Genomic DNA, 72,089 nt, shown 5'->3' with positions numbered 1-72,089 from the left:
TAATTGACTTTCCCTTTTTTACTTATTTCACTTAGCAAAATCTCCTCCAGTCCCATCCATGCTGATGTAAAAGTTGGGTATTCATCCTTTCTGATGGCTGAGTAATATTCCCTTATTTATATGGACCACATCTTCTTTATCCATTCGTCTGCTGAAGGGCATCTTGGCTCTTTCCACAGTTTGGCTATTGTGGACATTGCTGCTATGAAAATTGGGGTGCATATGACCCTTCTTTACCCCAAAGATACACTTGTATCTTTGGGATAAATACCCAGTAGTGCAATTGCAGGGTCATAGGGTAGCTCTATTTTTAATTTTTTAAGGAACTTCCACACTGTTTTCCAAAGTGGCTGCACTATTTTGCATTCCCACCAACAGGTAAGAAGGTTCCTCTTTCTCCACAACTTCTCCAACATTTGTTGTTTCTTGTCTTGTCAATTTTTACCATTCTAACTGGTGTAAGCTGGTATCTCAATGTGGTTTTGATTTGATTTTCCCTGATGCCTAATGATGAATACTTTCTCATGTGTATATTAGCCATTTGTATGTTTTCTTTGGAGAAGTGTCTGGTCATGACTTCTGCCCATTTTTTTACTTGATTATGTTTTTGTGTGTTGAGTCTGAGAAGTTCTTTATAGATCTTGGATATCAACCCTTTGTCTGTAGTGTCATTTGCAAATATCTTCTCCCATTCTGTGGGTTGCCTCTTTGTTTTGTTGACTGTTTCCTTTGCTGTACAGAACTTTTTATCTTGATGAAGTCCCAAAAGTTCATTTTCACTTTTGTTTCCCTTGCCTTTGGAGATGTGTCTTAAAAGAAATTGCTGTGACCAATGTCAAAGAGATTACTGCTTATGTTCTCCTCTAGTATTTTGACTGATTCCTGTCTCACATTGAGGTCTTTCATCCATTTAGAGTTGATCTTTGTGTATGGTGCAAGAGAATAGTCCAGTTTCATTCTTCTGTATATAGCTGTCCAATTTTCCCATCATTGTTTATTGAAAAAACTGTCTTTCTTCCATTGGATATTTTTTCCTGCTTTTCCAAAGTTGACCATAGCATTGAGAGTCACAGAAATACTTCTAATTTGACTTAGACTAAGATGGGAAGTCCTAGAAGGTTTTGTGCAGATATGACCTGACTTAATTTTTTAAAGGAATATAAATGGTACCAACTTACAAATGAACATGACTATGGCAAAGAGAATACCAAATAAAAGCCTTAACCTAAGTAATTTTAGAAAATAATATTTTGATTATATATTGTGTATTAGTAGTCCATGTTCTCCAGAGAAACAGAAGCAGGAGATGGATACAGATATAGATATAAATATAGGTATAGATAGATAGGTGATAGGTAGATGATAGATAAATACCATGTGGTCTATATCATATCTCATTATGATTTATTTTAAAGAAATAGGCTCACACACAGTTCTGAGAGAGCCCTAGGATCTGCAGTTCACAAGTTGGAGACTCCAGAGAGCCAATGATTCAAATCTGAATATGAAGGTGGGCCTAAGGATTAGGAGAGCTAGTGGTGTAAGTTCTAGTTTGAGTCTAACTCCAATGCCCCTGCTGGAAGATAAGCAGAGAGAAAACAATTATTTCTTGCCACCTTTTTATTCTGAATATTCAGCCCTTCAAGAGACTGCATCTGACCTCCACCTGCAGAAGACCATCCACTTTACTCAGTTTACTGATTCACATATTAATCTAATTCAGAAACACCCTCACGACACATCTAGAAATAATGGTCATTGGAATATCTGGGCACCCCATGACCCAGTCAAGTTAAAACATAAAATTAATCACTACATACTGCAATGTAATGTCATGTAAGGCTAAAAACAAAATGAACTTACAGAAATATTTGGTTATTGAATCAGTAAATTTGTTTTTCACAGAGGTATGGGTTAGCAACTCTGAAACTACTTTATGTGCATTATAGGCTTGTGCAAATAAGTAAACAAATTGTGAATAAGAACCAAGTATCTTAATAGAAGAGAAAGAAATTATAAATAAGGACAAAAGGGAGACTACAAGCAACCTTGCGGTGTTGGATTGGAATCGGAGATATGAATGGGAGTCATGGTTTTAAATAGAGAGACAGAGATGTGTATGTATGTATGTGTGTGTGCATACAGATGTTTCCTAGCTCTTTCATTGAAAGGGACTGACAATGATACCCCAGTAATGATGAGCACACCGGTACTCATCACATCTTGGTTTCTAAACATCTTTCTTCAGTCAGAGGAACCAGGGCTTCCTGGAGAAATGGCTGATCCCAGGACTAGAAAGTGAAAGTCCAAGGAAAAGCCTGGACTCAGTAGAATTCCAATTAATGAATGCTGAAGGAATGACAGAAAAATGATTCTTTCGTAAACATCACAGTAGAATTGTCACAGGATAGCAAGATTGCTAAAATTCATGGACAAACTATGATGAAAAATGGGATATTTGCATAATCTCAAAGTATCTCTCCACAAGATACTTATTAGTTACAATGAGAAAAAAACATAAATTTACAGTGAAAAGTCCTCGTAGACACCACCATGACCAAATGATCAAAATCAGCATCACTAATAAGGAGACCTACTGACTTCGAGTACCCCCTGATAGGCTGCCGTGAGAAGGGTTCAATATCACTTCTTTAATCTCCTTGCCAAAAATGTATAAGCTCTGCATAATCATGAGAAAACGTCACACCAATTCAAAGAGTAAGGCATGGAAAATAAGGAACTGTTTCAGATTGCAGAGATTTTAAAAACTTGAAAACTACATGCAGTGGGGGACCTGGACTGAATTTTGGACCAGAAAGAACAATTGACAAAAATTGAATAAGGTACAAGTTAGCTACCTTTTAGTATATATAGGCAAAATAGCACGAGGCTACCAGTTATCAAAGTTATTAAGAAAATGACTATTCCACAGAACACAATAATCACATGTATTCATTTTGGGAAAAGGGGAAAAAATGCTTAGAATTTAGAAATCAGAGTTACAGCTGAATTACTCATGTTAAGGTTATGTGAAATGTTCCAATCAGTTTGATACAGAAATTCAAAATGATTCAAGTTCCATTCATCTCAAATCTGGCAACTTTCTCTCCCAATTCAAGTCCTTTGAGTACGAGGACAAGGCACCGTTAGATCCAACCCAAAGAAAAGAAAAGCCATCTATGCTGAAAGAGGAACAAAATTAGCACTCTATAATGGAATTTTGAACCCTTGGATTGCCTTTAGGCTAAAATTTTTCCAACTACTTTTAAGCACCCAATTTTACCCTTTCCTCTGAATGATGAAATGCATGATATGATCATCTCTGAATAAGAAGGAAAAAAACTATTGTTTCCTTTGTCCTATTTCCTTCTCTATGAATTGACCTTTTTATTCAAGTTCATTCCCAGGAGAATATGAACTCTTCTTTGCTCTAGGCAAGAGCTGGACCATATGAACTTCCAACACAGTCTAATAATCTGCTCTTGACATTGATATTCTTTTGGTATATGTTTCAATATACTGTTCAATAAGTTTGTTTAGTGGGGTGGGCATACTATACTGTATTCCACTAGGTCCCATTAAGAGGCTGTTGCTGGGAAACAATTCTCCAAGGTTTCTGGCATTTCCACACCTCTTGTAGGCAAGGTGGTAACTGTCTTGCCTCCAGACTATCTGACCCAGAAACGTGTCCCCTCCTAGTACCCAAACAAACAGTGGCAGACTGTAAGCATGCTTACAAGCACACCCTTGTAAGCATGCAAGGGAGCAAAATCTCACATCCTTGACAGTTTTTGACGGTCGTTTGAACTTGCTAACCACCAGTACTAGTTTCAGGCATGAGCGTTTAGGATCGGTGGTCAGTCTGGGAACCACACTAGATGACTTGCCAACAAGCACCCCAAACATAAGTTGAGCACCTGGAGGGAGTTGTGTTTCCTTTGTTAATTTGTGTTGTTTTTAACTATTTCTCCTAGAAGTCAGTGTCTCATTGAGCGGAAACAGTACCCACCTGTGTTTCTTTCAGCCCGTCACCAGGCAGAGAAAGCTGCTTTCGAAAACCGGAGCTAGCTGGTATCATGGCTCTAGTTCATGCCAATGACATTTTAGCCCCCTGATAGGTTGGACCCCCAAACAAGTGCCTCCCAACTTGCTCCATAATCTGGTTCTGTTTCCTGAAAGAGTCAGTGCTCTCGTGTGTGCGTGCACGTGTGTGTGTGTGTGTGTGTGTATTTGCGTGAACATCTTCCTACTTTCCTCCCCAGCAGTAAGCCTTGCCGCTGGGATCAACGCGTTCCTACAAGCCCAGAAAATTACGTTCATTACATTTCCGGTTCCATTTTAGAAAGGGCACTGAAAAATCTCGAAGTCTCTTCTGTTTTGTTTCCACTTACAGCAGCGCGTGCAGTGGGGAGGACCATGGAGGAGACAGGGAAAGGGGGCAGCAGATGGTATGGACCACATAGGAGACTGAATACACGGATGACTTCGATGTGTCTTTTCTAAGGAACAGATGTGTTGCCAGGCTGCGACCAGCTCAGGAAGATGAGATGAGGACTTGTCATGAATCTTATCTTCGCTGTCAGAGATTTACCGAATAGGCGTAGGGTTTGGCTCTTTCTTTTATCTGTTGGCCGGTAACCAAACAAAAATGCTCCATATGCTGGAAGGGACTAGCCCATTTCGTTTAATGTTAAGATTTCGCCCACTGTGAGATGCTCCATTATTTTCTGATCTGGTAGGAAAGAAAAACCACTGCCAATTAACTCTGACACATTTTCTATTATAAGACACATCCCAATTTCGGAGATGTTACAACAGGAAAACCTGCGTGTGGCTCAGGATGAGTGGCCCAGGGTACCAGGGCTGCGTACTGTTTGCCTAGGCCACTGCAGGGTCTCCTGGTCTGGCTCAGCCTGAGAGCTCGTGGCCCTGAATCAAGAATATCAGCTAAGAATCTTTAAACACCAACCGCGTGCCTGTCCCAGTTACATTCACTCTCTAGACTGGAGGGGCATGAGTCCCATTTTACAAAGCAGGGAAACTGAGCTCCTGGAGGTTAGGTGAGGTGTGAAGGGGAAGCCGCTGGGAAAAGGCGGGGGATCCAAATTCCAACCCAGCCCAGGCTCCTCTCCCCACGAGAAGCGTCCCGTTCCTCTGAAGAACTGTCACTTTGAAGAAGCTGAGCGACTGGGGAGCAGCTTTGAGAAGGGTACGGAATCTAAATATTTGTGGGTTTGTTTTAGAAACAAGTCCCACCCGCCATGCAGCTGTCACGGCAATAATTGTGAGACTGCACTCCTCTCTTTAAGCTCGAGTTAAGAGTGAAAGGAGGGGCGAGGGGGTGGCGTTCGCCCCACAGCAACCATTACTGGCGACATAATGGGGCTGATGCTTCTGGAAGCTACAGAGTGCAGTGTCATTGTTTACCTCCTGTCAAGTCTTTATTCCAACCGAGAAAGCCCTTTCAGAACTCTGCCTCCATCTGGCTTCTGGCCTTTTCAAGGGGCTGATAGGTTAAAGCCTCTGAATTCTTAAAGCATATGCATAAAGTATTTCTAGTACATTATTTAAAATATCCCTCCCTCCCCCTCTCTCTTTCTCTCTCTCAGCTATGATTTGAAGAAGTCTTCACCACACAGAATTTTAACTGATGGCAAAAATATAAAGCCTTGAGGTAATGTTTTATCACTGTTTATTATTGTATCCAAAGAAGAGGCCTTGACAAGTGTTGGCTGCTGCTGGGTTGCCATGGCACTCATCAGTCAAGCAGGGATGGGATTTTTAAAGCCTGCTTAACCCTTTTTCTTACCCATGTGCACAACCCTGAAAGACTCATTCTGTGCAGTATTCTTGGGTGAAGCCTCAGGCTTGCTGCCTGGGTCATCATGCCTCCTGGACCCCTGGCCCCACCCATACACACTGCCCCCTCCTCACAGGCCACCATCCCTTGGGCCTCTCTGCGCAGACACCCATGGCCTCCTCTGCCTGGAACAGGCTTCTGCACCTGTCCCAGCCCCAGCTCCCATTCAGGTTCTATTCTGTGAAGGTAGCGCCTCCTCCAGGGAGCCTTCCCCATCCTTTTCACCCCTCACTCTGGATTAAAAACACATTCTAGGTGCTCCAAGAACACTCTGCATTTACCTCCCTTTTGGCACACATCACCTTGAGTATAATTGTTTGAGACAGTTTTGGTGAAAGGCGTCTAGAGCTGGTGTGGCTGTGCTCGAAGTTCCCCTCTGCTACATACAAGTTGTGATCTTGGCCAAGTCACTTGACCTCTCTAAGCCTCAGCCTCCCTCTATGTGAAGGAAGAATAATATGAATATTTGCTTCACAGAATAATTGTAGGGGTTCAATGAGGTCCTCTAAACAAAACACCTAGCACAAGGGAAAATTCAATAAGCAGTAGAGTAAAAACTTGTCTCCTCCATGTAAGCTCCATGAAGATAGCGACTGTGTCTTTTATTTTTGATTATGCAGGACCTAACATAGTGGGTGTTTCCTAAAAGTCTAACACAGGATGGGTTCATCAGGGCATGGGTTTCTCCACATAAACGAATTTTTGAGATAGCTACAGCTTACCCCTGAATGCACACAAAGAAAATCCTTTCTTATTTCTGCTTATTAAATTAATTCACATATAGAGGTGAAAATTGTGAAAATACAGCACGTCAAGAAACAAAATGAAAACCATCTGTGATCCTTCCATCCACTGTTAATATGTTAGTTACATCCTTTCATACACACATGCATTCTTTTTAATGTACATGTATACATTTATATTACACTGAAACATTCTAATTTAATTTTCAAACCATTTGTTGACTATTTCTTTACTGGTGAACAGTGTTTCATAGTGTTAATACTGGAGTGAACATCCTTGTGTCTTATGTCTTCACAAACCCATGGCTTTGTTCTTAAAATGTTTTTCTTGAACTCTTTGTGCTTTCCAGAAGTTCATAAGCATATCCATATCCCTGTGCCCTTACTGGCACGGGCCAATTTGATAGATGAAAAATAGTATCTCATTTTCCCCTTCCTTCTATAAATTTATCACACAGCTCCTCATTTAAACCTTCTAATGACTCAGCATGATCATTTTGAGTATCAAATACTCATCCCTCTGAATATCCTTGCAATTCCCAGGGGCTAATGAGGTGTGTGAAGCTCTTTGTCCATACATTGAATGACCCCAGATGGCTGGGCTTTTCTTCTTTGATTTTAGCTTCTTCCTACACTGTAACCACCATATGTGACTTCTTGCCACTTCCAACAGAACATTGACTCTTCTAATTCTCTATTATTGATCCATTGTGTTGAACAAGCATTCATTGGATGACTATAGGCTATGAGGTTTTTGGAAAGATTCTGAAGGAGAAAGGAATACAAATAGTAACAGAGTACATGAAGGACCTACCCTGAAAGAAGAAACAGAGTCGTAAACAATTACACAATGGAGTCAACAGAACACAGACAGAGTCCTAAAATTAGGACTGAGGACAAAAGGCAACAAGATTCCAAATGGGGTCCGGTATTTCTTAAAGCATGCTTTCAAATTCTACCCCTAGGAAACTAGCACTGAGTAAAACTCCTCTAACCTTTGGCATAGAAACTAGGTTAAAGTATTTAAATTCTGTGCTAAATGAGATCATGTAAACCTGATTTGGGGCTCTGGGTGTTTCTTCAGCCATAGGGGAACATGCCAGCTCTGGCTACAGGAATTTCAGCTGGCTCTAGAGAGAACATTTTTGCTTCTTTCTTTGGTCTCAGCTGTTTTGTTGGGGAGGGAGGGGAGATTTGGTGCCAGGATATTCCAATTAAATGCTTCTGGATAATAGTGAGAAATAGTGAGAAAGGATGATATTAATAATGTGGCTTCTCTGTAACTGAACAATTTGAGATTCTTTCCTTTTATTCTCTCTTTGTAAAAGATGCTTATACAGGAGTGATTCAACTGCTTGAAATGTAAATATTACTCAATATCTAAGATATTTTATTTACATGTGGCCAAAATACACATTTTGAAAACTTCACCTACTATGTATTTCCTGATGTCTACTGTGTGCCAGGCACTAAATTTTGGACTATTGGTTTGTAAATTCCTAACTAGAATTGTTTTGTTCAATTTTCAACCAGATCTATTGGCATCACCTAAGCCTAAATGTGATCTATAATAAGATGACTTTTTCTTTTTTTTCCTGTAGGACCTTCAGCATACAGTATAGAACCGACCTTACCAGGGGAATATTTGATTTAGTGAAACATTTACTCCATTTCCCTATAGCATATTATCCTATATAATTCTTCTTGTGATTGCAAAGATAAAACAATTTTACAATCCATAATGAATGAACGATGGGCAATTTTTTCTAGAATTACTTTTTATCTTTGTCAGCTTTATGAAAGCTGTCACATTTTCACATATATATTTCCAAATAGTGTATATGTATTGGGAAAATGCTCTGATAACTAATCTGACACAGCTTCTTTTAACAACTCCAGAGAGAACATAGATCATTTATTACTAGTTGTTTCAATAATTTTTCCACAATAAAAGGATTCATGAGGTTAAAAAGTTCCATCCTGTATGTACTTGTTCAAGTGCCTATTTATAAGCTTTTATGACTAACTCCTTGATTTTCTAGCATCACTTAAAGTTGGTGGGCAAAAGCTGACTTATCTGAGTTATGCCCCCATAAAAACTTCTTTTAAAAAAAAAGAAAGGAAGGAAGGAAGAAAGAAAATAAAAAGGAAAAGTTGTTCCAGATAGCTGACTCGGGGTTATCCTTTGGAGTTGGTTATATACATGTTATGCTGCTACTTTGCAATGTCTTCAGAGGCTACTGAGGCATAGTATTTGATGCGGCCTCTACTCAATTAAAAAGCGCAATGTGTAGTATTTATTTGACCTATTATGAGTAAACAAAATTATAAATTCAGTGACAAAGAGAAATCCTATGGTAACAGCTGTATGTATTAAGATCACTGTTGTAGCCCAATTTATTTAGGTTACACCTGAAAACTGTCCTTTATTCTCGTTGCAAACGATTTCTCCCAGCCTTCCCCCCACCACACACACACACATGGACACACACAGCTCTTAAGCAAATACTAACAAGGCTTCTAATAGGTCAAAGCCACATCTGTGAGACAACCCAGCCCCATTAATTTCCTTCCTGGGAAAACTCAAGGTTGACAGTATAATTTACTGCTTCTTCCAGCTAACGCCTGAAGATAGGACCCCTATTCCCCAGTCTCCGTGGGCCAACAGAAACCCTGCTTCCTAACAGCCAGTTAACAAACCCCGATGGCCTAATCACATTGACCTACCCCCTCACCTGCTTTTTATAATTTTCCACTTCTCTGACTCCTACTCCGCCTCCACACATCTATGCAGGTGAGCTCTCCACACCTCAGCATTCAGCTCAGTTCTACATTCAAGCTTTTTCTCTACTGCAGTTGTTAACTCAAGAAAGTCTGTGTTTACTGGCTTTCACTAGTGTCCAACTTTTTTTTTAAACACATCCCACTGAAAACTCAAACTAAACCAATTAAAATATGGATACATAGAAACTTTCAGGTCATTTCCAAAACATGTCAATAGCGTTGGTGGTATAGTGGTGAGCATAGCTGCCTTCCAAAACATGTCAATAGCAGTAGTCTACGAATTAACCACAGGCCAGAGTTATGACAACAGGTGATTTACAATCCATTCTAGGAAAAGGATCTAAAATAACGTTATTCTATCCTCTCCCATCTTCTCCTCTCAATTTTTCCTCCCATAAGATGAAAGAATCCAAGGGGGAAGTCTTTTGACAAACAAGTAACAAGTCAGCATAAACTATAGTCAAACTTCAGAACATCACCCTCATCCAAAGGGTTAATTTTTCTGTTGGTGACGAGTGTTACTTCTGGTGGGCATTTCTGGGGTGTTCATGCTGGATCTCCTCACTGACCAACTGGGGACACGAGGTGGAATTCAGTGGACATTGTCCCTGGTTTCTAACAGTCACTCCTCAGATGATTCGTCAAAGCCAACCACGCCACTCACCTGTGATTGGGCTGAGATGTCAGGTGAGGTTTGCTGGAGTCGTCTGGGAAAAGAGCCAGTTGTCTTTCCATCCTGCGCATGGACAAGGATGAAGTTAGTGAGATAAATAGAGGGCAGAAATAGAAGGGAGCTGGATTGCAGATAATATTGTTGAGCCCCTGAATCAACCACCTCTACAGCCTGCATCGACTTAGAGTTATATAAGAGAAGGCACTTATTGTTTATGACATTTGGGGTTCGTATTCTCTTACTGGAAGACAGAGACATCTTCACTGAGACAAGAATCTGCAAGGTGTTTTATAAGGTTTTCTCTCTACCAGCAGTAACAGAGCCCACAGGAGGGAGGCAGTGCTCTCCAAGGAAGACAGAGGGGCCTTCCAGCTCAAGGGAGACCCCCAGGGGTAAAACAGTCTGTTTGATCTGAGCAGGGGAAGTTGGGTCTTCTAAAACTCAGCCTGACCAGCCGCCAGGGGATGCAGAATTTCTGATGAGGGAAGGGGGCTAGAGAGGGGGCAAGGAGAAATAATTTTGAAGTCAGCAATTCTGTGAAGGCAGCTAAATGTGTATGTGTGTTGGGGTTGGGGGAATGAGGCAGCTTTGGGTGATCTAGAGGGGAAGATGAACATTAAAGAGAGGAAAGATAATGAAGACAATAATGTGAGGACACTAAAGGTTTCTTTTTCTCTCTCTTTTTTTTTTTTTTCTGGAAAAGTATGTTACATTTGGATCACCTTGTTTATTTGTTTATTTTTAAAGATTAGCTAGAACTTAGTTCTGAATCCATCTGGTTCTGGTGACTTTTTCAAATAATAAGTCTTTTAAACAGAGTACCAAAAGGAAGCTATTTCTATCCTGATGGTGTCCTTGGCTGGAAATGCCACTGGCCTTTCAGCCCGGGGATGGAACAGACTCAACTCATGTATTCAGCTCTCCTGAAAAACCAAGGAGACCAGCAGACGTCCTAGGAACACCTACCTGTGCTAGTGCCATGTCCCTCCCTTCAAAGGTCCTCCGAATCAGTTGATACTAGTCCCTGGGCTCTTTGCAGCACTCTCCAAGCTCTGATTCAGTTTAGAGACAGAAGTCCTATGCCAGCTGCCAGATTTCTCCATCCAGTGCAGCTCAGACCAAGGCCATGCTCCTATCCTCCAGGTTCAACTTGCCTACAAGCTGTAGAACCCACTCACCTCCAGAGGAAAAGCAGGTGGATGCTTTTCAAAAGACAAAGAACATCAACTTCCAAACTCATCAAATGTTTAGGAGGAGAAAAACTGGAGCTGGAGGAATCAGAAGAATCCTTTGGAAGATAAACATAGCCTTGAAGAATGTGCAAACCTAGGACGGGAGAAGGGAAATGTATTCTAGGCCAAAACATACATCCTACCTTAAGGAAGGCCATATGGTAGTTAGCTTGGATGAAATTTGGGGCTAATATAAAACTGGTTGGATAAAATTGGATCCTGATCAAGAAAATCTATGCGTGCTAGACTGAGTTTGATCCTAGATGTGGTAGACAGCAAGATGACATAGTGGAACAGAGTGAACTTTGTGGTCAGGAAGACTCAGGTATCAATCTCTGTTCTTCATTTTCTGGCTTCGTGAACTTGGGAAAATTGCTTAAATTCTCTGGCCCTCATGGAGATAACAATACCTTCTTCCAGAGCTCTTGCTAGAAGATCATGTCTCTAAAAGATGAGGACTGACATATCATAAATTCTCTTTCCTCTTCTGGTGGTATTGAGGAAGGAAGATGTGGTCTCCAGAGACCCCAGAGGAAACTGAAATGTTGCTGGAGGGAATGAGGTTGAGGAGGTAGAAAGAGGAAATCAGTCTGAAACAGAAGAAGCTGGGAAGGTCCCCAACTGTACTTGTGTGTTTGTTGGGGCAGTTTTTTGGGAGATGAACTGTTGAAAGAGCTAGTGGGGAAGACAAAACAATAGATGAAGAAGAGGAACTAAGAAAGTGAAGTAAAAGGACTTTAAAATTTTTTGTGTGTGTGTGACTCCAGGTCAGCCACATAGAAGACAGCAAATGACAGAGATTGACAAATCAAGCATTAAATTGGATGATTTAAATTACAGCAAATCATAGAAGAAAGAAAGGAGCCATCTGAAGAGTTGTAAACAAAGTTCCCCCAAAGCTAATATATAACTTACAGTACCCTTTGGAAAGTTCGGAATTATATATTATTTTTTTAGCTTTTTACACAAACACATACATTTTTTTTTCCTCTTGAACATGGGATGGGGGAGGGGAGGACATAATGTCTGTGATTGAGCCATCCTGCCAAAGAAGGTTCTCTAATTTTACTAATTTTAGGATGCATGTGATTCATCTCTGAGATATTAGAAGAAAAATATAATTCCCAAATAAGAGATGCTATTTATTATCAGCTGTTTAAATGTTATTCATCTAAAAGGAAAGAATCCAGATCTTAGAAAAATGATCATAAGAACCTTACAAATACTTCCCAGGTTTTTCATATGTTTTGAAACACTGAGGAAACCATCTGCAGGAAATGTGGCAGATGCATTAAAGGATATTCTTATTGAAACAAATTAAAATAAATATATGTGCGAAAGTGTCTAGCATGATGTCCAGCAAACAAGACAAACTCAGTTAATGTTAGGGGAATCCAATTAAGTTCTTTAATCCAAATTTAATCCAAAATACTATCAGACAGCCCTTTGCATTAGAACAGATTTGGGTACAAAAATGTGGCTGGAGTAAATCTCAAGGCTAACAACTGCTAATTCAAAGCTCCCAGAGATAGGCTGAGGATTAGTTGAAATTCACTCCATTTTTCAATATTTAATTTAGTGGGTTACAAAGAGAATATATCTTTTTTTTTTTTTAAGATTTTATTTATTTATTTGACAGAGATCACAAGTAGGCAGAAAGATAGGCAGAGAGAGAGGAGGAAGCAGGATCCCTGCTGAACAAAGAGACCGTCATGGGGCTCCATCCAGGATCCTGGGATCGTGACCTGGGCCAAAGGCAGAGGCTTTAACCCACTGAGACACCCATGCGCCACTAGGGAGAATATTTCTATTGCACCTTTAAAACACCCGTGATTACCGCAAGGCATGGTTGATCAGAAGGCCGTTGGAATTGAAATGGTATTTCTGGTCATAGAAGAGTGCAGTGATCCACAAAAGCCAGGGTTTCCCACACTTCTTTTCCCTGAAGTCTTGGCTGGCTATAAGATGTGTTAACTAGAGATCATTTTGTGTGTGTGTGGACACATTCCCATCATTGAGATCTCATTATATCCCACATACTTGCAGACATTTTCTCATTTGATTCTCATAACCACCTCCTGAAATAGGTATTATTATCATCTTCATTTTGTGTTTGGGAGAACACAGTCTGGGGGTAAAACCAGCGCTGGGTAGATAGGTCAGTGGAATTTGGAATTAGATGGACCTCAATTTAAATCTCAGCCCATGACTTTGGCATTTCCTACCCATTATGGGCCTCCATTTGCAAATTCTAGCTTTGGTAGAATAATTCTTAGAAGACTAGAATTAGAAGTTGAGGTTATAATTACCCAACAAGTATTTTTTAATAACTGCTAACAGCAAGATGTGGATATCAAATGCCCAACATGCAATGTTTGGGAATAACTGGCTGAAATTGTTTTATTCGTCAGGTTGTTTAGCATTAGGAAGACCCAGTTTGAATTTACTCTGCACCATGGCATCACGCCAGAACTAAATTTTCAGGACCTAGGAATCCCTAATTGATTTGGTGACTTACTCTGTTTCTTAACAGATCCTCTCTCACCACCACCCGCGCTCCATAATGTAGGTGTTCTGTATTCGACCCGCCTCCACCTGAAGATATATGAAGGGAAAACTGAATAAACACACACAATTATATTATATTTACCATTTCCAATGGAAATGCATTTTCATTCCATTTCCAATGGTTTCCTTCCTGAATATCCGGATTCCCATCTGGTAGCATTTCTTAGTGCAGGTCTTCTGGCAATGAATTCCCTTAATTTCCATTTATCTGAAAATGTTGGGGTTTTTTTCTTCACCTTCATTTTTCAAGTGCTTTTTAAAAAAAAAAATTTTTAAGGTTTCATTTATTTATTTGACACAGAGAGAGATCACTAGCAGGCAGAGAGGCAGGCAGAGAAAGAGGGGGAAGCAGGCTCCCTGCTGAGCAGAGAGCCTGATGCAGGGCTTGATCCCAGGACCCTGAGATCATGACCTGAGCCTAAGGCAGAGACTTAACCTACTGAGCTGAACCAGGCTCCCCTCAAGTGCTTTAATGGAGAAACAGTTCACCTTCTGTTAAATGCCCAAATTTCAATGTTCAGCTTGATGAATTTTTATGTAGTCATATACCCATGTAACAACCATTCCAATAAAGATATAAACATTTCTGCCACCCCAAAACTTCCTCTGTGTCTCCTTGTAGTCAATTTCCTCCCTCTACCCCAGACTTTCTAATCATTAATCTGTTGTCAGTCACTGTAGTTATGCCTTTTCCAAAATATCGTATAAATAGCCTCATATAATACATACCCTTTTCAGTATGGCTTTTTTCACTTGGCACAATGCATTTGAGATTCATCCAAGTCATTGGATGAAATTTCTTTTCATTGCTGAGTAGTATTCCATCATATGGATGGACCACAGTTTGTTTATCCATCCATCTCTAAGGACACCTGGGTTGTTTTCAGTTTCTGGCAATTTTGGATAGAGCTACCATAACATTAGGAAACACATTTTTGTGTGACTATGATTTTCAATGACCTGAATTAAATGGATAGAGGAATGCTGAGTCAAAAGGGTATGTTTAATGTTATAAGAAACTGTCAAACTGTTTTTCAAAGTACTGTACCATTTTATATTTCTACTCAAAGTGTATGAATTTTGGTTTCTTGGGGCATGGTATTACCAGTTTCATTATGTTTTACTCATTCTCATTATGGTTTTAATTTGCATTTCCTTAATCACTCACAATGCTGAGCATCTTTTCATGTGATCACTTACTATCTATACATCACCTTCAGCAAAGGGTCTTCAAATCTTTTTTTTCCATTTTTTTTCCTGGATTGTTTGTTTCCTTACTGCTAAACTTTCAAAGTTTTTTTGTACTTTAACTACCAGTCTTTGATTAGACATGTGTTCTACAAACATTTTCTCTCAGTCTGCAGTTAGTCTTTATTTTCTTAACAGTGGCTTTCAAAGAGAAGCTTCCAGATGTGATAAAGTCTAATTTATTACTGTCTGTTTTATGGTTTGTGCTTTTGTGCCATATCTAGGAAATCTTTGACTAACCCAAGGTGACAAAGAATTTTTCCTATGTTTTATTCTAGAACTTTTACAGCTTTACATTATACATTTAGTTCTCTGTGACATCTTGAGTTCCTTCTTATAAACAGTTCAGGGTACCATCGGTGTTCTCTCTCTCTTTTTCTTTTTTGCATATAAATGTCCAACTGTTCCAACATCATTTTTTCACTTCTTGAGTCCATTGGCTCCATTGATTCTCTGTTACCAGTTATTGAGTCTGTATTCTGTCTTTCAAGAGTCTTATCTCACACTCACTTTGGCTAAGAACTGAGTTTTGAGCTTTTGTAATAAAACATTTGAAGGATTTAGGAAGGAAGAATGAGAGGGAGGGAAAGAAAGAAAGAAAGAAAGAGCAAGACAAACAGACTGTCCATTGACAATCTTTGGGCTGCCTGCCCTGGCGTGCCTCGCTGAGAGAGCACGAACCTTTAGCACAGCCCAGGCTCAGGGAGAGGTCTGAGTCAGGGGTCCTGCCTGGAGAAGGCATTATCAGGCGCCTGCCTCAGGAACAGGGCCCGTGACAACCCCCGCTGCATAAGGCTCTCCTAGGACAAAGGGCATCAAGAGAGAAGAGAAGGCTCTGAATGGGAGCTAGACGCTATGAAAGAATCTTTTCAGTTCTACCCAGTTATACCTGGGTTTGAATCATTGTTTTCAGTGTCAAATACCAAGAACCCCCACACCTGAGTAGGTAATCTCTTGTTCTTGCTAAGACTCTGATTAGTAAATGTGAACCAGGCACACGAAGGTCAATCTGGCAACCTAGTAAAAACCATAGATAGGCAGGAAGGTTTTCTCCTCCTCCTCTCTCCCCTTCTCCCTCTAGGGGGAAGGCAACAGAAAGGAATAACTAGTCAGCCATCCAAATAATTATTTAAGCTTCAGTTACCAAAAACTCTGCCATTGGACATGGTGGCTGGCTACAAAATGCAGAGATGTGGTACATCTGAACTATTATTGAGATGGTCAAATGCTTAGTGGACACTTGGCCATTATTACGCTCATCCTTGCAGAGGGAGATCCCTTTTATCCCCAATGTTTCCTACTTAACTTTGCATTCTAGAAGATCAGCACATGAGGTGATTTCATCTTATGCATAAGTGCATAAGATGCACTTTCTCTCACATTGCTGTCATCTTAAAGTCACAGAAAGTGATGGTAGAATGAGATATTTGTATATTTCTAATGTCTGGGTCCTGGCCATCAATGTTCTTAATGAAGTCGAATTCACACATTCTGCTGCAATTCGCCCTTGTGGTACAAAGTCCTGAGTCAATCAGTTGGTCTAGTTGCTCAAGGCAGACCTAGCTTCAGGCTGAACTTATGCCTCGCCAACCACTTGGAAATTTGGAAACAAAGATGTAGTGAATATTTCATATATAAGAAACCGAAATGACTGCTAAAGCAATTCAGTGAATTGCTGAAATTTCTATGCTTTCATAAGACTTGACTCTTACAGTAACCCACTTGTCCATATTCATGCCCGTTTCCCCCATGCGCCACCAGCCCCTTGGAGACCACATCTAGTTTATCATAAATACCTCTCAATCATCCTTGCATCTAAAAGAGTGACTGATTCAATATGTGTTCGATAAATATTTGTTGGGGTACCTGTGTAGCACAGTGGGTTAAGCCTCTGCCTTCAGCTCATGTCATGATCTCAGGGTCCTGGGATCAAGCCCCGCATGGGGCTCTCTGCTCGGTGGGGAGCCTGTTTCCCCCTCCCCGTCTGTCTGCCTCTCTGCCTACTTGTGATCTTTCTCTCTGTCAAATAAATAATCTTAAAAAAAAAAAAAAACCAGGCCAGCTGACTTAGCCAGCATTTTTAAATAAGTACATACATACATACATACATATTTGTTGACTTTGGTCGAAAATTGTTGGATTTACTGAAGACACACAAAGCAGTTTACCTTATCCGCGGGTATCGCGGAGCATGAAGAGTTTGGCACCGCAGGTGCCGATGACATAATCAGCTGGCTGGAATTCAACCTGATCTCAGCAATTTGGAATGTTAAGCCGCTGAAACCACAAAGAAATTAATAGGAATACAGGCAAAGACCCACGTAAAATGTGTTTGTAACTGGGTTTTCATAAGTCTAGGACAGATATCTGGTTTGATAGCTGCTAAGTGAAAAAGATCTAGCAGTTTTCAATGCCTCACACTCAGAACAGGTGGGATGTGGCAGTTTGCAATAGTGAGGCAATTTAAATGACAAGTACCCTGAGCTTGAGGTGCTGTTCAGGGAAGGAGCACGCTCACTGTACACTGCTGGCCAAGCCTCAGGTGGGATGACACATGAGTCTCCCGCACTACATTCTAAGGGGAGAATTGGCAATTAGAGCGTGTTCTGCAAGGCAGGAACGGATGAGGCTTAACGCATGGTATGCATGGCTCAGGATAATGTGTGACTCACTGAGTTCAGAAAGCGAGAGGGGCCCTGTAATTTACAATGTAGCTAGGAAAATGTTTTCTTTCTGGGCTCAGATGGAACTGTCTCTGCGAGCTGATGTTTGCCCTTGGGGGACAAGAGGGCATAATCTAGTGGAGCTCTGTAGAGAGCAGGAATATCTGGGAGTCCAGGAAGAAACGCGCTACTCCGGGTACTTCATCTACCTGGTGTTTCCCATAGCAGGCTTCAGTCTTGCCTACAGAGGCTGTGGCTCATCTTCATGCTTCGGGCTGAGACCCTCTGTTCCCACTCTGATGCCAGCAGCCTAGACTGATTCTGCTGAGATCGGCTACTGACGTGGGGACCCTTAGAAAATGTGGGTGCAGGGCCAGGAGCAGCCACCAGCAGGCTTCCCTGGCCCAAGCTTCTGCTTTGGATGCTTCTTGTGTCCTCTCATCTCCTGAAACCCCCACCCTCCCCAGATCTTGTATGTGACCTGGAGCAGCATCTTTCTCCCCGCTTCTCCCTCTTGCACTGATTCCTATGTCCCTCAGACTTCCGCTTCCTCTGTGTTCTGATAAGTTGCTCATCGGGATCCTCTGCCCACTCGTCTTGCCGTCCATCAGACCCCATTACTCTCAACTCCTCCTCTTTTCCTGCATTTGCTTTATCAGAGCCTTCACTAATTTGTATGAACGTAATAATTTTGTAAGGAGATAGAAAAATAATGTATAGGGGCACCTGAGTGGCTCCCTCGGTTAAGCGTCTGCTGTCAGCTCAGATCATGATCCCAGGGTCCTAGGATTGAGCCCCATGTCGGGCTCCTTGCTCAGCAGGGAGCCTGCTTCTCCCTCTCCCTTTTCTCCTCTCTCCCTACTCCTGTTCTGTCTCACTTGCTCTGCTCTCTCTCTCTCAAATAAAGTAATCTTTAAAAAAAAAGAAAAAGAATTTATATATTTTGCACACCTGAGATTTAATGCCCCCCCACCTTTTTCAAGTGGCTTCCTGTCCTGCCTGTCTCATAGCATATCTCATAGCATATAGTAAGCTATATGCATAATCTCTGGGGTCAGACATGTGCAGGTTCAAATCCTGGGCCTGCCACTAACTTGCACATTGTTAAGTTGGGCAAGTTATTCAGTATTGCTGAGCATTAATTTCCTCATTTGTAAAATGGGAATTACAACTACCTAATGCATAAATCAAATGAGATACTGTAAGTAAGTTCTGGAAGAGTAATCTGGTAGCTAGTAAGCTTAAAGACACATTACTTATAACACTTCTAATTATATACATTTTTATACCTTATTTATAAAACTGTATAATTTTATATAACTGGATACTATAACACAATTATTTTAAAATATCCCTTTAACATCCCTGCTCAAATTTCTCCTATTCTGTATTTTCATGTTTAGTAGAGGGTATTGAGTCACAAATTATGGAAAAATTGAATTGCTAGTTGAGTAGAATATTTACAGTTACCATATGGTACTGGCTTTACTTCAGAAAACTGATCTTAGAAATTTAATTTTCCTTTTCTTTCTTTCTTTTTTCTTTTTAAAAAATTTTTTTAACATTACATTATCCTCAAGGCAAATTGGTCAAGTGCCTGTAATACCTGGGCAACAAAACCAAGTTCAATGTAAAAGTATTTATTCATTCTGAGGCCCTCATATTATTTGAGTTGGTAAATCAATATGAACTTGCATGGTATCCTCATATCCATGAATTAAATTAGTTCACGGCTTTTTTCCAAAGGAGCCAAACCTCATAATTAATTTTATTTGGTCATTATCCAGACTATTGTAATAATTTCTAAATGTCAGGTCAGACATTTCTAATGTATAGAAACCCCATTTGGGGATTCAGAAACTTATCTGTCTGCTCCTTTTAATATTGGTGTGTCCTGGCTGATGGTTCTTTAAACAATATTATTGCTCAGTACTTTTTCTTCTTAAAAAGTACCTGAGTTTTAAACTAGCTAAAATCAGGAAAACTTAAGGAAAAGAAGTCAAAACTTCTCTTGCTATTTGGAGAGCCAGAAGATATAGTTAATGCCGAGTAGAGAAGGAAATGGTGGAGAGAAGAGAAATAAGACACCAACCCCTGTGCACAGGCTTAGCGGTCCCATATGGAACATCAGGGATGAACTCAGAGAGGCCTCCGAGCAGGAGGGAGAGGCTTACACCGCATGTTCTTCATGGCACTGGAGAAGAGGAAAAGGCCTGCTGTTGGTTCCAAGACACCTAACAAAAACAAATACTCATCTGGAAGCCTGTGAGGAGACTCTGTGTCCCTAAGAAAAATCTCCACAGAGGTCCTTTATATTCAACAAAGGGATGACTAAGCCCTAGACAGAGGCAGTGCCCACCCGAATGATGCTCTGAAGGAAATTACATGGTGTGCAAGAATTTGTTTCATCACCGCAGAAACAGGAGGAAAAATCTCCTTCTGTAGGTAGCCCACTGACTGCTCGTGGGCACACTCACCTGGTCTCCTCCAGAATTCCCATCATGGTCCCTCAGAATTCCCACAGAATTCCCTCACGTTCAATTCCCCTATGAATGTGGAGCTTCTGCTTGTGTCTGAGTCTGGTTGGAGCCGGAGTGCCAAAGGTGAGGGCAGAAATGAGGACTAAGGCATCTTTGCCCCCAAATGATGCCTTAGCCCAGCCTCAGGAGGGTGTGGAGGTGGCAACTGGGAGCTTAGGGAATGTTTCCAAGAGAATGTTTGAGACTCTGGCTGAGGAATGAGTCCCAGAATCTGAAAGATTTATTTCTGTGAGAGGATTGGTAAGATTCTGAGTGAGGGTAAAGAAAAGAAGCAGAAGGAATATGAAGAGGACCCTGAATGCAGTCAGGTCTGCTTAAGGACCCACGTAAGCCAGCATAGCAGGGAATTGGAGAAAGGGCCTTTCTCCCTTCCTCTGCACTAAAGTCAGCACCACATATGACACCTCTGGAATGAACAACCTTACCTCAGACAGTGGTGGTTGGCCGTGGTAGGTTTAGTCAAATGTGAGCCTGCAGAAGAACATGGTGGATGCCATGTCTCTGACAGACAGGTCTGTGAGCAAATGTAAATCACCTCTTTGGGTAAGCCCCAAAATAAATAGGAATGACTTGGTGGTGGGGTGGGCAGAAATACTAAGTTACCATTTGAGAAAATGGAGTGTTGCTACAGGAAACTTCCTAGGCTGGTGAGGCCTGATAATGCTGGGTTTACACATGCAAATATTGGAAAGGCAACAGTCAAATATCCCAGTATAGCTTCTGCTATCACCTCAAAAAATAAAGAGAGGAAAAACACATTAAAAAGAGAGAAGTTGGGGTGCGTGGGTGGCTCAGTGGGTTAGGGCCTCTGCCTTCCACTCAGGTCATGATCCCGGGCTCCTAAGATCATGCCCCGCGTCCGGCTCTCTGTTCGGCAGGGAGCCTGCTTCCCTGTCTCTCTCTGCCTGCCTCTCTGCCTACTTGTGATCTCTGTCTGTCAAATAAGTAAATAAACTCTTTAAGAAAAAAAAAAAAAAGAGAGAGAGAGAGAAGTTACCTCAGATCTACCAGTGCCATAAATTTGGCATAAGATTAAATCTTTTCATGCTAAATGACACAAGAATGCATTACCTTTTTCACAAAATGTTTACAAAAGCCTGCAAAGCAATTGCCTATCATTTTTAATTTTGAAAAGTAAAGAAGGATTAATGAGCCAAATTTATAACTAGATGATACAAATCGCAAATGGCAGCACTGCTGTAATTTGCTTATGAAGTGCCCACAAGCACAGTTTAGACCTTAATAACGAATCTCCATCTTCCCCTCTCTGATTCTGATCTTCTTCATCTCTGAAAGCCTCACACAGGACCTTCTGTGCCAATGTTACTTAGTCTCAATTAAGAGGAAGAAAATTAATATGGAGTTTAAATTGGGGTGACCTCTTCTCAGAGATGAAATAAGGGACCATCAAAGTTCACCAGAACATTTGGCAACACTAGCTGAGGGAGAAAGTCCCATAAGGCTTTATTATCAAAGGCAAGGTTTGTACTGATTGCAATAATTCATAACCTCGGAGTCAGCACTTCTATTCTTAAAGCCTCAGTTCATTGAAATTGGTGGACCATTCCAATGAAAGAATATTTCTGGTTCATCAATCTTTTTTTTTTTTTAAGTCAGTACTTTGTCAGCATCTTCCTAAATACTTGAAAAGTCAACTGTTCTGCTTTAAGAGGTCCAATTCCTTTCCATATAACTGATATTGTGCTGAGGATTACAAACCTTATAATGCCTCTGCTCCATAATTCTGAACTCTCACTTCTCATTTTTCTAGTACCATTCATTCATTCACCAGTTCATTTGCCAAGTATTTACTGAATGCCTGCTATGTGACAAGTACTCTTCTAGAGGCTGAGGACATACCAGAGAACAAAACAGACAAAAATCACTTTCATGAAGAATAACTTCTAGTACAATGTTCTATGGATAAGGAATAAGAGGCTGGGCTGACTTAAGCTATACCAAGACATATCCTTGTACTTAATTTTTGATTAATCACGGATGTCTATTAGCCTGATGTTATATATATGATGCTTTCTCCTGAAATATATATTTCTAATCTATTTAAATGTAGTTTCAGGGATCAGGGTCCTGGTTAGTGAAAGTATTCTCCATCGTTTTTCTCTTAATTATGGACTATGAGAAAGAAAAAGGCATGTATAGTAGAAAGAACGCTGAATCTCTGAATCCTTTTAAATCTAGACCTATTTTTACCCCCTCAGCCTAAGCTATCTCCTCTACTGGGGGGAAAATTGTTTTAAGTAAAACAACTCCATTTTTCTCAGTGCTGAACCGAGGACAGAACATCATTACCAGCCATCACAACCCTTCTGCAATCTTAGTCCTGTCAAGGAACATCCTGTAATTTCCCCCACTTCAAAATCAGAACCAAGTCCAAGATCAGTGCAGAACTGGGGGCTAATAATAGTCCACTCCCACTGATAACAGAAAGGCTGAGGTCTTCACAAACCTTTTCAAAGAACAGTTTGATGTAACTTTAAAGTCACAAATGGTTCTATGTCTCTAAGCCAACATTTTGCAGAGGGCTGAGCTCAGTTAGAAATCCAAAAACTGAAGAGAGCCAGTGAAGCCGGAAGCTGGTTCATAAAAGAGCAGAGCAGCTGAAATGGCTGGCCGAAAGCTTGGGAGGCGCTCCTGATGAGGAGATGCTAGAACCAAATATATTGGTCTGAGTTGCCCAGGTATCAGAGAGCACCTGGAGGAATTCAAGGGGACTTGGCAGAGAGGCACTGCAAGCAATAGACCTAAATGTTGAGAGAGCTAAACTGAAAATGATACTATGTCGAGTGCTTGACATGTATTATCCTTCTGAAGCCATCCAATAACTCAAGGGACAGAGATCATTGATACCATTCCCATTGCATGGTTGAGGAAAACCAAGACTTTCCTAACTTGCACAAGGCCACACAGCTAATCATGGAAGAACTAGGATGGGAAACCAAGTTGCTCCAAAGCCTCCAGATCCTAGTTGCTACACCATACAGATTTAAGAGCAGAAACAGCAAACTGTCCACAAGATAAAAATAAATGAGGACATATAAACAAACAAGAATTCAATTCTCATCACCCCCAAGATTGTAAATGGAATAGAATGTCTTCTTGAGATGGATGGGGTTCAGGTCTGGCTGAAAGCTAAAAGCTATATTTAAACTTTGTTGGGGGGTTTCTCCTTTTTCCTGGTAATGATTGAAAGATAGTTTTTACTCATGATACCATTTGGAAAACACAAGCAACATAAGGAAAATTAACATTTTGATTAAATAACATATATGATATGTTAAATACCCAATGTTAAATACCCAATTAGAGAGTGAACTTTTGTCAATTAGGGAAAGCCAAAGTATCTACAATTCAGGTACTCTAACATTATGACATCAGGTCAGTGTTCATGTCTTGGTGATGCTATATGACTAAAGAGATGGGCAGAATCCACATAGAAAATTTCTGAACTATCTCAGCTCTGTCTGAGGTGGGAATTCCTAAATGTATTTTGCCTTAATGCCTTAGAGAAAAGAACCTTAAAGAAATTGGCATAAATCTTTCAAGGAATCTAAGACAACAATGTGCTTGTGTTTCCTGTGATAACAGTTAACTTTTATGTTGGGGGCCCACACAATGGAGGCCACCATAGTGGCCCAGCTCACATCACAGATCTAAATCTGTCAGCCTGCACTTACAAGAAACACCTGTCAAGGGAACTAAACACACATCAATTACACTCCTCCAATCTAGGTTTTGATAGCTTACTTACCCTAGAAAATAGGACCTGCTAGCTTTCCAGAGAAATCCCCAACCTCTGCCTAGAAACATAACCATCTGCTCCCACAAGCCACTACCCAGAGGATCTAGCACGTCATTGCTTCTAGGGCTTCAAGGCAAGTTCAGCCAACATTCTTCTCGTCATAGACGTTAGGATTTCACAAGTAAAAATAAAAATTTTTGAGGAAGAATAACCTAAAATCTCTTCCTCTTCTTCTCTCTCTCTCCCTCCCTCCATCTTTCTCTCCTTTGTCGAGGGCTAGGAAAAAAAAAATGACTATCTATAATCACCGTGATTTCATAGAAGAAAGGCTATTTCAATAACAAAAAAGTGAAAACAACATAATTTTAGAATAAAGAATAGCCCTTTAAATTTAATGAATCTAGATCGGTGAAAATGTTATTTCCTTATTTTTCTTACTTTGCTATTATTAACTAGTGGAATTTTGGTCTATCCATTAGGATCTTTTTGGCTACAAATCACACACACACACACACACACACAACCAACAACAACAACAAAGAAAAAATCTGCAGTAGCTCAAATAGCTTGGGTCATTTTCTTACATCTCAAGAGGTCTAATGGTTAGTGGTTGCCAGTAGCAGTTCAGCTGGACTGTGCTATCAGAAACCTCTCCTTACCCCAGTACTTCTTTTTTTCACCGTCTTCCTTTTCTCGTGCTTGTAACTTCATAGTCATTCGATGGCCTCTGTACTTTCAGGAAGACAAAAGGAAAAGTGCAAAAGGCCTTGATGGAGGTTGAATTTTGTCCCCCAGAAAGGGATGATGAAGTCCTAACCCCAGGTACCTATAAATGTGACTATATTTGGAAATCATCTTTGCAAATGCAGGAGGTCAGACCAACTTCTGGGTGGGCTCTAATCCAATAACTGGTATACTTCTAAGAAGAGAAAAACAGACAAATACAGAGAATAGACCACCAGGAGAAGACACAGAGAGACACGGGGGGAAGATGGCCAGTGAAGACAGAGGCAGAAACTGGAGCAATATATCAGACAAGGCAAGGAACATCAAGGACTGCTGGTAACCATCAGAGCCAAAGAAAAGGCAAAGGATTTTTCATTAGAGCCTTTGAAGAAAGCAACACCTTGATGTCAGACATATAACCTCCAGAACCGTGAGGGAATCATGTATCTTGTTTTAGGGCCCCCAGTTTGTGGCATTCTGTTATGTCAATCCTAGGAAACTAGCGTATCACCCATCAGAAAACTTTCTCTTGAGAAGTCCCCAGACTTCCCTTTGTAGCCCACTGGGGAGAACTAAGTCAGATAACCTAAACTTGAAGGATCGATGGCCAAGGGGAAGAGATTTCCATGACGTATTCTGATTCATCCTTGAGCCTGGGTAGGATCTATTCTCCCTGGGATCAAGGAGTCTCTCTCCACCATCTGAACACATTGGAAGAAGGGGAAATGGCTTTGAGGAAGCAATGGGCAGTGACTGTCATATATGAAGATGGACTGCTTCACTGCTTTGTGGGTGACACATTAGAAATGCTGCCCTAGGGGTGTCTGGGTGGCTCAGTGGTTAAAGCCTCTGCCTTCAGCTCAGGTCATGATCCTAGAGTCCTGGGATTGAGCACCACATCGGGCTCTCTGCTCCACGGGGAGCCTGCTTCCTCCTCTCTCTCTGCCTGCCTCTCTGCCTACTTGTGATCTGTGTCTGTCAAATAAATAAATAAAATCTTTAAAAAAAAAAAAAAGAAAGAAAGAAAGAAAGAAAGAAATGCTGCCCTGTTGAACAGTGCTTGAGGTTTGCCCCAAAACAGATCTTCATATTCTCTAGAAGCACTCTGAGAGGTCATGTTCATGGGGAGAAACCATGTGATCCCATCTAAAACCGAGAGAGAAATTATGGAAGCTGCCAGTGCCCATTGATAGATGAGTGGATAAAGAAGATGTGATATGTATGTACAATGGAATATTACTCAGCTATAAAAAAGGAAGGAATCTTGCCATTTGCAACAACATGGATGGAGCTAGAGAGAATTGTGCTAAGTGCAATAAGTCAGTCAGAGAAAGACAAATACCATATGATCTCACTTGTATGTGGAATTTAAGAAACAAAACAAATGATCTTATGGGGGACAAAAGAGAGACAAACCAAGAAACAGACTCTGAAGTATAGAGAACAAATTGCTCGTCACCAGAGGGGAGGTGGGTGGGGGCTGGGAAATAGGTGATGGGGATGAAGGAGGGCACTTGCCATGAGCACTGGGTGAAGTATAAAATTGTTGAACCACTATATTGTATAGCTGAAATGAATATAACACTGTATGTTAACTCTCCTGGAATTTAAATGAAAAACTTAATTTAAAAAAGTTTTACTGAGCTAATAATAGCTAAAGTATCTTTTCAAATTAAGTACCAAACCTTTGAAAGAATACTAAAATGGAGGTGGGGGGGATATCAAACTATACATTCAGTGTGATCTGACATTCCTTAGCTAAAAATACTGGGAAGGAAATAGCAAAATTTGAATAATGATTAGCCCCAGGTAGTGGGATGTCTTTTAGATCATTATAGTTTTCTCTTTAATTCTTGTGTCTTTTTCAGATTTTCTACAGTAAGCATGGACAATAATGATGCTATTTAACAGTTATAAATAAACATGTACTAAGAAATTTACCTGGATTTTTTTTCATTTAGCTTTCACAATGCTCTGCAGTAGGCACTATTGTTATCCCCTTTGCACAGATGAGAAGGCTGAGGTACAGAGACATCACTAAAGAAAACAAAAGCGAGTGAGAGAGAACACCGAGAGAGATGATAATGTAATTTAGAGGAAATGTGGTGTCAAGAAACTAGAAATCACAGGCTGGTGAAATGATCTGGTGCTCATGAAAATTCCCCATCCTTACTCCAAGGGAATTTTCACTCCAGTTTAACTGTAGGCAGCAACATAGAGTAAGACATGCATTTTTAATCTTCACTCCATAACAGGCTTAAACAGTTAAACCCAGCACCAAACAGTAAATGCATCAGTGCTGTTAAACCCATTTTTCTCATAGTGAAGACAGAGATTAAACGTGCTCATGAATTTAGCTCCATGGACCAGCGGTGATAGGGGAGTAGTTGCCCAAGCATCTCATCTGTGAGGCAGCTCCCAGCTTCAAGCATTCTGGAATTTCTCTCAAACATTAAATTCATTGAATGCATATCTGGGAACTATAGACATTGTCTGGAGGTCAAGTCTTATAAAGACTCTTAAACTTCCTTTGGTATCTTCTTAGATGCGCCAGCCAAGCCCGGTTCTGCCACATACTCTACTTGGACCTGTCCTTCATCCCACCTGCTCCAAGTATAGCACTTTAACTAGCCACGTGATCTGCCCTCTTCTTCCTGACTGCACGGGTTCTTTGACCATGGCTGCTTTATTCCCACAGTTTCCTCTGCCTGGGACACCCCCTCCTCCTCCTTGGTGTCCCCTCTGCTTCCCAGACATACATCTGTCACAGCACCGAGACCTACTGTGGCATTTATTACGCGTCTGTCTCACCTTACTAAGGACTTCAGAGGTGGTAGTGATCTTGGTATTCCCAGCATCTAACACAGTTGAGGGGCTATTTAATATTAGATGAATAAATAATTGAAGGCCAATCCCAAGGGAAGCAGGTCATGTAATACATTCCTCACCCAGAGCTCACAGGGCTCCGTGATGTGCTACGCGCAAGCCTGACAGGGACAAGAGTCCAGGAAGGGGGACTGGCCCCATGTCTTCCTATCTGTGGAGAAGCCTGAGCTACACCTGAGCCCTGGGGCAAACATCCTTTGAAGTAGTCTGATGGATTTCTGCAAAATTCAGTGCTAGGTGTTGTGATCTGTTTTTAATGTGCAAATTCTGCTTTCTTGAGAAATTGAAAGGAACTTGAGCAGTTTCATAGGTAGTTTACAGTGCAAAGGACTTTTCAGGGTAAAGGACTTTCTTTTTTGAACGTGCACGTGAACAGGTAGCAGTCAGAAGGGGGCGCCTTGCAGCTGTGAGCAGTGGTGTGGAAACTCCTCCTCCACGTGGAGATCTGGACCGTGAGCAGGGGCCACGTGACTCCCCGGCAGTGGCGGGCTGGGCGGAGCACCACTGGGGTCTGGGTGAAAGTGAGGTCCAGAGACTGTTGGAAACATATTTATTTTACATGTTCTGCCTACAAATGGGCTTGTTGCTGGTAAGTGAACTTCTTCCAGCGCGAGTTAGGCAATTGCAGGATTTAGATGCCAGACTCTTGTTGCTTCTTCCTGCGAAATGCACCCTCCGCCCCATGTCGCATTTTGCCCTGTTTCCCTTTCTGCCATTGATGGGCTCACTGTGAACTTTCTCTCTGCCTTTCCGCACGCCACAAGTGTACAGGGGGACGCCGCCCCCCGGGGTTCAGACCTCCTACAGCTCCTCATGATTCACCTCACAGGGCTTTTTCACTTCTTATACCTTATATTTTGATCATGTTTATCTTCTGTTTCCTTCCGCCTTATCGCCCCATCATTTGTTTCCTACCTGCATCTGGAAGTGGCTTTAAGAAGCCATCTAAGCAGAAGAGAGGTGTTGTGTTTTCAGACCTTGAGAGGACCGCCACCGCTCGGTGGGGTGCCTTTTGTGAACTGGAAAAAGGCGTTCCTCCTGGGCAGACGCAGCCCCACGCCAGGGCACAGGGTTAGTGAACAGAGAGCAGAGTGACTTCAAGACCAATTCCAGTGTGCACTCCTGTGCCATGAACAACCTGCCCATCCGGAAGGTAGTGTCGGGTTCGGAAAAGAAAAAAAAAAAAAAAAAAAAAAAAAAGCCCATAATCTTGCTTAAATAAATGGTTATCATTTTTCTCATAATAAAAATACTCTTCCTTAAAGTCCATTTAATAGATGCATAGCCTTGAATACACATTTATTTCTTCGATCTTCAGTAACTTACAGGTCCTTAAACACCATTCAGGGCTAACCAGTGGCTTTCTCCGGCCATAACATTAAATGCGAACACAGCCCACGCATCTGCTCAGCCGTCTGTTCTGAGTGCTATAGCGCCATCTCATAGATTGTCTTCATTTCAGCAAACTACTGAGGAGCAGTACTTTTAAATCCTATCTTTTGTTTCCCTCCAGCTTGGCATTTTCACTTCAACTAGCCTGATGGGTGTCCTTGAAATTTCCAGACAGAACTCCTGAAGTGTTTGGTAAGCTCTCAGCATAAGTCTCTGCTCCTCTGGGTCTGGGAGCCACAGAACAGAGCTCTGGGGTTGGCTTCTCCAGTCCCCTGTGCCACTTGTCTTGGTCCCTCCCCACCACCCTCCCAACGCACGTACCCGCTTCAAGAACAAGACAGTGTGCTCGGAAACCTGCTTGAAGTGCACAGACTAGTTCAGTATCATTTGAGGGACTCTCTAGTTATAAACTCCCCATGGAAAAACTATGATAAGACTGTATCCACACTCTCCTTTGTTATTTAGAAAATATTTTCCTATGCGTTAGGTTCATGTAATCTTGAGTTGGAATTATCATCCAAAAAGCAGCAATGGAATTATCTTTCAAGCTGTCCATCCAAGCCCGCCCTTTTCTGTGGTTCAGGTTGGTTCATAGGTGACAGCTCTGTGCCATTTGGCCCCTTTTTCTGGGTCTCAGTTTCTGAAATGGGTGCAGATCTCATCCCAGTTCTGTTTCTTCTCACCCACTTTTTCTGGCCCTGAACGCTGAGCCTCTGGCCTCCACACCTTCACTCTGACTCCCTTTCTTCCTTCCAGCTCCCTGCAGGCAGGCTAAGGGTGAAAATTCTTTCTCTCAACTCCCTTTGGACTAAAAGAAACCTTTTAAGTCTATACCAATTTCCAAGGGAAACCTTCCTTACCTGCAACCACATAAATCCTGAGTCTGGGACACATGACTCATTGGTACAGAACCTTTATCTTTTTGAAACGACAGTAGTATTAACTAATGCTTGTTCCTGTCTGTGCGATAGGCATGGTGCTCTGTGCTTTATGCCTTTTCTCCCATTTTATCCTCACAGCAAACAGGGACAGGGGCTACTAAGAATATGCCCATTTACAAAGGAGGAAGCTGAGGCTGAATTTAAGCCACTTTCATCCAAAGGACCTAGCTGGCCTCACAGCCCTGTGCTGTCTGTTTTCAGATTTGTTTCCCCTCTTAATCTCCTGACAGCTTCATGATTCCACATATTTCATTAAACCCACCTTCAGTTACACGGAGTTTTTGCTTAAAATCCCCAGGTTTCTCCCAGATTCCACACCCCAGCATTACCATTCTAGCAATCTACCAGATCTCAGAGGGTCACTTGCCCCAAATCCTCAGGTCGAGCTTCCTCCCACAAACTAGCACTGCTCACAGCCCAAGGCATTCAGTGAATGATAATTCCAAGTAAAGTGAATACTTTACTCTTATCCCAGGCAAAGTGGAGGAAGCCACATTTTCATTACAACCCAGAAGAAGAAATATTCACCCCCAGGCCTGCAGCTCTCCACACAAGACTTAGAAATCTGCATCATCTAATCTTTGCCCTAAGGCCACGGTATTCAGCCCTGGGTGCATGTTAGAATCACAGGAGCTCTCCCAAAGCGGGATGCCTGGGCTCCCAGCCTCAGGGCAACCCCTCCCAGCCTCAGGGCAACCTCAGGATTTCTCGGGGGTGCAAGTGGTTTTCTACTTTGTTTGTTCCTAGTTCCAGGTGATTCTAATGAGAACCCCTACCTGCCCTTCTGTTTGCCAGGCCATATCAATTGTCATTTTCCACAGCTGACTCAGAACCTTCCAGATGCTATTTGGAGCACCTGGCACTTGCTAAAGGGATGATTGTTCCTTCTCCATACTTCCTCATTAGCTCCTGACTGACAGAACATCAATTTACGTTGTCTCCTCTGTGTAACTACTTCCACTCTACCCCCAAATCACTGCGGAGCATCTATACCTTGTTCTAGAAATACTGTTTTCTCCTTGCCTATCGATTTGCTTTACTTAAACCAACTGGTTAACTATCTTCAAGATGCAGGCTATGCTTTATCATCTTTCCTCTTTCCATTGTGCCGCAAATAGCTTCTAAACTGCCATGGATGGTAAATGGATGTCGACTATAAGAAGACCTATTCTTCCTGCTTTCGTAATGGTAAATGGATGTTGACTATAAGAAGACCTATTCTTCCTGCTTTCGTTTCCCTTTGGTATGAAAGGCCATATGAAATAGGTTGCAGAGAGCAGGGTGTTTGGAGGCTGAAATAAGAGAAATATGCAGCCTGGAATAAAACCTGAAGATGTCCAGTAAGCAAAAGGGAATCTATAAATACTGCAGACCAATTACCTGTCAAAGTGGGTAATGCTTTTAGCTACGAACTCATTGAAATATTAAATGTTCACATCAAGACTTCCCCTCGGGAAAAGTTACTGGAGTCCCCACCTTATACCAAAGGCTCCAATACTCTCTTTAGAATCTTCTGTAGAGGGGCACCTGGGTGGCTCAGTGGGTTAAAGCCTCTGTTTTCAGCTCAGGTCATGATCCCAGGGTTCTGGGATCCAGCCCTGCATCAGGCTCTCTGCTCAGCGGGGAGCCTGCTTCCCCTTCTCTCTCTGCCTGTCTCTCTGCCTACTTGTGATCTCTGTCTGTCAAATAAATAAATAAAATCTTTATATAAAAAAAAGAATCTTCTGTAGAAGAATTAGAATTAGATGAGTCCAGAGCTCTACTTTTATGGATCCTAGTCTAGGTTCTACTACTAACTAGCTCTGACCTTGATAGGACATTGAGGCCACACAGACTCCCAGGGTCTCTATAGTAATGTTAATACAAATAGTTAACATTGATGGAGTACTTGCTGTGACCAGGTCCGGTGCTGAGCATTTTTCATGCATTATTTTACTCAGTTCTCACAACCACTCCCAGAGATGGGTACTATCATTATCCTGAACTGGAGAAACTGAGGCTCACAGAGATTGTGTCCAAGGGGAAATGTGCATCTTTCTGCATATGTTGCATAATTCTGATGTGTTCCATGGGGAAATGCATTTTGGTGAAACCATATTCACTCAACCCTAGTTCAAATGCCCATCCCTCTTTCCTCACCTCTCCAAGAGAGTGCATGATTCTGGGCTCCTTGGACACTTCCCATGCCATGATATTTCAGTGCTTCTCCCCCTTCCGTGTGTGTGTTCGTTGTTTTTGTAGGTCTCCCCCAGACCCTGAGAGTACTTCAAGTTCTGGGCTTGGCAATTAGACACACTCAATACAGGTGGCCAGGTCAGTGGTACAGACTCTTTCTGAGTCCTGACAACATCTCTGTAAGTAGAAATCTCGCTTTTACAGATAAAGACTCAGAGATGCTAAGTAATTGACTCAAGCTGGCACAGGAAGTAAAAAGTGGAGTCAGGTGTTGTATCCAAGCAACAGAATATCCCCATGCTGTACTGGCATCACTGTCCATTCAGTTGTCCAAGCCAATCCAGAAACCCCTGTGAAATTAGCCAAAGTAGGAGGCCATTAAGTTGAAATAGCTCTAACGCCATGGCAACCTCTGTGAGCAAACCAAAATCTAAGCCCGGATTACAAAATGGAAACCTAAGGATAGCCAATTGCAAGCAGTCCAGTAGGCTTTAAGCAAGCGCCAATCAATGACATCCTTGCTTTGCCTCTACTTTTTCTCTATAAGGTAAGTCTCTCTGGGAACTCCGGTTGGTGGGGATCCCCTGTTTATGCTTTGGCACGGCCCCCTAGGGCAGATTTTTTGCTCAAATAAACTCTTAAAATTTTGAATATACCTCAGTTTATCTTTTAACACCAGGGAACCATTCTCTGCAATACTTCCCTGGAGGTGATTCTTTTTTTTTTTCCCCCAATATGAAACACTTCATGAATTTTCGTGATTTTTTTTTAAGATTTTATTTTATTTATTTATTTGACAGAGACACATAGCGAGAAAGGGAATACAAGCAGGGGGAGTGGGTGGAGGAAGAAGAAGCAGGCTCCCCCCCACCAAGCAGGGAGACAGAAGCAGGGCTCCCTCCCAGGACCCCCAGGGACCACAACCTGAGCAGAAGGCAGACGCTTAAAGACTAAGCCACCCAGCTGTCCCTTGCGTGTCATTCTTCCATCCTCCTCCACTCCACTCACCATTTGGTTGGTTACTTTGTCCCCTCCCCTTGATTGCCTCCATAATTCAAATTACTGCCTTCACACACCCAGATTCCCATGATAGCTAGAAGGCAAGATCTGGAACACTGGCCCAACTCCAACACAAAAAGGTTAAAAATTGTGAATGACTTGTATAAACTACAAGCATTTCCTCTCGTCTCTTTTAGAGACAAAGACACTTCCGCACACTTAGTCCTGACTCGCCTACATCATATTTCTCTGGGAAGTTAACATTGTATTTTCACCCCGACATCAATTTTGGTCTGAGGATCAGCACACTGCTCTAGTCCTGTAAATCGTAGGAGGCAACCAGATAGTCTCCAAGATTCTAATCTTGTTTGCTGATCGCATTTCACTGGTTTATTTCATTGTCTCCCATTGAGGACCTAATTGTGATAACTGCACTTGTTTTCCAGACTTGTTGCTTTTAACCCATTTTATTCCTCAGTTTCTCTGGGTCTGGGGCCTTGTGTTGCTCTAACTTACTAACCATCAGAATTCCAATGTCCTGCCTACCTGTCATTGAATGGGCATCACGCGCTGGGATACTGAGTTGCTTTTGCTGTGTTTGGTGGGGCGGCGGGGTGGACGTCTGGCCATGCTGCCTTAAGACCTCCCTGCAGTACTGACTGCTTGCTCTTGGCGGCCAGCAGCCTTCATAGCCTTTCTCCTATGCCCTTGAAACAAATCTGTTTCCCACCGCCTGCCTCATCTCCGAGTTGGGTCTCCTTACAAGCATGAGAACAAGCTCAGACCCATAAATGTCCCTTTGTTATCTGTTGATGGTGAACACAAGAGAAACTTCTTCAGAGCAAAAAGAGTCGGTCATTTTTGGCAGACTGCTCAGACTGTTTCGACAATGAAGGTTCTCTGAATCTTACGTTCTCCTGCTCTTCTGGGAACCATGGAACAAAGTACTTTAGTTAATATTCTCAGATGACCTGCCAAGAAGGAAGGGCACACTGGTAGGAGTTCCATATGGTATTTAAAGAACAGACATTCCTTCGAAGGGAAATCAGCAATATATGGCCGGGGTTTAATGAGGCAGGGAGAGGTGCGATGTGGCAAAAGGAGATGGTGAATGAAATTGTTCTCTTCAGAAATAACACTGGCCATTTATTCTGTTTTGCCCTTCCATTTAAACTTCCTGTTTTCATTTTGAGTACTGTGAATTATTTATTAGCATTATATATTTAACTCGTTAAATGAAGAAATGTGTTCTTGTATGAGAGAAAAAGAAACCTGCTTGAGTCTTGTGGAGGTTAGCCTTTAGGAATATTTTTAAAAGTTGGAGCTGTCTCCAGGGAGAAAAGGAGGGTCATGAGAAACATAATATTCATTATGTTTACATTTCAATTCTGTCTAATGATTGATGGCTGTAAGCTGTTCCCTTTCGCTCTACTGTCCTTTCTTCCTCTCTGATCAGAATCCTCGGATTCCTCCCTGATTGCCTGTCTAAATTCGTTGAGAGGTAGCAAATCCCAAAAAACTACCTGATGGTAGATAGAGAAGGGGTGGGCATTATACTCTAGAAGGTGTAGTTCTTGTTAAGGAATGTGCTGCAGTGAGAGCCGGACACAATATTGTTCAGAGCAGCCCAGTCCTGTTTAGTATCAGACACGGGGCAAGTCAGGAAGATCTAAGAAAATCCTACCTGAGTCCACCAGAGTCATCTGTGCCATGTCTTCTACTCTTCACTTCCTCACCTTCCATTCGATTTTATGTGTGTGTATTTAAATATTTATTTTTCACTTTATTACACCCATGCAAATAGCATTCATAACTTAATATTGAGTGCACAATGATTATTATTAAATTTTCTTGCCATTTGCTTTTGTCCTATAGGTAATAATTGCCTTAAAAAAAATTGCTTAGCTTCCTTCCTCTCCTTAACAATTCTTCCCATACCTTCCAATATTCTAATACACCGGTTTTCCACAAGATCCGTCAAACTAGGAAATGTATCAATTCTGATTCCAAATAAATAAATTCTTTCAAGGGCACTGGGATGGTTCAGTGGGTTAAGTGTCAGACTCCTGGTTTCGTTTCGGAGCTGTGATCTCAGGGTTGTGAGATGGAGCTGCATGGCAGACCCCATGCTTGAGGTTCTCTCCCTCTGCTCTTCTCCCGATATTTCCACACACACTCTCTCTCTCTCTCTCTCAAATAAATAAATAAGTATTTTTAAAAATAAAATAAATTCTTTCAAATTTGTGAGGGCTATGACATACAGCTCTATTATGAAATTTGAAAACCTTGCCACTTTTGAAATAGAGTATTTATAAGTGTCCTTTTTAAAAAATATGCAAACCATAAAAAAATATAGGTAAACCATACCATCTTTAAGTGGGAGCACTTTACTGGGACTCAGTAGAGGGCAGGGACTAAGTTTCTGTCATTAGAGTACCTGTCTTCAAACCCTGACTCTGCTCACCTGAAACAAGATGCTCACCTCTTTGTGCCTCAGTTTTCTCATTCATAAAATGGTGATAATTGTACTTACCACAAGGACTATTTGAAGTTGAACTTAAATAAGACATGTAAATCACTTTATAAAATGCCTGACACATAGTACATTATCAGCAAATGTGAGGTATTGTTTAGCAGAATAACAAAGGAAGAAATAGTCAAAAAAATAAAAGACTTTATGTAAAGCTTATGTATGAAAAAATATGAACACAAAATTAAATGGGAAATAACAAACTGGGGGTTGCCTGGGTGGCTCAATCGGTTAAGCACCCGACTGAGCCCTGCATCAGGGTTCCTCCTCACTGGGGAGTCTGCTTCTCCCTCTGCCCCTCACCGTGCTTGTGCTCTTTTCTCTCTCTCAAATAAATTAATTAATTAAATCTTTTTTAAAAAGGAAAACAATAAACTAGGATAAAAACATTTACAGCATGTATGACAGAATAAAAGGTTAACATTTAATATATCATAAGTCTGAGATAAAATAGAAGAACAAGCAAAGTACATGAATTGATAGTTTACTAAATAGATAAAACTGGCCATAGGGAAGCATATCTGCCCTCACCTGTAATAGAATATGTGGTTACATATTAAAATATGCAAATATACAAAAAAATTGAGAGAAGACACCAATGACTAATATCAGAAATGAAGGAAGTTGGGCCATCGCTACAGATCCCACGGATTTTAAAAGAATAGTAAAGGAAAATTAGGAATAAGTGTGTGCACAAATATAATAATTCAGGTGAAAGAGACCATTTCTTTGAAAACCACAATGTATGAAAACTCATACCAAGAAGAAATAGACAATCTGAGTAACTTATATCTATTAAAGAAATTGAATCAGTAACTAATAATTTTTCAAAACAGAAAGTACCAGGCCTGCATGGGTTCACTGGTGAATTTTATTAGACATTTAAGAAAGAAATGATATCAGTTCTCTACAACCTCTTCCAAAAATAGAAGCTGAGGAAATACCTCCTAACTCATTCTAGGAGTTCATTGTTATTCTAATAGCAAAACCAGACAAAAATATTCAAGGAAGGAAAACTACAGACCTATGTCCCTCATTAACATAGACATAAAATGCCTCAACAGAATATTAACAAATCAAATTTAACAACATGTAGAATGAATTACGCACCATACAAAATGGGTTTTATTCCAGGTATGTGAGGCAGGTTCAACGTTTGAAAGCCAATTAATGTAATTCATCACATCAACAGCCAATAAAAAGAAATCATATAATCCTATCAATAAATGTAGAAAAACATTTGAAAATAATCCAACACCAATTCATGGTATAAAACAAACAAACTTAACAAACTAGGAATAGAGGTAAATAGTGAACTTCCTCAACTTGATAAAGAATATATACAAAACATACAAAAAGATGCTCAACATCACCACTCATCACGGAAATGCAAATCACAACTACAATGATATATCACCTCACACTTGTCAGAATCAAAACGAATCAAAACCACAAGAAACAAGTGTTGGTAAGGATGTGGAGAAAAAGGAATCTTCCCACACAGAGGTGGGAACACAAACTGGTGCGGCCACTCTGGAAAACAGTATGGAGGTTCCTCAAAAAGTTAAAAATGGAACTGCCACACGATTCAGTAATTCCACTACTGGATATTTACCCAAAGAATACAAATGCACTAATTTGAAAAGATACATGCACCCTATGTTTATTGCAACATTATTTATGATAGCCAGATTATAGATGCAGACTAAATGTCCCTTGATAGATGAATGGATAAAGAAGATGTGATAAATATTATTTATATATACATATATATGTGTGTGTGTGTGTGTGTGTGTGTGTGTGTGTGTATGTATAAATAATGGAATATTGGCCATTAAAAAGAATGAAATTTGCCATTTGCAACAACATGGATGGATCTAGAGGGTACTTTGTGAAATGAAATAAGTCAGTCAGAGAAAGACAAATACCATACAATTTCACTCACATGTGCTATTTAAGAAACAAAACAAATGAACAAAGAAAAAAAGAGACAAATCAAAAAACAGACTCTTAACTATAAAAGACAAACAGATGGTCACCTTACCCGAGGTGGGGCTGGAAGGGAGGATGGGGAATAGGTGAAGGGGAGTACGAGTACCCTGACCATGATGAGCACTGAGTGATGGATAGAATTGTTGAATCACTACATTGTACATCTGAAACTAATATAATACTGTGTGTGGATTATACTGGAATTTAAGTAAAGAAATAAGTAAGTAAATAACTACAAAATATCTGCACCTAGCATCCTACTTACTGGAAATTTGATGCTTTCTCCCTAAGATCAGAAATAAGGCAAGGATGTCCCATCTCACCACTCCTTTCAATAATGTACCGGAAGTCCTAAGTAATACAGTAAGATTTTTTTTATAAAGGAAATGAAAGGTATACAGACTGGGAAGGAAGAAATAACCTGTCTTTGCTTACAAATAACATGACTCTTTCTGTGGGAAATCCCAAAGTATCACAACAAGAGCAAAAAAAAAAAAAAAATCCTGTGGTTATAGCAAGTGATGATAGTAAGTTGCAAGATACAAGTGAATACACTAAAGTAATTGCTTTCTATATCCAAGCAATGGACAGGTGGAGTTTGAAATTTAAAACACAATGCCATTTAAAAAAAAAATGCCATTTATATTAGCAACGAAAAGAAAAACCCAATTATAAATTTTAAAAACAGATGTACAGGATCTATATGATGAAAACTATAAAACTCTGATGAAAAAATCAAAGACCTAAATAAACGGAGCGGTATTCCATGCATAAGAAGTCTCAATATTGTCAAAATACTTCTTTCCAATTTGATCAGCTGATTCAACTCTATACTAATAAAATTCTCCACCAGCTATTTTTTTTTATATTGACAAATTGATTCTAAGGTTTATATGGAGAGGAAAAACACCCAAAGTAGCCCAGTTAATATTTTTTAAAAAGAACAAATTCAGAGATCTAACGCTATCTGACTTTAAATCTTTCTATAAAGCTGTAGTGGTGTGGTATTGGTGGAAAAAAATAGAAAAATAGATGGATGGCATAAAATAAAGAGCCCATAATTAGACCTACATAAATATAAAATATTATATTTATATTAATTATATTAATTATTAATATTAAATATAATCAACTCATCTTTGACAGAGGAGCAAAGGCAATTTAGTAAAGTAAGGATAGTATTTTTAATAAATGTTGCTAGAAAATGGTATATCTACATGCAAAAAAGAAAAAAAATCAACACAGAACTTACTCCTTTCACAAAAATTAACTCAAAATGGATCATAGACCTAAATGCAAAGTATGAAACTATAAAACTCTTAGAAGATAAAATAGGAGAAAATCTATGTGATCTTGTGTTTGGCAACGAGTTTTTAGACTCAACATCAAAAGCAAATCCATGAAGGAAAAAAATCAATAAATGGGACTTCATTAAAATTAAAAGCTTTTGCTCTACAAGAGACACTGATAAGAGAAGGAAAAAACAAGCCACAGACTAGGAGAAAAAATATTTTTAAAAGATTTTACTGATTGACTGATTGATTTGAGAGAGAGAGCTTGTGCATGTGGGGAGGAGCAGAAGGGGGAGGGAGATGCATAGGGATAGAGATCTTAAACAGACTCCCTTTAGAGCCTGGAGCCTGCCCTGGGGCTGGATCTCATGACCCTGAGATCATGACCTCAACCCAAACCAACAGTTAGTGGTCCTTAGGAGAAAATATTTATGAAACACACGAGTGATTAAGAATTTATGTACAAAAGGTACAAAGAACTCTCAAAACTCAATAATAAGAAAACAACCTAATTTTTAAAGTGGGCAAAAGATCTGAACCTTGCCAAAGAAGATATAGATGGGCAAATAAGCACACAAAAAGATTCTCAACATCCTGTATCATTAGGGAATTGCAAACTAAAACAAAAATGACACATGGATTAGATGGCCCAAATCCAAAACAATGAGGGCACCATTATACTGGTGAGGATTTGGATCAACAGGAATTCTTCAGAGCTGGTGGGAATGCAAAATAGTACAGACACTTCAGAGGACAGTTTGGCAGCTAAGATTTCTACCAATCTCTATTTTGTCTTTTGTTTTTGAACTTTAAATACATATTGCTAAGAGAAAGAAGCCAGTAAGAAAAGGCTACATATTGTATGACTCCAACTATATGACATCCTGGAAAAAAACTATAGAAACCATAGAAAAATCAGTGGTCACCAAGGTGTTTCCAGGGGAAGGCAGGATGAGTAGGTGAAGGACACAGGGTTTTTAGGGCAGCAAAACGGTTCTGTATTTTGCTCTCATGGTGGATACATGATACAGGGATACATGATGATATATGAAACCAGGAAACATGCTGGATACAAATATACATTTGTCCAAGCCCATAAAATGTACAGCAGAGTGTACCGTAATGTAAACTAAAATGATATATCAACATTGGTTCATCATTTGGAATAAATGTATCACACTAATGCAAAATTTAATAGGGGATACTTTGGAGGTTGGGGGAGGGGAAGTATATATGGGAATTTTTACTTTCTACTCAATTTTTCTATAAACCTACAACTTCACTAAAAATAGTCTATTATAACATGTATTTTATATATCACTGTATATAATGATACAACATATTTTGGGACATTTCAAAATTATTTTTATATTGCAATATCCACTGTCAGAATGAACTCTACTCTCCACTCAAATATATTATACATTTATACTTATACATTTACATATAAATTTGTGTTATGTCTCTATTTTCTTAAAGATTTTATTTATTTATTTTGAGAGCATGAGTGCACAAGTCAGGGGGAGGGGCAGAGCAAGAGGGAGAGAGAAACTTAAGCAGACTCCACGCTGAGTGTGGAACTTAACGCCGGGCTCAATATCACAACCCATGAGATCATGACCTGAGCCAAAACCAAAAGTCATATGCTTGAGTGACTGAGTCACCCAGGCACTCCTGTGTGTATCTACTTTAAAACCTCTATTTGCTTCTCAGTGCTCTTTACAAAAAAAAGCCATATTCACTCTTAGGCTTGTAGAACCTACTGCAGTGCCTAGTCCATAGCAGATACCCAATAAATATTTGCTAAGTCAATGTTTGTTGACAGATATGTCAAATATTGAATGTAGATGACTAACTATGAATGCACCAAAATGTGCTCTCACGTAACAGACATAATTCTCCATCTTATTTATAAGGTTCTAATGACAGGCATTTCTAAACACCTTGCTGATATCAGGACACGAGGTGCCTTTAGCATTCTCCTGATATGTCAGACCAAGCACTCTGATCTCAGTTCAGCTTGTTAGAGTAGGTAGAAAATAATAAAGACAGTTAAACAGTAAGGGATACACCAGATGCGGATTAAAAGGCACAGTTGCTTATTTAAATTCTATTTCCCCAGGTTCTTGATAACAAAATAGAGAATTGCTGGAAGCTATTTAGAAGGCTTTTTAAAATTCTCAGTAGTGTGGTTATTAATACTGCCCTAACAGTATTATTATTATTATTCCTTAACAAAGAAAACACGTATTTTTCAGTTCATCTTTGAGTACACCTGAGCTTCTATTTGAAAACAGACCATTGAGCTCTGCCCGACTGTTAAGAGATATTAAAAGCCATTTGGATCAACTACAATATCGATATATTGGGGTTGCAAATATCCAATTATCTATATTCATTGTAAGCACCACAAATAAAACAAAAACAATACCTAAAAGATGGCTACGAGGGATTTGGGCTTTAAGAAGCTGATTTCAATGAACTGCAAAGACAGAGAAATAGAATTCGTTAAAAACTCTGTACTTAATAGAGGGTTAAAATTTACCAGGACAGGGACATGCCACTCAAGAGTATCATCTCAGCTTCCTTTCTTGGGTTTGTAAGACTCCAAAATTGTGTCCAAATTTGCCTATCAGGAAATGTCACTGCATTGCAGAAACATGTGGATTTCCAGCCAGGGCCAGACTGAATGTTGCCTAGGAAACCATGACTGGTTTCTGCTACAGCTAAAAGGGAAAATGTCTGTTCCTGAGGCAAGAAAGGCGTCAGAATTCTGTCTCTGGCCCTTCATTGGTTTCTGCAATCCTCCCTGCTTACCTGCCTTCTATCCACAGCTCCCATTTTACCCAATTCTGTGCGGCTCCTGATTCCCAGATGTTCAAATTTGACTCCTTCACTTCCTATACAGAAAGGAAAAAAACCCCTAATGACTGCAAAGTTGTTTGGTTTTATCTACATAATATTTTTATTTACTTATTTTCACCCATGTTTAAAAATCAGAATCAGTCTCATTAAAACCTTTACAACTTTCCTTTGTGAAAAATTGGAATATCTGTCAATGATTAAAACCATCGTCCTTCCTGGAGCAAGCTTCTGGGACAGAATGTCTCATGCCTACTTAAATGATACATGTTCTCTAGTTTGCCACAATCCCCACTATTCCCTATTATATCCAACAGTGAGGCTGAGTATTGGGTTTTCATTTAGCACTCTACTCTCACTTTTGTTTTTCTTCGTGGTGCAGAGGTATTTTTCTCTTCCTATGTATTTATAAGAAGTAGCAAAATGAGATAGAGAGGTTTAAGAATTTCTGGGGAAAAAAATACATTCTTTGGAGGAAACAAAGACTATTTCTTTATGTTTATTATGGAAAATGAATATACATACAAAGAACAGACGCAGCCCATCTACTCTCTTATATCTCATGTCTAATAACTATAGCCACTGGAGTTTGTGGCTACTGCCTTAGTTCTCAGATATCTGGGTTTTCTTGGAGGGGATACTGTGCTCTGGATTTGTCACCAGTCCTAGCTTGCTATCCCATTTCCTTAATCTGTCCCCACCTACAGACCAAGGCAATCATACATCTAATAGTAAAGGTTCTGGAGGGCTCTAAGTAGCTCCTCCTCATTATCTACAAATAAGCTGATTTCCACAGATGGGCCATAACAATTCCTTCTAATTTAGCAATAAATGCTAGATAGTCCCTGATTCTTAGTATAAAAGAATCCAGATATCCTAGCTCACTTACCTCCCTAATCATTTAATTTTCTTTGTAATTGTGGTTGTATGTAGATTATGCCATAAACATCAACTAATTTAGCCAACAGTTTGGTTTTGTTGGTTTGCTTATGAAAGGGAAGGACAGGAGGGAGATGATAGGGAAAGGAACACAAATACCACTTGGCGAACTATAAATTATCATTAGTTGGCCTCCGTCCTGGTGGGTAGGGCTCTACTTCCTCTACCCCTGGGTAATAGGCTCCTGGAGACAAGGCAAAAGTTCACTTCCATTTTCTGCACTCTGTTTAATGAATTAATCCTTCAAAAAAATCCTAGTTTTTTTTTAAGGAGCTCGTATTTTAGAAAGGAAAGCCAGGCAACAGTCCTGTATGCAGTCCTGCGACGTTAGCCAAGGCTCAGATGTACCAAAATCTCATTAGGAGAAGGTGCAGACCAAGGTTACCCTGATGGTCTCAGACCAAGGGCCTTCAGAGAAAAGTTTTCCAGGTCCTAGGTGGCCTCCTATGGCCAAAGCATCAAGTGAGTAAAGGGCCTTGGCCTAAAGGGGACAGACTGAAGGCTAAATGGGTTTAAGTCTTTGCCCCCCAAATGTAAAAGGATTAGGATGGCCGGCTGCATTGGGTTTGAATAAGCATGCTGGATGGGTGGAAATAAGGCAGGGAGCGAGCAGCTGCGCTCCTCTGATAGCACAGAGAAGAGTCAAAACTAGAGGTAAAGGGTGTGGTCCAAGATGAAGCCCTGAGCCACTTCCCCAGGGTGGTGTGAAGACACTGGGGCCATGCCCTCCAGCTGGCTGCCGCTGCTATCTCCACCCAAGCCTGCTAACTGGAGGGCTGTTTCTCTCCAGATAGATGACAATGACCCCACACAGCAGCAAGTGGCCAAGGGGAGCTCCCAGCTCCCTTTTTCTCACAGGTGACAGTGTGGCATCCCCCTGACTGCTCTTCCTTCCTCCTCTGGACCAAGCAATGAAAGGATAGGACAATAAGAAATTCCTCCTTGCATTAGCTGGGAAGAGTGCCTCCTTCATCAGACACACCCACAAGAATCTGTCTCAGCCCTGCGAGCTGGGTCCTAGTCCCTGGCCATTAACCCTGTCACCTATTCTTAAGTCATCCACTGAGAACTCACCCAGACAACACATTTTAGCATCTCCCCCACACCTTTTGGGACTTTCCCATTTGAAGAAATAATAAGCTCGCTCTCCAGTTTTCTTTAACAAACTAAGCATGTGACAGACAAGGTCTCAGATGTTTTCTTTGCCTATTTCCTCCTAAAATTGAAGTCTGTGGTTAAGTAAGCTCTTCGAGACCGTTTCTGCTTCAGACCGTGGGCTCTCATAGCTCTCTGTATAACACCCTACATTTTGTTGTTTGTTTTTCCTGCGGAGCGTAAAAAATCAGAATAAAATTGTATATAAATGAGGTGTAAGAAATCTTCCCAGGGTCCTGCACCTGCACCTGCACCCAAGGTCAAGGGCTTCTGAACCTGCTGTTACCAAATGTACTCCTGAAACCAAAGCAGTGACATGTTAGGTGGTAAATTTGGTGCTGTGTGCTCTGCGACAGCCTCTGTTCCTGTACAGGACATAATTACACAGTCTGCTCACCTTGGCCACAATATTCTAATTCTCCTGTATGTCACTATTCCCTCCATGGCCCCCTGTAGCCATGGAAGCAGCCCCCACCGGGAGGTGTGAAGTGCCCAACTTGGGGGGAGGGCAGAGGTTAGGGGTAGGCTGAGGAGGGCTGGAACTACAAATTGACACATCCTAGCTAACCAGCCTGGGCGGACACCCTGCAGGGCTGTTTAAAAAGTAACAACTAATGGACATGCATGTGTGGAATGTAAAGGAGACGCCCAGTAGTTGACCTGAGTAATTATGGTTGCTGATTCCATAAAATGAGTTAATACAAATTATTAACATTCTGAGTACTCAGTTGATGATCTACTCGGTATGTGTTAAGAATGATACACTCAGGGGGGTACCTGGGTGGCTCAGTGGGTTAAGCTGCTGCCTTCAGCTCGGGTTATGATCTCAGGGTCCTAGGATCGAGTCCCACATCTGCTCTCTGCTCAGCAGGGAGCCTGCTTCCCTCTCTCTCTCTGCCTGCCTCTCCATCTACTTGTGATTTCTCTCTGTCAAATAAATAAATAAAATCTTTAAAAAAAAAAAAGAATGATACACTCAGGATGTATCTGTGGTTTCTCTTTGTGATCTAAGGGAACCCAGATGCCTTGTCAGTTGGGATCTTCAGACCTCACTGAGGGAATGCTCTGTAGGTCTTTGACGAATACACCTGATTAGGAAAGACAGGAGTCTAAGTATTTTCAGAAAAAGCCTGACATGATGTAGTAGGTTGAATTCAGCTTCTGAAAGGGAAATGAAATGGTAAGATATGCATCTTAGAAAGAGCAAAGACTGCAGGTTAGAGAATGGGACAGAGGAAGAAAAGAACACATGTGGGAAGATAAATTAGGAAGCCACAGCCAGATTTCAGATTTGAACTAAGGCAGCGGCTGTAGGGGGAGAAGTGGACTGGTGACAGAGTGGTCTAGAGAGGAGAATCTCCTTTACTCCTGATGGATGGAGGCAAGGAAGGAATCCCAGATGATCTTGCAATTTCTATTATGGAGCAATTAGGTAAATACTGACTTCACTTACTAAGAGGAGGCACAAGCTTGAGGAGTAATATAATCAGTTTAGAATTTACTTTAAATTGGATCTTTACATCGTCACCGAGTTTATTCATCCGCGAACAAAGAGGCATTTCTTTCTTCTTAGCTATTTTTGTCATGCATTTTAAAACTGCCCCATGATTTAACTACCATGCATCACCAAGAGTAAATGCATATTTAAAAAATAAAGTCTTTTGTTCTCATACAAATATATAAGGTGACTGAGTCTACAGTTAAGCAACACCCAGAAATCATGACTAAGAAAATAGGATATTGACATAGGGCTCGAAGATTTACAGTCAGGAGTCAGTGAAACTGGTAAACATCAGATTCGGAGAAGTGAGTGATTGATAGTTCTCCATTTTTTAAAGATTGATTTATTTATTTTAGAGAGCATGTGAGAGAGAGCATGAGCAGTAGGAGGGGCAGAGGGAAAGGAATAAGGAAGATCCTTGAGCAGGTTCCATGCTGAGCAGGAGCTGGACGTGGGGCTTGATGCCCCGGACCCTGAGATCATGACCTGAGCCAAAATCAACAGTCAGACACTTAACAGACTGAGCCACCCAGGTACCCCTTTATTCTCCATTTTTATTTGTTTGAATATATTTCAGAGATCCAACTATAAAATATTAAGAAAGGGCACCTGGGTGGCTCAGTGGGCTAAGCCTATGCCTTCGGCTCAGGTCATGATCTCGGGGTCCTGGAATCGAGTCCCACATCGTGCTCTCTGCTCAGCTGAGAGCCTGCTTCCCCCTCTCTCTGCTTGCCTCTCTGCCTACTTGTGATTTTTCTGTGTGTCAAATAAATAAAAATCTTTAAAAAAAAAAAGAATGTCCTAAAGGAGAAAGAGAGGAGGGTAACAAGACATCAGTGGTGACATTGGCTTTGTAAATGGTAACTTGGAAAACTATTTAAAAGGTCTGCTCTTTTATTGGTAGAATGGAATAGTGATATACAACTGATATAAAACAATTTGGAATAATCATTGTAATTCTAAAGCAAAAATACTCGTTTGTAAAGAGTTTGATCAGAAGTCCTTTTCCCAGTGCTATTTTCAGTCATTTTAATATTTTCAGTAAAATTTTTATTTATTTATTTATTTATTTGACAAAGATCGCAAATAGGCAGAGAGGCAGGCGGGGGTGGGGGGGAGGGCGGGAAGTAGGGTCCCTGCTGAGCAGAGAGCCCAATGCAGGACTCGATCCCAGGACCCTGAGATCACGACCTGAGCAGAAGGCAGAAGCTTTAACCTACTAAGCCACCCAGGAGCCCCCAAATTTTTATTTTTTTTAAAAGATTTTATTTATTTATTTGAGAAAGTGAAAGAGAGAACACAAGAGAGGGGAGGGAGAGGGAGAAGCGGCTCCCCACTGAGCAAGGAGCCCAACAGGGTGCTGGATCCAGGATCATGACTTGAGCTGAAGGCAGACAGACACTTAACCAACTGAGCCACCCAGGCATCCCTTTAGTGACATTTTTAAAAACCCTTTTCAGTAACAGAAGTGATACCCTCACATAAGGCCATAATTGCATTTCCAGCAATGAATTATAATCATCAGCTTCCGTTTTTTCCTCACTTAACTGTGACCTCCTGAACACAGAGACCATGTCTTGCTTGACCAAGCACTGTGCCTGGCCCCGCTCTTCCTTCCTCCTCTGGACCAAGCAATGAAACTCTGAAATGAAACTCTGGCCCTCAGCCAGAGTTTATCCAGTGAGGGAAGAAAGGAAAATTAGCATGCATCAAAAACATGAAGCAATGTCTGCCTTCCTGGATAAAGAAACCTCATGTTCAGCAATCTAGCAGTTAATATCTCTGAAAATATCGGAACTTTTTCTTTATTAATGTAGCATGCCCAAATTTCAGATAGCTTTGAAAATAAAGAAAATTACTGCATCCACAATCCCACCATGCAGATACAGAAGCATTTTGAATACAAGTTAGCATTTTGATTCAGGGAAGAGTAGTATAAGCACTGTTAGAATTAATTTATAATGTACTTAAAAGCATGCATTTTCTGAAATACCCAGATTTTTTTTTAATTGACAGTATTGTGGATAGCCCCCTCCATTATGACAACTTGAAGGAAAAGACATTTTAAAGATAACATGTTTTTTTTTTTTTTGACAGAGAGGCAGAGAGGCAGGTAGAAGGAGAGGGAGAGAGAGGGGGAAGCAGGCTCCCTGCTGAGCAGAGAGCCCAATTCGGGGTTCGATCCCAGGACCCTGAGATCATGACCTGAGCTGAAGGCAGAAGTTTAACCCACTGTGTCACCCAGGCACCTCTTAAAGATAACTTTTTAAAAATTCTCCTAGGATATTAAATCATTCTACCTTTTTTTGTACCTTCCTTGTCCCCCACCGAAATTTATGAACTGTGGCTCTGGGATGAGGAGCCTGAGACTCAGGAGGCCTGATCCTTAGTCCAAGCTCAGTGGCTAGCCTAGCTGGGATCCGGGCAGTTGCTAGACCTCCTGGAACCTCTCTTGGCCCAAGACCCTGTCATCTGACCCACTTGCCAAGTCTGTTCTGGCAGGGACAGGGCCACATTGGTCCACAGAGCTGCGCCAGCAAATGGGATCCTTGTCAGGTTTACATTTTATTCAGTAAAGCCTATTTTTATGTAACTGAAGCATGGACATATGTATACTAATTTCTAGAATAAACTGAACATTTACTAAGTGCCAACCACTCTGCTTAGCACTTTACATATTCAGAATCTGCCCTGCAGGATTTGGGCCAGAGAAGTTAAGTAACTTTCCCAAAACCACACAGCTTGCACATTTCAGACTTGAACTCACATTTTCTGCCTGCAAAGGCCATGCTCTGAACCACTAAGCTATAGTGTTTATAGAGCAGAAGAGAGAAACTGCATAAAACACACGAATTCTAAGAAAGTCTATAGAAAATTTTAAAAAGTCCTGACATAATGGGCTCTTCTATAAATTCACCTCTCATTCCATCCATCCCCGTGAAACCACTAATTTGGCTCTTCTCAACCTCCAGCTTCCCAAACTCTTTAACTCCAGCCTCACTCCTCAACAACACCGAAGTGTGCATGTACGGATTCTGTGCAGAACTGAATTCAGCCACTAAATTGAACTCACGACAGGTTTTAATCCAGTCTCAAGATTCTTAGTTTACTATCAGAGAAGACTTCGTACCTCAATAGAAACAAATTATTCATGTGTGTTTGAAAAGGCTAAAAGCAAGTGCTTTGAAGGGAAATTATCAAGAATGTGCAGACTGTTTCAAGTAATACAAAGGAAACACACACTGTTTTGTGATTTGCCAAGTTTGATGCTTTTTTAAGGTAGCCACTCATAGATTTGAACATAAACACATAGCAGTTTGCTGAAATGAGTATATTCTAAGTACATTTTTCGTAGGTTGATTTCTGGCCTGCTTGAAGCACTCCATTCCAGGGAGATAAGAAAAATAACAATGTTCCTGGAAATAGAAAATACGAATTAAGTGATAGCAGCTCATATAAAGATCAGCCTAAACTAATCTGTGGCTGGAACTACTAAAAGAGCTGTTACTATTAAAGGAATATCATTTTTATCCTGATACTTGTAGTATTTTTTAATGTCTAAAATATTTGTCTTTTATGGGTTTGCTTTTAAATAATCATAGTTTAAAATACATTATAAATTTGTAAGGGCATATTAACATACATTAATGGGCAACAAAAGGCAAAAGCGTAGGCCTGACTAAATGCAATTTTGCCTACTCTGCTATGGGCATCCCATGGGGTTAAAACAGATCAGAGAAAACCAGTCCATGTCGAACACTCCCAGTCCGAACAGGGGCTCCCAGCCTGCAGTGGGCCTCCATGGTGCTCTGTTGTTACAGCCTCCTTCATCTCCCAGATGATGATTTCATACCTTTTTCTCGATCATCAAACCTCTAGTTACCTCTAGGAACACCTGCCTCAGGTTCACTTTCAGCTGGTGACCTTGACTTTGCACCTATTTCATTGGGAACATAGCAGTCTGGAAAAACTCTGCAAGCTCACACCTACTCAGACAGCAGCCTCAGGCCCCGGTACCCAGCCTTTTCCCCCCTGTGTGCTCCTAGCCAAGGCCAACCCCTCCTCTTGGGCACTAGATCCCAACCCTTTCACCAGCATTGCTTCTGCATCACCTGGTTTTCCCAATTACTTACTTACTTCCCCAATTACTTACTTATTCCTTTAAGCCTACCAACATACTATTCTTGTTCCCATCTTAAAAGAAAATAAAATTCTATTAACCTCCCTTCCCCCTTGTGGAGGAAGAAAAAGTGTCCTATGTCCTTCAAGAGTCTTCTGGGTGATATGAGAATTAAATTAACATGAAACAGATTAACAGGGCAAAAAAAAAAAAAAAATTCATATGCACAGAGGTCTCCTAGATATGGGACCTAAGAAGTACCAAGGTGGGCAGCTTTTATACTGTCTAGACAAAGGAACATAAGTTTAGGAGGAACTGGGAGGACAAAGAAAACTTAGGTTGGGACCATCAATTAGCAAGGAATCTAAACAGAATTTGGGCTGGGGTGGTAAATTAGCAAAAGTAACAAGGTTTGTTTATGGAGGCTTCTTCGGCCCTGAATTCCCTGCCTCTGATGATAAGGTCGTCTCCCTCCCTCCCGGTGTCGGGAGGGTACCTTTCACATGGGAGATTTATAACCTCCTTTCTAGAGACCTTGGACGGTCAGACTGTTTTTGTTATACAGGCTGTTTCTTACATAACGTTCATTAAAAATAATCCTTATACCATTGTGGCATATTTTGGGGCATCCTGCCCTGGGCTCCCACACTTTCTGGCTAACTTCTTATTTTCTACTTCCCTTTATTTACAATGAAACCCCTTCTCTGATTCCCCTCTCAGTCTTTCTTAAGCGCTCAAAGCAGCCTTTGTCCCTACCACTCAGCCAAGGTCACCAGTGTTCTTCACAACCAATCATTGAATATCTTATTTGACTTAGCAACTATCTCAGACACAATGTGTCTTGAGTCCTCCCTTGAAACTCTCTTCCCCCTCGGCTTCCAGAACCTCCCACTCTCCTCCTTTTCTTCCTGCTTCACTGACTCTTCCTTCTCAGGCTCCTGTATGAGTTCTTCCTCTACTGTAGGTTTCAGTTTTCAAACCCCTTTTCCTCCCTAGCTTCACCTTCTCCACCGGTGACAGTATCCAAGCCAAACGGATACCTCCAGCCTGGCCCACTCCCTCCAACTCCAGACCCGTATATCGAAATCCCCATTCAACATCTCAGTGTAGATGTATACAAGGAATCTCAAATGTAACAAGCCCCAAATCAAACTCTTGTCTTCCACCTCCCAAACCTGTTTCTCCTAAATGTTCTCCATCTGAGTAAATGGCAACTTCATCCTTCCTGTTGTTCAGGCCCAAAACTACAGAGCTAGACTTGCCTTCCCTCCTTTTTCTCATACCCCCTCTTCTCTCCACAGAGAAATTCTACCACCTCTATTTTCAAAATGGGCCCAGAAAACTGACAGCTTCTCATTTCTCAGCTGCGTCACTCTGGTTCAAGCCTCAACCCTTGTACTATACACTAACCTCCGAAATAGTCTCTTGGCTTTCACTCCTGCTCCACACAGTCTGTAGTAGATGGTGGGAATTTTCTGCCCAAACCCCTCACAATGACTCCCAGAGTAAAAGCCCAAGTCTTTTCAATGTCCCCGACCTACTTCCCTTTCTTCTCTGACTCCATCTCCTGTGTCTGCCTCTCTTGTTCACTCTACGCTAGTCATACTCATCTCTTCATTGTTCTCTCTGTTCAGAGCTTCCTTCCCCCAGATTCCTATATGGTACTTCCACCTCCTCCCTCTGGATTTTGCTCAAATGGCAAAGGGACTTTTATCCCTTCAAGGTTCTCAGCTGGGTCTCTGTAACAAAAGACAGATTGACTACAGAAAAGCATACATATTAGCCAGAAGAGGGATGCCTGGGTGGCTTAGTCCGTTAAGCATCTGACTCTTAATTTCAGCTCAGGTCATGATCTCAGGGTCATGAGATCAAGCCCCACACCAGGCTTGATCTGTGGGGCTCTGTGGGGAAGTTGCTTCTCTCTCCCTCTCTCCCCTGTGTCTCGTTTTCTTGCTCTCTCTCTCTCTCAAATAAATAAATCAATCTTAGGAAGGAAGGAAACAGAAATGAAGACACAAAGCAAGGTTAAGCCTGAGTGTTTTTCACTCTGGGTTTGATGAAGACCGGTAAGACAGATGGTACCAGCTAAGGGTTATAAACTGGGGAAACTTAACAAAGCCTGTTTGTTTGGATTCCTCTCTGAGTCCTGGTGTCTTTGGAGATAAGGACACCACCACTTTCTTCAGGGTTAGAGGAGGGCCTTGTGACCTGCCTCAGGAGAGGCCCCAGGGTCATTCTAGCACCTGCCATTTCAGAAGCCCCTTTGGCTTAAAATATTGGGCATGCTGTGGTGCTGTATTCTGGGGTAGTGGGTCTCAAACCCCGTCACTACCCCATTTAAAATTCCAACCCACAGCCCCTGCATCCTCCCCATCCAACAATCATGTTCCTCTTCTACCTAACATTTTCTTTTACTTATTTATTTATTTATTTTTCAGTTGTCTGATTTCCCCAACCAAATGTCAACTCCTTAGGGCTAAGGCTTTTTGTTTTGTTTTATTTTGTTTTAAATATGTTATTCACAGCTGTATCTCTAGCACCTAGAACAGCGTCTACCACAAATACTTACTTACTGAATGAAAGAACTAGTGGATGGGCCAGATAGTGATCTGGACATATATTATCATACATTACTATATACCTGGCACTCTGGGTCTATCTTCTCATTTAACCCTTGCATCTAGGTAGTGATTGTTCCTGTCATTATTTTGCCGACGAGAAAAATCAAGCCACAAAACTGGTGACTACCAACATCATGCAGCCATTAACCACAAAATTCGTTACCAAACCCAAGTCTGTGTGGCCCCAAAGCTCCTGTATTCACAGCTTCATAGCTCTGGCTTCAATTCACACCATCAACAGATAAGCAGTCACCGTATCTCAAATCCATATCAAGGTTTAAGCAATCCCCAGACAGTTCTGAGGGCCATGCCCCTAGGCATGAACTTCACCTAACCCCTTTGCACAGCCTGTCATGAGCCACGTGTTTTCTGTAACGTTTCAAACATCTGGATATTTGGACCAACCTGGACGACCCGTTTACCCAAGACTTTCTGCAGGTTAACATCTGTTCCAAGCGGCGTTCGTATTCTTCTTTCCAGACATCTGCCTGCAATAAAAAGGGAAATTGACTCCTTAAGAAGAAAGGAAGAACAAAATACTCCCGAGAGCTACAGGTGATCGATAGAACAGACGAGAAGCCCATGACCGCATCACCTCTGGAAGGACAAATGAGGGTGGGAACAAATAAAGAGAAAGGACCTGTCACTCATACGACCTGTACCTTTTGAAGTTCTGTGCCATAAGGATTAAGGACCTTCTGAAAATAAGCAAAATAACAATGGCAGTGTGCCCTGTCTGTCCTCCCACCCAGAGGGCAGTGAAGCGGACACACCCGACGGTCCTACCCCACTGTCCCACCCCACAGCCCTAAGTGTACCCAGGCCCTGAGCACTCAGTCAAGGCAAAGTCATTTGGGTTTGCTCCGGGCCTCAGTTCCACCATCTGCAATGGGAAAGATTAATGATTAGGGCTTGCCTGACTTGATAAGCGGGGTCTCTTGTGAGATTCTAAGTGTAAAACCTTCTACAAACATCTGTATTCCTTATCATTTAGGGGACGACCTTAGGTGGCAAAGGAAGCAAGCCAGCTCACGGAGCGACGGAACACGAAATGGGACCCGAAGAGTAGCAGAGTATACTGTCTCCACATACCGTAATAAGTTCCTAGAAGTAAGAAAATCGGTGGAAAATCTGCTGTTTGGTCTCAGACAATTTTATTTTAAATGCAAAGAGGATAAGCAAGATTATCATCTGCATCATTCCAGATCCTCTGTTCTTTGGTCTTAGAATTACACCAATTCTGATTATCTTCCCCTAAGACCTCACAAGGCCCTTCACTCTCACGATGCGCAGACGAGCTGGAACCTGGAGAACTGCAGAGATTTGAAACTTCATTTCTAGAATCAAATAATGGCCAATTTTCAGTTTTGTAATACACGGCTCTGAATTTTAAAATGCTGAAGTCACCTAATGAAGTCATTAGGTTCTAGATGCAGCCTTGCCTTGAGACACGTAACGAGTGTATGAAAAACCATGGGAAAAAAATGCAAAATAACCTGATTTATGGTTATTGGTGAGAGAATAAAAACAATGTGTGATGGGTGGAATTCGTGAGCCACACACTAAGTATTCAACAAAATAATGTGAAACGACATTTCTCAAGAAGGGGCAGCTGGGCTGCTTTTATAGGCCGGTTGACCCAAACAGCACAGTATTAAAAAACAAACAAATAAACAAACAAAAACTAAGTGCAGAGGGCGTGAATTTCTGAACTGTTTTGGAGCTTATTACTTGGCGAGGAAATGCTCAGTCCTAAAGTGTTGAAAACACCATAGACGGTTCACAGTTGGGGGAAAAACATTTTTTAGAGCTTCATTTCTTCCTTTTTCCTTTCTTCTGATTCTTTCCCTCCTTCGCTTTCATCGTGGTATTTGTAGGAAGGGGGTATTTTTTGGCCTCCAAATCATGTCCTTTCAGACCCCAGAAAACAAAGCCAGGCGCTTATCTTAACCCAGGGGAAGACCCCGCCCCGCCCCCCCCAGGCCTCTCCAGTTCCCTGGGGGTTTCCCCAAACCCCTGTGGAAGGGGGGGGGGATCAGCAGGTCCTTGTGTGTCTGCCAGGTTATGAGCTCACTGGGTCCTGTCATCCTCTGTGGCCGTTGCCTGGGCTGCTCCTCCACATGGCCTTGGAGGGTCAAGGGAAAGGATTTGAAAGCGCCCATGTAAACCAATGCAGCACACAAAAGTGCAGGATTATTACTATGAAAAATTAATTAGAAAAGGGGGCGATCTTCTCATCATTTCCCTTTTCTCATTTCCTCTTTCTCTGCCCTCCCCGCCCATCTTTCTCTCCTTCCCCACTCTGCTTTCTCAAGGGGGAACACACACAAGGTACGAAGAGCCCAGGGTCTTGAATTGTTAAGACAGAACGAAGTTTAAGAGTCCATATAAACTACGCCCAAATTACTGAGAAATGTGAAATGAAAACCAGCTCAGCCCCAGATTCCAGGAAAATGCTACATTTGGGGTTTACTTGACACTTTGTGTTTTCACATGGGTCATATCTTCAAGCTTTGGTCATTAGTCTTCCGCTTCCTAATGCAAAGAAGTAAATGCTGACTCGTGTCATTTGCCTCAGATACCACCGGAAATGGCATCTTCTCCCCAGCCGCTGGCTTGCGAAACTAGCAGCACGCAGAGGTGAACTTATCTGCCTAGCAGCCGGGGCTCTGGGCTCTCCAAACCTGGCCCTCGGATCGACAGCGGACAAAGGAATCTGTCCAGGGAAGAGATCTAGAGTCAACGGAGAGGTACACTTTTATCACCAGTTACTTTAATGAGTAAGTACTTTGCAGTTTTCCCATTTGATTTTAAGCATTAATTTCATATTTCTGAGCAGCCTTTCTTAGGCTCCTCCCTTTTTGGGCACTTATTCTAGAGCGGAATCACCAACCTAACCCCTTCACCCTACCCCCACTTAACTGGACAGCCGGAACAAGACAAGTGTTGTTTTGTAAGGAGAAGGATTCGTGATTGATAAACTACTCTATCTCTGAAAACGTACAGTAAAGAGAGACAGACAGTTGTGAACAAGAGAAAGGACAAGAAGCATCTGTTGTCTATGCAATCTTGTAGGTTGTGGTTGACCACAGAGGCTTGGCGTCAGTCTTGACTTCCAGCTCTGCTTTTTATAAAACAGATGACCTTGGGCGGATGATTCAATCTTCCAAACAATTTTTTGGGTGTGTAAAAAGGAGAAAAAGATAATACCGATGTCACAGGGTTCTTAGGAGGAGTGAAGAGATAATTGAAACATGGAGCACACGGGGTGATGTGGATACTAAACATTACAGAATAACAGGTGAAATTAGCGTTTCTAAATAATAAACTAAGGCCTCCATTCAACCGGAAAGCTCTCTTAACTAGTGAAACCCATCCCTCCGACGTGCTAAGGTGGCTCAGAATAACAATGATTAACATTTATAAAGTTTACAGAGCATCTCATCTGATTTCCACAATGAACCCTAAGGTAGGCAGTTCCAGGCTGCTGACCTGATTTTGTTAGAAGGGACAGGGGAGAAGTTGAGAGCACGGCTGAATGTGACAGTAGGAAAAGCAGCTCAGGGGTCCAAACTTCTGCTGAAGGGAAGAAAACATGATTGGGGAAAAGCCAGTGTCAGACTGAGTGCAGACATTCCTTTCTCCAACTGAATTTCTCACCCCTTGGACCTTGCCCCTCTTCTGGTTCCAAGCCATAGCGTTCGGAACGGGCAAAATCCTCAGTCCTGCTGCCAGCACCCAGAGCAGTGGGAACTCAGTCAGGCCTTCCAAGAACTTTCTACAACATAGTATGACGAGGGAGAAGGCAGACAGAGACTGACTCTTAGAATTCCCTTTTCAAATTCAAACCCTTTTTTTCTCATAGAAGCACTATTGCATTCAGATACTACATTGTTAACAAGAATAACAGCAATAATAAAAGAATCTCCATTTTAAGAGCTTTTGCTCTTAAAGCATTGGATAAGCACTGGAGGCCATTTCTCCCGTTTAAAAGCTGAAGTGAGCATCTCTCACAGAGATAAAGCGAGCTCTGGACATAGCGAACCCCCAGCCTGCCGACTCGGCCTCACGTTCACATCCCCCCTTCAGTTGGCTTTTGTGGCCATTCCTGGAGACAGAATTTTCAGAATCCAACCTGTCCATCAGTTGAAAGCAACTTCGTCATCACTGGCTCCCCCTCCCCCTTCCTTTCAAACCGTGGGAACTTTCTGTTCAACCACCGGTTAGGATCTGGAGTAGTCTGCCTAAGTCTAAAAAACCTGAGGCACAAAGAGAGCTTTAGCGCAGCACTGACTTTTCCTTGGACTCACAAGGAGGAACAGTTAACCATCAGTGATCCGAGCGCACCTAAAGTTAACTTCATCCCCGCTCTGTCTCCTCAAAGGAAAAACTTAAAGCTGTGTACAAAAACATGGCTTTGTTTTTCAACAGAGAATGAAAAGGAAAACGAGATGCAAATATTTTTTTTCTAGATAAGACTATTTTTTCCTCTCCATCTCCACTAATATTTACGGCTGGGGTTAAAAGCCCAGGCTATTTCCTCCTAAAGAAACAAAACAATATCTGAAGCTGATCTCATCCATCAGAAGATTCATTGGCAACGACAGACCAGTTCTGTCATTCGCTGGCTGGACAGCCCTGGGTGATGTACATAACCTCTCCAAGCCTCAGTTTCCTTCTCTATACAATGGAGAATATAAGACTTTCTACCTCACCAGGTTGTGGGCAGAGAGAAGACTTGAACATAGTAACTGCTCAGTGAATACTAACCAGTATGCGGAAGGCATTGGGCCGCAAGGGATAGCAGGATGGGTGAGACCCACCTCTGCCATCCAGGACTAGGCTATACCGGGTTCGGAGGACACATGGATGGTTAATCATAGTACAAACTAGAACCAAGTGCTCTCTAAAGTGGGTCACCATTAGAACCAGATTTCTCTAGGGGAAAAAGACTTTCAGACAGACCTGCATTCAAGCTGGATCTTAAGGCAGAAACAGAATTTCAGTAGAGGAAGGGGCTAGGGGACACGGACGCTAAGCCACAGAGCAAAGACGAAGAGATGAGAAAAAGCTCTCTGGGGGTGCACGGGCTCCAAAGCTCATCCACAGGGGTTGGGGAGCTGCAAAGGACGAAGGGTCATCTACTAGTTTAAAAAACAAAGTTTCTCATTACAAAATGCTGGGAGTTAGGCTAGCATACCAAATGAAAGTGAAGGCAGTAAAGTCAAAACCCTAGATGATCACCTTTTAGGTAAGCAAACACAACCTAACAGACCATTTTAGAAGTCTTTAAAAGTGAAGACACACTTCTTTAAGAATTAAGAGGAATTAATGGAAAGTTTAAAAAAAAAAGTTCATCATAAAATCTAAGAAAACAGAGGTGAAATTGGTCACTGGGCTCAGCTTCCCAAAATAGATTGCAACATCCTCCTCCCTAAAGCTTATCCTCAAGAATTACATCTCATTTTTTTAATGCCAGGAAATAGTTGAACTGTTCTCCATCCAGGCTTTCATTCAAGGATTTTGAGATTTTTCAGGAATAGTGGAAGCAGCCGCGGTCATGAACCATAAAAAAATCCCTTGATACAAGCATTTCAGAAACAGAGGTTATTTCCACCTGGTTCTCCCCAACCACTGTTGCCCCATAAATGATAACAGCAGCTCTCGGAAAACGGGAAGCAAGAATACGCCGCCGCCATTCCCACAGATGATCGGTTCTTACCTTTAGGAAGATTGTCCAAAGGTCACAAGAGAATTATCTCAGGAATTCACCCACAGTTTGATGGTAGGATAAATGGGCGTCTAGAGAATTTGAAAGTGATAAGAGGCCCACACAGACGGTTCCTTCTTGCCCCCTCTCCCTCCCCGCCCCCTGGGAACTTTATTCTACTCACCTGAATAGGTCTGGAACTCAGGAGAAAAGTTTGGGCTGGCTAAATGCGTTGAGCACTTAAAAATGCGGCAGACCTCACGCTAATGGCTTTGTTCAAGTAACCCTCAATTCATAATATTGTTCTCGTTTTGTTGATGAGGGCTCTGAAGTGCAAAAAAATTTTACTTAAGCTGCCTGGGGTCGCAGAGGCGAGCAAGCAGTGCAACCGGATGTAAATCCAGGGGGCTGACTCCGGAGGCCCCCCTCCGAGCCGCTGGGCTTTGCCACAATTCAGGAGTCATCTGCATACAAATGGTGATTGATAAGGAGACCGAATAATTTGTTTCCATCCGAAGTGGGACTTTTTTTGGTCGGGGGAGGGGTGCCCTTAAGAACTGTGCAGGGTGAACGGGGCAGGGGGCTGGTAAGCCAGAACCGTGTAGGGCAAATTGAGAAGTGAGAAGTGTGATCACCGTGTTGACGGATGCCGTGAGACTGGACGGACTTACTGAGGGAAAGAAGGTTGAAGAAAAGAAGAAAGGAGACGATTAGTGGGTCCCGAGAGAGACCAACAGTTGGGGAATTGTCCGAGAAAGAGAAACTGACAAGAGGATCCTGGGGGAGGTGAGCCGGGAGACAAGGGTGTCAGTCTCGGGCAGTTATCCAAAGGGAGTCACCCTGGGGGACCCTGGCCCCCTGAGGAGCTGGGAATGAGGCTGGGGTGATAAGGACTGGGGGGGGGGCATTGACAGGGGCGGTGGGGAAGTCACTGGTCATTTACTGACCACCATTTCTGCGGGTTGGTGGAGTTAAAAAGCAGCATTAAAGTAAGAGGAGGAGTGAGTGGGAGGTGAGGACCCAGCCACAGGCAGTGCAAACAACTCTTTTTGAAAGTGGCCTTGAAGGGGAAGTAAAAGATAGGACTGTCTGGAGGTGGAGTCAAAGAAGTTTCCTTTCTTTTCTAAAGCAAGAAACCAGAATGTGTTTAGTGCTTAAGGGAAGGGATCAGCCGAAGGAGAGGGGAGAAAAAGTAGAATGCGTAATTATCCACTCTCCAGGGGACATTCTGGAGCAGAGTTCCTGAGAAGGTGGAAGGGCGAGCCACCTGAGCTGAGGAACTACCTTTACACCTGAGGAGGTAAAGCTCTGCCCCTGTGGGAGGGAGGAGATGGGGAGTGTGGGCTGGAAGGGTTCCACGGAGGGAACAGGGAGCGAGGTGCTGACTGCAGGCTTGGGGTTTTTTCCGGGGTCCCTGAGGGGAGAGGTGGTTGTGCCCAAGGTTTAAAGGTGCCTAAGGCAAGGCAGGCACCGTACTAGGCCCTTCAAAGACATTGATGTGATCTCTTTTCCCTCTTCACTGTTCAGTGCGGTAGGCGATCTTACTTACCCTTGTTTGACACCAGAGGAAACAGTGGCTCAGCACTGTGGGCAGTCAGCCCAAGAGCTCACAGCTGTTTGGGGCCAGAGTCCACGTCTATCTTCATTGTCTGCTGGAAGGGAAAGCCCACTCCCTGCCTTTCCGTTATCTTGCAGTCTCAGGGAGTAATGGGAAGGGAGTTAGCGGATGTCGTTTAAATAATGGTTTGAGACCAGAATGTGGAAGTTCGTCAAAGACTGTACAGGATAGAAATCCTATTTTTGTTTATAAGAACTGCTTTGGTTTTTTAAAATTTTTTCAAGATTTTATTTATTATTTATTTGACAGGCAGAGATCACAAGTAGGCAGAAGCAGGCAGAGAGAGAGGAAGGGAAGCAGGCTCGCTGCCGAGCAGAGAACCGGATGTGGGGCTCGATCCCAGGACCCTAGGATCATGACCTGAGCCGAAGGCAGAGGTTTTAACCCACTGAGCCACCCAGTTTAAAATATTTTTTAACTCTAAATATTTAAAATATTAAAAATTTAAAATACTTTCAAACTTTAGGAGATCCTTTCGTAAAACAAGAGCTGTTACTGGTGTTGCTTTTTAGAATATGTGCTACCGAAGCGAGCACTTCGTGTTGCTTTTTAATGGGTCTCTTTGAATAAAGGCTCCATAAGTTTATCTTTCTTTTTTTTTTTGGAGAGGTTACCTGCTATGCACCCCCACTTCATTCGTAAAGGATGTTACCTATGTTTCTTTTTTTTTTTTTAATTTTTTAGACTTTATTTATTTATCAGAGAGAGAGAGAGTGAGTGTGGGAGAACACAAGCAGGCAGAGCGGCAGGCAGAGGCAGAGAGAGAAGCAGGCTCCCCACTGAGCAAGGAGCCCGATGCGGGACTCGATCCCAGGACCCTAGGATCATGACCTGAGCCGAAGGCAGTGGCTTAACCAACTGAGCCACCCAGGTGTCCCACCTATGTTTCTTTTTAAAGTCCATGGGAACATTTTCTGTTAACCTATCACTATGGGAAAAAAATATGCTCCCTTATGGGTTTTTAAAATTTTTTTTAAAGATCTTATTTATTTATTTGTCAGAGAGAAAGAGCAAGTGAGCACAAGCAGGGAGAGCAGCAGGCAGAGGGAGAAGCAGACTCCCTGCTGAGTTGGGAGCCCTCTGTGGGACTGGATCCTAGGACCCTGAGATCATAACTTGAGTCCAAGGCAGACGCTTAACTTAGCCACCCAGGCGTCACCCTCCCCCCCTTACAGATTTTTAAACTTGGTAACTTTCAGACTCTTAAAGCATGTGAAATTCTTCTGTGGGTATTTTGTTGCGAAAGAATCACAGATTTTAGGTGGTGGCTCTGGAGGGATGGTGATGATACTGGAATAGGTCTGCAGGGATTCTTGCCTTCACAAGGAAAACTTGTAGTTATGTGGAACCCACTTTGAAGTTTCAGATTTCCATTTACATCACGTGTGTTTGAGAGGTTAGACGTGGTGAGGACTCCCTGAATAGGCAAGGTAGAAATATGGGCCATATGGTAGGGTTGGGTGATACCGGGATGGGGTAGAGGAAACCTGACAGTAGTTAGTGGGGGAGGGAGATGAGTCAAATTTGCAGAATGACAGCTGTCAGGGCCCCATATAGACCCAGGTGTACTCTAAATTTTTGCTGAAATAATTAATTGGACTGCCCAGCTGAGAGCCCTCTTTTAGGGAAGAGGTTATTTGGAGTGGGGGGATTAGAATTGGACTTGCTCCTGGCTGTTAAGTTGCAAATGATTTGCCATTATTTACCATAGCACCTCACAATACTTTGTGCTTTTTATTTTATGTGTTTTTTTTTTTTAATTTACTCCTAAAACCACTTTTTAAAAATAGTAGGCCTGCATTATTTCCCCCTTTTTTGCATTCTATAGAAGAGTATGTGTTAGCTGACTTGGCCCAGAGCAAAAGATGAATTTCTTGAGCAATCAGCAAACCTCAGGCCATTCGTTAAGCTTTCCCAAAGAGAAGTTTGAATTGTTTTTCTTCTTTGAAAACTTTATATGGCATGCAATTTAATTTTTGACAAGTTGAAAGCCTACTTAGAAAAAACTAAACAGATGCCAACACATTAAGGCGAATTCCTGAAAAATTACTGTATTTGTACCATCTATTCCATTAAAATGTAAGGGAATCTTGGAAAGTTCAGAACATTGATTTGATTACCAAAAATGCAGTTAGAAGGAAGTGAACTATTTATAGTCCCAGGATAATGTTGCCTTAAGATGGTTAGTCTTCTGCAAGAAACTTTTTAAACTAGTTACAGGTACTTCCTACAACTAATCAAGACAACATCCTAATCGTTAGGGATTACCTCTGATTTAAGACTTCATTGCAGGGTCTCTAGGGCCACTGACCTATTTCTGTGTCTGTTTTCCTGTAACTAAAGATCAGTAAGAAAAGAAAAAAAAAATTAACCTAATTTCTGCAACAATTGATTAATGAGAAGCAAATGTTACATGTTTGGTATGTGATAGTTATACAGCAATAGTCAGTGATTTATAAGTCGTGGCTTATGACGCTATTAAAAAATTAATTACCCCCAAAGAAATCTAAGAAACATGCTTGAAAGTCATTTATTATAGTAGTAGCCATTATTAATGTATGTTTCTGTCAGAGCTTTAGTCAAAGTCCAAATAGAACCCATGGAACCAGCTTAAAAATATGATTTCAGGAATCACCACGAAACTCTTTAAAAAAAACAAAAAGGTGTTAATTTGAGGTTGGAATCGCAGATTGCAAGGCTCACGGGCCCATCCCCCCCCCTTTGACTCCTCCAGCAGGCTTCCCCTCTTCATTTGCATTCATCCTTTGTAGCTGCTAGCACCTTCCATATTTGCCTCTTATGTATCCCTTCCCTTGCTTCTGCTCTTAAAAGAAGAGACTGGCTTTTCACACATAGTCCTTCTACCTGGTACAGTATCGGGTTCACAATGATCTTTATTGAATGAATGAGTGAGCGAGTCACTCTTATTTATAAAATCGCGACCCAAACTAATAAGTGAGTTCAGCAAATTTGAAGCGAAGAAGCAAGCCTAGGCTTGAAAGACCAGTAATCTGTTTTCAAATCCCTCTTTTGTTTCAGTTTTTTGGAAATAAAAAGAGCTCTGAAAATGAAACTTACCAACCTTTGTTTTTAGAGTTAGCTCTGATTTATTCTTCATTCACCAACCCCGACCCCCAAGCACTTTGGTTTTTTGTTGTTGTTGTTGTTAATGCTATTTTTTTTTTTAAGATTTTATTTATTTATTTATTTGTCAGAGAGAGAGAGAACGCGCACGTGAGCCAGCAGAGGCAGAGAGAGAAGCAGGCTCCCTGCCGAGCACGGAGCTTGATGTGGGACCCTGGGATCACGACCTGAGTGGAAGGCAGCCGCTTAACCAACTGTGCCACCCAGGCCTCCCTTGTCGGGTTTTGTTATGTAGTGCTTGGTATCTTTTAGTTAATCCTGTTACAGTCAGTGGTGCTCTTGATCAAGAATTTCATGAATTTCCTTTTCAGTGTAACTTCTAACTAGAGTGCTCTTTCCAGTCATTTCCTCCTCCCTTCTTTTCCACAGTCTGTTCTGCTTGCCTGTGCCACCGCAGAAGAACAATGAGAAATTCCTAGGGAGACCTTTTTGCCCAGTTTTGACTCCGAGCTCTTAGCACATTATCTGGGTGGGTTAAGTTCCCTGGTGGGGACACAGGGCAGCCAGGTTTCCTCACACACTCAGAAGGCCTAGGAGTCTGCAGAATTGTGTTTTGGTTATTCTAAAATCCAGGTCACTTATTTTGACATGTCTCTTGGTAGAGATTAAGGTAGGGGATGAAATATGTATACTCTTACTCATAGTCCTCTCCCCCCACCTCCCCTGTGCACATAAACCACCTCTCCTGGGCAGGCAGAGGAAATGGTTGCCTGCCTGTGCCTTGAAGACACACCAAAGCACTCTTCTGTCTTGTCTTCAAACACCTCCGTAACAGGAGCCAAGCTTTTCCATTCAGACCAGCCTACTAGGCATTCTGCTATAAAGGAGCGCTCCCAACAGAGACCGACTTTGGTGTCGGTGGTTTTAAATTTTAGCTCCATCACATCGATGTCCTTCCCTATAGATTGGAAATGATAAAAATTATCTCGTAAATAGAATTACATTTGTAAAGCAGCTGGCCTCCAGTAGCCATTCAACAAACCTTCATTTTACTTTATTTTGAAATCTTTCCCTTGGATTATCTCATTGGCTCAGCACAGAACCCTGCTAGACAAACAGGACAAACCCTGTAAATCCGCCCCCCACCCTTAATAGTTGATTAACCCGGTATTTTGAAACTTGCTCCATAATTATAACTAACTAACCCTTATCCATGCTTACTACTGGTCAGGGATTGTTCTAACCATTTTATATTGGGTCCTCCCGTGAAATCTGAAGCGGACACTCCAAAAGTCCTATTTTGCAGATGAGGAAAATTGAGTCAGAGAAAGACTAAGTAAGTGCCCAAGGATGAAGAGATGGTAAATAGTTGGGATTCACACCCAAGTAGTGTTGCTCCCAAAGCAGTGCTCTTCACCAGTATACTTCAGTTTCTCTGTTTCCCACAGCATCTGAGTGGTGGATTGGACTCCCGCCTATGAGTCCCAGTCTAGAGGGCCACCAGGTTATCAGAGCTGCCCACTCACCGCAGGGAGAGTACTCCAATGGAAAGGGATGGTGTTCAGTATCTTAGGGGATGAGGCCCAGGTTGGGAGCAGAGTGCCAGCCCAGAGAGAACACACGAGTGGCACCATGAGAACCCGGGGAAATTCTGGGAGGAGGTTTCCCCCTTCCCGTTGCACCTTGGAGACTGGAGTCTGGGGCAGGGGAGTACTTTTGTTCACAAAGCCCCTGAAAGTCCTCAGCACCTGTTTTCTGTGTTCATGGCCCTTAGCACTTTGTGTCATAGTTACCACTGACTGTTTCTGATATGCTCCTGAAGGGAGCAGGTTGTACTCATTTTTATACCCCCTCTGGGGAGTGCCAAGTAGACACCTAACAAGTATGAGAAATCATTCCAAAGGAACATGCCTGAGCCCCAGAGGGATCTGGAGTTCGCTTAAGGTGTTATTTTGTTGTACTGCAATGAGCTCTATCCTCTTTTTAAGCTTTTTTTTTTCTTTTTTCTGATAACAAAAACATTGGAATGAAGATTCTTTGGGGGAAAAATAAGCCAGTATTTTCAACTGTTCTCTTAGGGCAACTCTTAGAGACCACCCATGTTCATATTTTTATTTTTGTACTTGTACCCATTTAAAACCACAAATAATATAGCTTTGATAAACTGTAATTTAATAATAGCTATCCATCCACCCCTCTTAAAATGCCTACTGATATCTAAAAGCCTACGAATATCAAGCCACAGTGGATTTTATTGGCTTCTGTGTAAGTGTGAGTGGATGCCGTATTCTTCCCCATGTGAGATCTGTTGGTGATACTGAAGTGTGTTTTTACCTTTTATTCATTAATGGATATGGTTATAAATGACAACTTTAAAATAAAGTTTTGAAGATGAGTTTCACAACTCTTAATGTTTTATGCAAAGTGCTCAGGAGGAAAAACTCTTCTTCTACCCTGTTAGGTTCTGTGTCTGGAGCCCTGTCAACTAAAGACAAGTTAAAAGGAGAAATAGCACACGATTTTTACCAATATTTATGTGCACAGGACTTCACACAGAAATACAAAGAAGCCGATTCAGGGGCTTACATATCATTTTAACAAAGGGAAAACCGGTTTGGGTTTCTTGGGATGATGAATTGTGAAAACTCAGAAATATATAGCGGAACTAATAGATAATCGGGGTTATTTTAGTAAAGTCAGCTTATGCAAACTCATCTTGGTGTCGACAGCTCCCTGTCTTCCTTGACTCTTCTCCTCCTGGTGGGGAAGGAGCACCTGCCTCAAAGGGAAATTTATACACTGCATTAAGGCGGAGAACTTTTCATGTGTCTGCTGATTCTTAGTTGCTTTCAGCTCAAAATAATCCTTATTTTAAAACGTCATTATTTGGGGATGGCATATTCTGATCGTCTTCCTATGGAAAGCAAAGAATATTACAGCTGTAACATGTGAATTATTTCCAGTGTTAATGCCCTTTTTTACAAGTCAGACTCTCTGCCGAGCGGGGAGCTCAACATGGGGCTTGATCCCAGGACCCAGGATCATGACCCAAATTGAAGGCGGACATTCAACCAACTGAGCCACCCAGGCGCCCCATACTTTTCCTTTCTGTTGTTTGTTGCATTTCATTGAATTCTTTTGAAGTTATTAAAAGAAACATACAATTATATAAAGTATATTTACAGAAAAGGAGGGAAGGCAAGTCACCCGTTATCCTACTTTTCTCTTAAAAGCTCTGTTTTTGCATATTTTCTCTCAATGATACGTTTCCTATAGTTCCAGCAACACAGACCTCACATGTGACATGTAACCTCTTCAGTTTAACGTATCACAGCGTTCCCACATCCTTTCTCACTCACCATCTTCATTGTGAAGTAGCTGCAAAGTCTACCTCCCCATTCTCCAGGGGTCAGACGCCGGAGCTGCCTTCCCAGAGGCAGTTTCCCCTCTAGCCAGGGGAGGGCCTGGGGTTTGGCCGCTTCAGACCTGGTGGAACTCCGGCCTCCCAAGAGCCACAGGGCAGGGGTTCACAGGTCAAGGTGAGGCGTGGCCAAGCAGGGCTCCCTTCTTGCTGTCTTCCCACTCCCAGGCCAACCCTCCATCCCCTTCCTCGAGAACCCTCCCCCCCCCAGCCACTCTCTTCCTTCTGTCCTAGCGATCTGAAGACCTGCTGCATGCCCTGGGCGCCATGGTCCACCTGTATGCCTCCGAAGTGCAGCAGCTGCTCCACAACAAGTTCGTGGTCATCCTGGGAGACTCAGTCCAAAGGGCGGTGTACAAAGACCTGGTGCTCCTGCTGCAGAAGGACTGCCTGCTCACTACCACCCAGCTCAAGGCCAAGGGAGAGGAGAGCTTTGAAAAGGACAAGCTGGTGGACGGAGGCCAGATGGGCCCCATGCACAATGGCATCCAGTACCGGGAGGTCCGCCAGTTCTGCGACAACCACCACCTGGTGCGCTTCTACTTCCTCACGCGCGTCTACTCCAGCTACCTGGAGGACGTCCTGCAGGAGCTGCAGTCCAGCGAGCATGGCCACCCGGATGTGATCATCATGAACTCGTGCCTCTGGGACCTATCCAGGTATGGCCCGGACTCCTGGCAGAGCTACCTGAAGAACCTGGAGAGCCTGTTCGGGCTCCTGGGCCAGGTGCTGCCCAAGTCGTGCCTGCTGGTGTGGAACACGGCCATGCCCGTGGGCGAGCAGATCACTGCGGGCTTCCTGCCGCCCGAGCACCAGCCTGGGGATGACTCCCTGAGGGTCCAAGTCATTGAAGCCAACTTCTACAGCTCTACCGAGGCGAAGAAGCACGGCTTCGACGTGCTGGACTTGCACTTCCACTTCCGCCACGCCGAGCAGCACCTGCAGCGCGACGGTGTGCACTGGAACGAGCGCGCACACCGCCACCTCTCCCAGCTGCTGCTGGCGCACGTGGCCGACGCCTGGGGCGTGGAGCTGCCGCAGCGCGACAGTGTGAGTGCGTGGATCCCGTTGGACCCGGCGATGGGGGGACGCGGCCGGGGCGTTCAGAGGAGGAGGCAGGCTGGCAGGGCTCCACGGGCCTTCCCGCCCTCAAGGTGCGGCCCCCTACTCCCGAGTCCCCTTCTGCCTCTGCCCCAGCCTCCCCGCCTGCCCTTGCCCCCACAGCCTCATCCCTTTACTTTCCACCCGGTGATGCCGCGGTTCCTCTTTTGTCCCCAAGATACGAATTTTGCCTCAGACGAGCCTTTCCAGGCGGATCAGAACTCAAACTATTTCCATTCAGATGCCCTCTCACCGACGCAGACAGGATTATCCTCTGAAGATGACTTCATGATCTATCCTCAGCCCCCGGTGCCCCCTGGCCCCGTACCCTATCTGCAGCGATTTCCTGTGGTTCATAGGGGCTTCCCCCGCTTTGTGTCTCGTGGCCCCTATACGCCCTGGGGTCGGCGGCCGAGATCTTCCAGGAGACGGGCCCATTCCCGCCCACAGCCAAGGCCTCAGTAAACCCTCCTCATGTTCGTGGACTGGACAGATCATCTGACTCTCCCCGAGACGGACCTTGTTAACTTAAGCCTTTGGTCCGTGCTCGGACTTTAGTTCAGTCATTGCTTTCACCGGTAATGGCAGGGAAGGGCAGTCTTCTCCATTTTTGTTGACTATGGCCTCTTCCTCTATTCTCTGGGGGTGACCAAGCATTATTCCCACCTCCCCCACTCCCTATTCTGTTTCTCTTTTTTGTAAACAGAAAATGGAAATAAAAAAGTTGTTTCATGAAAGTAGTGGGTTTCGGGTGTGTCTATATTTAAATAGTGCCTCTCCCTTCCATTAAGAATTAGCTTCGTAAAAAGCAAGGACAGTATCTGCTGACTGTTTATGGCATCTACTTTACGATAAACTACTCAAAGTGGAATTTGTCTAAAATCGTTCGGAAGGTTTCCGTAAGTTGGACCTGATTCCTTACCAATCAACAAAAGAACTTGAACTTTTTATGGTATTTTCCAGAGTTTCTCAAAGAGTGATTGAATTGTAAAACCAGGAAAGCTAAATAAATGATATTTAACTGACACAAACAAGGAAACAAGCTAAGAGAAGTGAGTGACTTGTCCTAGGTCACAAAAAAAATCCCTCTTCACAAGTCTTTTCTAGTCTATACGAATTTCTGACTGACATGAACTTTCAGACCATGGGGACTGATTGTTACCACAGTAATGTCACACTAAGAGGGACAGTTAACCAAACATTGTCTTTCTATGAAAATGATGGTGAAAACCCCTATGCTTCCATAGTTCCAGAAGCTTACTGATTAGTTATGCAATGTGTGTAGAATGCATGGCATGCTCAGGACGGTGATTTCTTTGAAGAGTCTCATGCTTGGGACTTGAGAAAATTAGAAAAAAGTTAAGTTGCACTCGATGACAACATCTATCACTGTTACAGAATAAAACTACTGGTTGGAAGGGGCCACCAGTGCACAACTCTGACAGGCGGCCGTGGCCATCTCTTTACTGTTTTGTGGAAATGTTAACATCATGAAGACTTAATATGCTAGGGCCTTTATCATCCTAGACTCGTGAAATGTTAATACTTGTATAAGATAGTCAAAACAGGACATGACTAACATTGTCTGAGTCATAGATTATTTCATTGAATTGATTCCACTGGTTTGTAAGTCCTCAATTGGACCATTCCTGAAGTTGACAGTGTCAGGAAATGTTACCCTGGAAAAATTGAAATTTGAAATCACAAAAAATAGACGAGATCAGTTCTCTATAGGAGAAATACACAGCAACTGTTAATCTAAAAAAAAACCATAAAATTTGTGAAAGATAAGACCTTCATCTCACTCACCTTTGTCTCAAATCCTGGTACAAGTATAGCATATAGTACTGAATAATGTTTCTTGAGTGAATCCATGAGGGAATGAGGAGGTGGCATACAGGTGTTCTTGGTGACACCGTGACCCAGGTCCCTGAGGAGGTGCTGTCCGTGGAATCATTGTAGCACATCGAAGGAATATTCCTGAAATGGCTGGATAACAACCATCAAGGACTCAAGAAAGGTGGTACCAGCAAATCAGAATTTGCCAGAACATCCCAGCAAAGTCCAGAGAGAGAGCGCCTATCTAGCCAATGTCAATGTTCTAATCCCAGGGAGGAGGTGAATGCACAAGGCTGTGAGATTTGCTAACATCAGCCCTCAAGATAAACACGTCGGCTCATTCTTACTTTACATTTCCCAGGCAAGACAGAGCAGGGCTTAGGGGCTGATCTGAGTAAATTCTATTTTCGTGAATAAATCAATAAATCAGTGGTGTGATTTATATCTCTTATGAGTTAGGCTAGTGTGTATTCCTTCTTAATCTGATCATGCCAGATGAGACAAGGAGACTGAGTTCTTAGGGACACAGTACTGAGGACTAGACATTGAATCAATGAGGAATCCACTATCTTATCTTACGGATTAAATTGCACCAATCACTGAACAGTCCTGTTTCTCTCCGATGGGGAGGGGTGCAGGTAGACTCTGGGACAATCTTTTCCTGCCCAGGTGTATTAATGTCCTAGGGCTGCTATAATGATTACCACAAACTTGGTGACCTAAAACAACACACATTTCTTCTCCCAGCAGTTCTGGAGCTCAAAAGTCCAAAATCCGCTACCCCCAAACAAAATCTATACGGGGTCTCCTGCTGTCCTACATGATCAGGCCTCTGCAATGTTGTCTTCTGGAACTCTCTTTATTGACCTTTATGCTCTCAGCCACACTGGGCTTCTTTCTGTTCGTATACAACCTGCGAAGCCCTTTCATAACTTGGGTCATTGTGCTTGCTGTTCTCTTTACCTGGAATATTCCGTATCCCCTACTTCCTGTTTGTTTGGATATCCAACTCTTCATCCTGCCATCCCCACTTTTTAAGTCCCCTCCTAAAATGCCTTTCAGGACCATTTCAGCTACAAGTACCATTAGGATCAATCATGGCACCCATTCTTTCCTTGTATTGCTTACCCCCTTCATTCGAGGCTTCAGTAGTTGCTCATTAGCCCCTTCCTCCAGGAAGTAAGCTCTGTAAGTCTTGTTCACTGCTGAATTCCCAATGTCTCACAGCATAGCGCTCGGCAAGGAAGGTGTCCAAGTATATTTACTTCAGATAAACGTTCAAGAACATAATTCATGTTGTGTACTCACAAAAACAATTTATATTAGAATTGAGCTGTATTTGATCATTTTAGAAAAATGTCTCTAGAATTCTCTGATAACTTGATCTAAGTCATCCTGGGTAGCTATCACACCCTGAACCTCTTCATCCTCATAGGATTAGCCTGAGAACCTCCTCAGTGCTAATTTCATACCTCTCCTGGCCTTTCTGTTCCAGCCCTGAGCTTTCTTTGCCCATGTTTACTATTGCTACCTTGCTCCTTAAATCAAGAAATCTAGCAATGCAGTCAACCTCTTGTTCTGGTAAAAAAAAAAAAAAAAAAAAAAAAAGAGCCTAACTTATTCAACAGTTATGAGAGAAATTATTGCTTTATTGTTCAGACTTACAATGCAAGGTTCATTCGGCTTCTCTGGCCTCAAGAACTGACAGCGCTCAAAGCTTTTTTCGCTTGACTCTTGTATTCTGGAAAAAGAAGATAAAGTAAAATTAATGATTAAATTAGCATTATCTAAGCAGCATATGATTCTCACCTTATTCTAGAATAAGGTATACTGTGAGGTCGAAGGCCAAAACTTCAAGCTGTAACTGTTTTTTCCTAAGCACAAACAAAGCAAGTCCCAGCCTTTGAAAACAGATGGAATCATCTATCCTACCATAGGGTGGGGAGCAGCCCCCTCCCTGCTGGCTAGCCGCAAAGCTCTTGTTTGCTGGGCCCCTGCCTTGCATGATACTTGGACCCATCATAACATTGATGTTATTTCCTGGAGTTGTTCGCAGAGACAGATTTATGTTCATGAATTCTGCAAAGGTAAGTTATTTTGAAAGCTTGGAACTTCAAGGCTCCTGTCAAAAGGATTTGCCATGATTTTAAACAATTGTATGCTTGCTCTTAAAACTCTAGAAAACATCTCCTTCCTATCATGTCAAAAAAGTCCTCTTATCACTGCTTCCTTAATTCGTAGAAATAGTTTTTCCACAAGATTTTACCCATTAAACTTTAAGGAAAGATTTCCTAAACCATGTCTCTCTGAACCGTCATCTATTCATGCATTCGACAGGCAAGGATGCCTGGATTTGTTCTCTAACTGCCCCATGTGAAAACTCACAATGGCTCTTAATGGATCAGAGGCTCTGAGTTCTGCATGAAATGAACTTATTTAAACACGTGTAGCCTAGTATTTTCCAGATTTCTTGAGCCACAGACCATTTTCATATGCATTTTCTCTTGAAAACATGTTTGGGGCGAGGGGTGCCTAGGTGGCTCAGTGTGTTAGTCCTCTGCCTTTGTCTCAGGACATGATCGCAGGGTCCTGGGATGAAGCCCCGAGTCGGGCTCTCTGCTCAGCGGGGAGCCTGCTTCCTCCTCTCTCTCTGCCTGCCTCTCTGCCTACTTGTGGTCTCTCTCTCTCTGTCAAATAAATAAATAAAATCTTAAAAACAAAAAAAAACATGTTTGGGGAAAGATCGTTCTAGAGAATGCCACATAAAATAGTTGGTGTAAGTGAAAAGAAGGCTTGTTAGTGACTTTTTAAATAAGAAGCCCTTTTTCAGTGGAGCATTATAATCTGTGCCCAAGTGTGAGCTAATATTTATTAGGTAAGCCTGTGACAGGTCTGAGATTGGTTAATTAGCTGAAGTAGGATGAAAAGGACCAGGAATGATGGCCCTCTTCCTGCTCTCAGGTAGGTGGCTGGGCCAGGAAGAGAATGGGACTGTGTGGCCAGTCCAGCCAGCAGAGTAAGGCGTGCAGGGGAGGTGAGAGTCATTCAACACAGAACCTTCTGTCAGCACTTAACGACACTCTTAGGAGCCGGTCCCAAATCTCTAAGCAGGGG

The 72,089-nt window shown here is 42.1% G+C and overlaps 1 protein-coding gene and 1 long non-coding RNA gene across 3 annotated transcripts; one reads left to right on the top strand and one right to left on the bottom strand.

Moving 5' to 3' along the window:
* Positions 1 to 28,171: 28,171 nt before the first annotated feature.
* Positions 28,172 to 67,873, top strand: PCED1B (PC-esterase domain containing 1B). 2 transcript variants are annotated; one of them, XM_013063019.2, is made up of 4 exons: positions 28,172 to 28,272; positions 29,197 to 29,267; positions 54,781 to 54,982; positions 66,270 to 67,873. In XM_013063019.2, the coding sequence occupies exon 4, from the start codon at positions 66,303 to 66,305 to the stop codon at positions 67,599 to 67,601; it is 1,299 nt and encodes a 432-aa protein (XP_012918473.1). In that variant the 5' UTR covers positions 28,172 to 28,272; positions 29,197 to 29,267; positions 54,781 to 54,982; positions 66,270 to 66,302; the 3' UTR covers positions 67,602 to 67,873. The 2 variants fall into 2 exon arrangements, with proteins under 2 accessions (XP_012918473.1, XP_004765650.1); XM_004765593.3 differs by lacking the exons at positions 28,172 to 28,272; positions 29,197 to 29,267; positions 54,781 to 54,982 and adding an exon at positions 59,133 to 59,212.
* Positions 67,874 to 67,896: 23 nt separating this feature from the next.
* LOC123390074 lies at positions 67,897 to 70,918 on the bottom strand. Its single transcript, XR_006604718.1, has 3 exons — positions 70,641 to 70,918; positions 70,104 to 70,239; positions 67,897 to 69,125 (listed from the first exon to the last, which is right to left on the bottom strand). It is a non-coding gene; the product is annotated as an uncharacterized LOC123390074 (long non-coding RNA).
* Between the last annotated feature and the right edge of the window lie 1,171 nt (positions 70,919 to 72,089).

Source organism: Mustela putorius, unplaced genomic scaffold, assembly GCF_011764305.1.
Source record: "Mustela putorius furo isolate JIRA1106 unplaced genomic scaffold, ASM1176430v1.1 tig00537227_pilon_pilon_pilon, whole genome shotgun sequence".
NCBI lineage: Eukaryota > Metazoa > Chordata > Mammalia > Carnivora > Mustelidae > Mustela > Mustela putorius.
Note: the sequence above shows the minus strand (reverse complement) of the source record. Positions and strands in the feature narration are given on the sequence as shown.

Coding starts and splice junctions, on each gene's coding strand:
- PCED1B (XM_013063019.2), top strand. CDS start 66,303: ATGGTCCACCTGTATGCCTCCGAAGTGCAGCAGCTGCTCCACAACAAG.